Source organism: Agelaius tricolor, unplaced genomic scaffold (genome assembly GCF_023055355.1).
Source record: "Agelaius tricolor isolate 1412-34295 unplaced genomic scaffold, bAgeTri1.0.p SCAF_55, whole genome shotgun sequence".
In the NCBI taxonomy this organism is placed as follows: Eukaryota; Metazoa; Chordata; class Aves; order Passeriformes; family Icteridae; genus Agelaius; species Agelaius tricolor.
In genome coordinates this window covers 1,291,946-1,352,893 of record NW_027269315.1, presented here as the reverse complement: position 1 = coordinate 1,352,893, position 60,948 = coordinate 1,291,946, and the positions used below count along the sequence as shown (strand labels likewise).

The window sequence follows — 60,948 nt, the reverse complement described above, 5'->3', positions numbered from 1 at the left end:
TTCCCATCCGTGTCCCCTCCACTGGTGCCCCCACATGTCCCCCAGAGTGTCCCCAGTGCCAACCTCTGGGTGCCCTCGCCTGGTGACCCCATCCGTGCTCTGGCACCCCAAAACTGCCCTGGGACCCCATCCGTGCTTTGGGACCCCAAAACTGCCCTGGGACCCCCATTCCTGCCCTGGCACCTCATCCCTGTTTTGGGATCTCAAAACTGTTCCAGGACCCCCAGCCCTGGCACCCCAAAACTGCTCTGGCACCGCCACCCCACCCCTGGCGCCCCCACTCCAGCCCTGGCACCCCATCCCCGGTGCCCCGGGGCAATCCCGGCTCTCACCGGCCGATGTTGGGGTGCCCGAGGTGCCCGAGCAGAGCCGCCCCCCGCAGGTGCTGGGGGGCACCCCGAAACCCCCCCGTGGGCACCCCGAGCCCCCCGTGGGCACCCCGAAACCCCCCCGGTGGGCACCGCCCCTTCCCCGGTGGGCACCGCCCGTTCCCCCGTGGGCACCGCCCGTTCCCTGGTGGGCACCGCCCGTTCCCCGGTGGGCACCGCCCCTTCCCCGGTGGGCACCGCCCCTTCCCCGGTGGGCACCGCCCATTCCCCGGTGGGCACCGCCCATTCCCCGGTGGGCACCGCCCCTTCCCCGGTGGGCACCGCCCGTTCCCCCGTGGGCACCGCCCGTTCCCCGGTGGGCACCGCCCCTTCCCCCGTGGGCACCGCCCGTTCCCCGGTGCCGCAGCGCCCGCGGAGCCACTCCCGGGAGCCGCCCGTGCCCGGCTCAGCCCCGGGCTCGTCCTGTGCCACCCTAGGGGGGCACGGAGCCAGCGACACCCCCGAGACCCCCCCAACCCTGGCACCTCCCCCCCAGCCCCACACCCCTGGCACGGCCCCACAGCGAGCAGCAGCACCCGGGGGGCCCCAACCCAGAACACAGCGGGGAGAGCTGGCACCCCCCAGTGCCCCCGCCCCAGCTCCGGGCATCCCAGTGTGCCCCCAGTACCCCCCCAGGGCATCCCAGTGTGCCCCCAGTGCACCCCCATAGGGCATCCCAGTGCCCCCCCAGTGTCCCCCACAGCCCCCCAGTGCGCCCCCAGAGCCCCCTCCCCAGCTCCGGGCATCCCAGTGCACCCCCAGTGCCCCCCACAGCCCACCAGTGTGCCCCCAGGGTATCCCAGTGCCCACCAGTGTCCCCCACAGCCCCCCAGGGCATCCCAGTGTGCTCCCAGTATCCCCCAGTGGCCCGCAGTACCCCCCAGTACCCCCCCCATGCCCTGGCATGCCAGTGTGCCCCAGACCCCCCCTTGAGAGACCCCCCACCCAGCCCCCCGAATTCCCCCTCTCTCCTCTGTGCCCACCCCCGTGACCCCCCCCCACACCCTCCCCCCCTTCGGGTCCCTCTGCCACCCCCACCTGGCACAGGTGGCACTGGCCGGGATGGGCTCAGTGCCCCCGCGGGGTTTGGGGTGCCCAGGTGAGCTCAGGGGGGTGCCCGGGTGAGCTCAGGAATGCCCAGGTGAGCTCAGGGGTGCTCAGGTGAGCTCAGGAATGCCCAGGTGAGCTCAGGAGTGCCCAGGTGAGCTCGGGGTGCCCAGGTGACCTCAGGGTGGTGCCCAGGTGAGCTCAGGATGGTGCCCAGGTGACCCCGGGGGGGTGCCCAGGTGAGCTCAGGATGGTGCCCAGGTGACCCCGGGGGGTGCCCAGGTGAGTTCAGGAATGCCCAGGTGAGCCCGGGGGGGTGCCCAGGTGAGCCCGGGGGGTGCCCAGGTGAGCCCCGTGCCCATCTCCAGCCCCAGGGATCCCTCTCCCCTCCCCCCCCGCTCACCTGGGGGAGGGGTGTCCCGGCCCGGGGGGGGCAGGGCAGGGCAGGGGGGGTCACCACGCGCGGCTGCCCCAGGGTCCCCACGAGGGTCCAGAGTCCCCTGTGCTGACGTCAGCGCCTCCCCCACCTGCGACATTGCCCCCCCCACCCCCCCCACCGTGGGTGGCACCGACTGGGTTAAACCCCGGGGGGGTCCCGACACCCCCCACCCCTGAATCCCAACACCCCCCGGGGGGGGTCCCGACACCCCCCACCCCCCCCCATGGGCACCATGATGTGTCCGGGGGTCCCTCTGTGCCCCCCAAAACCTGCAGGGGGTGTGGCCGTGGGGGGTCCCAGGGGGGGATTTGGGGGGATCCCAGGGGGATTTTGGGGGGTCAGTGTGTGTGTGCCCCCCTCTGTGCCCCCCTCACCCCCGGGCACACCTGGGCAGGTCAGGGCACAGGGCGGGGGGGAGAGTGGAGCTGCAAAACCCCAAAATGCCAAAACACCAAAATGCCAAAACACCAAAACCCCAAAATGCCAAAAGCCCAAAATCGCTTTATTGGCCAATAAATAAACCCCGACCCCCCTGGGGGGGCACCACGGGGCTGGGACACCGTGGGGACAAGGCCACCACCAGGGAGTCACCCCAATGGGGTTGGGGACACCTTGGGGACAAGGCCACCACCAGGGAGTCACCCCCATGGGGCTGGGGACACCGTGGGGACAAGGCCACCTCCAGGCTGAGGTTCCCACAGGGTTGGGGACACCGTGGGGACGAGGCCAGCACAGGGTGTGTGACACTGCCAGAGCCAGCAGTGCCATGGGGTGGGGGCTGCTGCCACCATGGCCAATGTCACCGAGGGGTCAGGGCCACATCTGAAATGGGGTCACCCACAGGGACAGGGCTGGGATGACACTGGGGACAGTGCGGTGTCAAGGCCACCGTTGGGGTCGGTGCCATCACTGGTGGTGAAGTCACCGCTGGGGTCAAGGTCTCTGCACTGTCCCTGGTGTCCCCATGTCCCCAGTGTCCCCAATGTCCCTGCTGTCTCCAGAGTCCCTGGTGTCCCCAGTGTCCCCACGTATCTCCAGAGTCCCTGGTGTCCCTGGTGTCCCCGGTGTCCCCAGTGTCACTGTTGTCCCCATTGTCCCCAGTGTTCCCACGTATCTCCAGAGTCCCTGTTGTCCCCGTGTCCCCGTTGTCACCTCTCAAGGAAGCGCAGGCTGATGGGGGCTCCGGGGGCCAGCAGGGTTCGGGTCATGGGGCGCACGCGGCTCCCCCCAGGCTCCGGCCGCAACTCAAAGTGCAACAGGATCTGGGGGAGCAGGGACGGGTGAGTGACACCGTGGGGACACCATGGGGACACCACGGGGACACCACGGGGACACCCACCTGTCCCAGCGCCATGTGCAGCTGCAGCTCGGCCAGGCGGCGCCCGACACAGCTGCGCGGGCCGAGGCCGAAGGGCAGGGAGGCAAAGGGGTGCCTGGGGCTGGGGCTGTCCCCGGGGCTGTCCCCAGGAGTGTCCCCAGGGCTGTCCCCGGTGTCCCCAGGGCTGTCCCCGGTGTCCCCAGCGGTGTCCCCGTGGCGCAGCCAGCGCTCCGGGCGGAAGGCGTCGGGCGCGGGGAAGTAGCGGCTGTCGCGGGACGTGGCGTAATGGCACAGGGTGATGAGGGTCTGCGGGGACACGGGGTCAGTGGGGACACCCTGGGGACACCCTGGGGACACCGGGAGCCCCGGGCTGCGGGGTGTCCCCCCGGCTCACCTGGCGTGGCACCAGGTAGTCACCGACGTGGATGTCACACTCGGGGACAACGCGGGCGTTGGCCGGGATGACGGGGTACAGCCTGAGGGGGGGGACAGCTGGGGTCACCTCCCTGTCCCTGTCCCCACCTCTGACCCCATCCTGTCCCCACCTTCATCCTCATCCCTGACCCCGTCCTGTCCCCACCTTCATCCTCATCCTCGTCTTCATCCCTCCCTTGTCCCATCCTCATCCCTGCCATGTTCTGCTCTTCACCCCCATCCTCATCCTCCTCCTTGTCCCCATTTTGTCCCCAAACCCATCCTGTCCCATCCCTGTCCTGTCCCTGTCCCCATCTTTATCCACATCTCTGTCCCATTCTCATCCCTGTGTCCCTCACCCCTGGCCACATCCCCACCCCCATGTCCCCATTTCTGTGTCCCCATGTCCCTGTGTCCCCATTTCTGTGTCCCCATCCCTGTGTCCCTCTGTGTTCCTGTCCCCATATCCCAACCCCTCTCCCCATGTCCTCAATCCCATTGTCCCCATCTCCCATCACTGTCCCCATGTCCCATCACTGTCCCTATGTTCCCCTGTCCCCATGTCCCCATCCCCATGTCCCTGTCACCTGAGGGTCTCCTTCACCACCGCCCGCAGCAGTGGCAGCCGTCCCAGCGCGGCGGCGGTGGCAGCAGCAGTGGCACGGTCGGTGGTGGCACTGTCACCGCCGGTGACACCGTTGGTGGCAGTGAGCAGCTGGCGGTGCAGGGCCGCCTGCGCCCCCGGGTTCCGGGCCAGCTCGTACAGGCTCCAGGCCAGCGTGCTGGCCACCTGGGGACACGCGGTGACATCAGCGGGGCCCGCGGTGACAGCAGGGACACCGCGGTGTCACCCCCTCACCGTGTCCACCCCGGCCAGCAGCAGCTCGGTGACGTTCCCGTAGATGCTGCTGACGGGGACGCGCTCCCGGGCCAGCAGGTCGGTGACACACGTGTCCCCCTCGGCCAGCGGCCCCCGCGCTGCCACCTCGGCCACGCGCCGGTCCACGTGTCCCTTGGCTGGGGACAACAATGGCCGTCAGTGCCATCGGTGCCACCGTGGCCACGCGTTGTCACCGAATCCCTGTCGGTGTCACCAGGGCCACGCGCTAACAGCACGTCCCTTGGGACATGGCACGGGACTGTCACAGTCATGGGACATCCCTGGGACCCCACGGGGTGTCTCGGTGTCCCTTGGATGTCCCCATGTCCCCTCACCACGGCCCTGGGATGATCCCCTGTGTCCCCATGTCCCCTCAGCTGAAGGTGAGCAGGAGCATCCCCATGGCTCTGGGACATCTCCATATCCCTCTGGGATGTCCCTGTGTCCCCATACAATGTCCTGGTGTCCCCATGGAATGGCCCCATGTCCCTGTGTCCCCACACGATGTCCTGGTGTCCCCATGTGATGTCCCTGTGTCCCCACGTGCCCCATGTCCCCTCAGCTGAAGGTGAGCAGGAGTGTCCCCATGTCCCCATGGCTGTGGGACATCCCCAAATCCCTCTGGGATGGCCCCGTGTCCCCATACATTGTCCTGGTGTCCCCATGGGAGGTCACGACAATGTCCTCCATGTCCCTGTGTCCCTGTGGGATGGCCCCATGTCCCCATGGCTGTGGGACATCCCCATATCCCTCTGGGATGTCCCATTGTCCCCATAAAATTCCTGGTGTCCCCACGGGATGTCCTGGTGTCCCCATGGGAGATCACCACGGTGTTCCCCTGTCCCCGTGTCCCCATGGGAGGTCACCATAATGTCCCCCTGTCCCCATGGGAGGTCACCACAGTGTCCCCCTGTCCCCGTGTCCCCGTGTCCCTCACCAAAGGCGAAGAGCTGGTCCCAGGCGTGGCAGAAGGCGTCCCAGGGTGCGGGGACGAGGCGCAGGAGGGGACGTGGCAGTGCCATTGTCACCAGCGTCAGCGCCAGCACCGCCCCCACGCTCTGCAGCACGGCCTCGGTGTCACTGCTGTCCCCAGAGTCCCCAGGGTCCCCCAGGCAGCCCAGGCGGGAGGAGAACAGCACCCAGGAGATGGCTGTGGGACAGGGGGACAGTGAGGACGATGGGGACATTGGGAACACCAGGGACACTGGGGACATGGGAACACTGGGACATTGGGACAAGGGGGCATGGGACACTGGGGACATTGGGACATGGGGACATTGGGACATGGTACACCAGGACACCAGGGACATGGGACATGGGGATAGTGGGGACATGGGACATGGAGACATTGGGACACTGGGGACACCAGGGACATGAGGACATTGTGACACACTGGGGACACGGGATGGCCAGAGACACAGGGGATGGGGACACGGGACACTGGGGACACAGGGACACTGAGGACAAGGGGACACGAGACATGAGGGACTCTGGGGACACTGAGGACATGGGGACCCTGGGGACATTGGGACACTGGGGACATGGGAGGCCCATAGACACAGAGGATGGGGACATGGGGACTCTGGAGACATTGGGACATGAGGACATTGGGACGTGGGGACACTGAGGGGGGATCCGAGAGTCCCTGGGGACACTGGGGACAGAGGTGCCCTGGAGCCTTGTGGGACACGGGGAGCCCTGGTGGGGACCTGGGGAGCCCTGGGGGTGGGAGGAGACCTGGGGTGTCCATGGGGGGGTACAGGGGGTCCCTGTGGGAGTCACAGCCCTTTGGGGTTCCCCATCCCTGTTTGGATGCCCAAACCCCCTTTTGGGGTTCCCCATCCCCTTTTGAGGTTCCCCATCCCTTTCAGGATGCCCCATTCCCTTTTGGGGTTCCCATCCCCTTTGGGGTTGCCTCATCCCTTTTGGGGTTCTCCATCCCTTTCAGGGTGCTCAATCCCGCTTTTGGAGTTCCCCATCCCCTTTTGGGGTTCCCCATTCCCTTTTAGGTTTCCCTGTCCCCCTTTTGGGGTTCCCCATCCCCTTTTGGGGTTCCCCATCCCCTTTTAGGTTTCCCTGTCCCCCTTTCGGGGTCCCCCAGCCCCATTTTGGGGTCCCGCTCACCCTCGAGGCCGAATCGGTTGAATTCGGTGCCGATGTCGCGCACGAGGCCCCGGGGGTGGCGCCGCCGCAGCCGCCGCAGCCGCGCCACGAGCTCGGCCACGGCCGCCGCCACCGGGGCCGCGAAGGCCTCGGCAGCGCCCGGGCGGAGCAGGGCCCGAGCCAGGACCCGCCGGGAGCCGCGCCACGCCTCGCCCTCCCTGGGGACAGGGACAGCGTCAGGGGGACAGCGGGGACAGGGGGACAGGGACAGGATGGGGATGTGGAGACAGGGGGACAAGGGGACAGGGACAGAGTCAGGGGGACATGGGACAAGGACAGCGTCACGGGGACAGCAGGAACAGGGGGGACAGGGACAGGATGGGGATGTGGAGACAGGGGGACAAGGGGAAAGGGACAGAGTCAGGGGGACAGCAGGGACAGGGACAATCATGGGGACAGAGGACAGGGACAGAGTCACAGGGACAGCGGACAGGGACAGTCATGGGGACAGGGGGGACAGGGGGACAGGGACAGAGTCACGGGGACAGGGGACATAGTCATGGGGACAGGGGACAGGGACAGGGACAGTCATAGGGACAGGGGGGACAGGGGGACAGGGACAGTCATGGGGACAGCAGGGACAGGGACAGGATGGGGATGTGGAGACAGGGGGACAAGGGGACAGGGACAGAGTCATGGGGACGGGGGGACAGGATAGGGACAAGGGACACGGCACAGGAGGGGATGTGAGGACATAGCACAGGATGGGGACGTGGGGGACAAGGGACATGGCACAGGTGACACCGGCACAGAGGGGACAGGGGGACGTAGGAACACTTGGGAAGAGGGGGACAGGGACATGGGGGATGTGGATGGGGACAAGGGACACAGATGGGGACAGGGGACACAGGACACAGGGGGAACACGGGCAGGACACAGGGGGGACACAGGGAACACAGTCCCCCCCCGGGGGACCCTAGGTGACATCAGGGCACGCAGGGACATGGGACACAGGTGACGGGGCATGTGGGGACAGGCAGGGACAGAGATGGGGACAAGGACACAGGGGGACATGGGGACAGGACATGTGTGGGGCCAGGGACACACAGAGGGTGAGGGACAGGGGGAGACTGGGGAGACTGGGGACTTGAGTGGGGACACAGGGACAAGGGCAGGGGATGGGGACCATGTCAGGGGACACAGGGGACACAAATGGGACACGGGGGACACACGAGGGATATGAGGGACACAGGGTGACACAGGTGACACAGGTGGGACACGAGGGACACAGGTGGGACACAGGGGACACACGGGTGACACAGAGGGGACACAGAGGGGACACAGGTGACACAGGTGACACAGGGGACACAGGTGGGACACAGGTGACACAGGGGACACACGGGTGACACAGTCCCCCCCCCGAGGCAGTGCCGGGGCCCCCCGGGTGTGACCGGGGCTCCCGTGAGAGCCCCCGGGTCCCGTGCTGGGCACAGCTGGGGGGGTTGGGGGGGTTTGGGGTCCCTCCCCCGGCCCACGCGGGGCTGGGCCCCCCCCGGGCAGTTACTCACATCCGGGGGGGGGCAGGGGGAGGGGAGGGGGGGGAGGGGGGGCTGAATCACGCCTGAGTCACCCCCGGGCCCCCCCCGCACCCCACGGGCCCTTCCCGGAACGGGCGTGGGGGGGAGCCCCGGTGGGGGGTACGGACACCCCCAGCCCACGGGGAGCGCGGGGGGCCCCGGGCGACCCCCCCCAAATCCCACAGGGAACCCCCGACCCCCCCAAAATCCCACAGGGAACCCCCGACCACCCCAAATCCCACTGGGAAGCTCCGACCCCCCCAAACACCACAGGGAACCCCCGACCCCCCCCCCCCCCCAAATCCCACAGGGAAGCTTCGACCCCCCAAAATCCCACAGGGAGCCCCCGACCCCCCCAAATCCCACAGGGAACCCCCCCCCCCAAAATCCCACAGGGAACCCCCGACCCCCCCAAAATCCCACAGGGAGCCCCCGACCACCCCAAATCCCACAGGCAGCCCCGACCCCCCCAAATCCCACAGGCAGCCCCCGACCCCCCCAGTGCAGCCCCCGACCCCCAACCCAGCCCAAACCCCCCCGGGCAGCTCCCCCCAAGCGCCCGCCGGGGACAGGGACAAATCCCCAAATCCCCGCTGAGTTTCTCCCAAATTGCTCCAAATTTTTCCCAAACCCACCGCAAATATCCCCCAATTTTCCCCCAAATCCACCCCCAGATTTGCCCCCAATCCCGGCACTCACAGGGTCAGGAGCCCCCCCGGTGCCCCCCGCAGCTCCCGGTGCTGCTTCCAGGGGCAGCTGAGGGCGCGCCGGGGCTCGGGGCCCTCCTGCCGCAGCACCTGGGCCACGAGCGCGGGCTCGGCCACGTGAACCGTGAGCACCGGGCCGAAGCGGGCCCGCCACACCGGGCCGAACCGGGCCCGGCCATGGACCTGCGGGGACACGGGGGGGTCACACCGGGCCGAACCGGGCCCGGCCATGGACCTGCGGGGACACGGGGGGGTCACACCGGGCCGAACCGGGACCGGGAATGAACCGGGTGGGGGACATGGAGGGGTCACCCCGGGCCGAACCGGGACCGGACATGGACCTGCGGGGACACGGGGTTTACACCGGGCCGGAACCGGCAGCGGGTATGGACCGGGCATAAACCGGGTGGGGACACGGGGGGGTTCACACGTCACACTGTCCCGAACCAGGACCGGGCTGTCACCGTGGGGGGGACACGGGGGGGTCACAGCAGCCTCAGCAGCCCCGCATTGAGCGGGGACCGGCAGCCGGGCGGGGCTGAGGGGGCACCGGGGGCACACCGGGAGCGGGACAGGAGCAGGGGGAGGTCCTGGCGTCCCTGCGCTCCCGGACCTGCTATGACACCCCCGGGGGTGGCCTGGCCTCGGTGCCACTGCCCAGCCGGGGGTGGCCCCGTCCCTGTCCCTGTCCCTCTGTGCCCACCCGGGGGTGGCCCCGTCCCTGTCCCTCTGTGCCCACCCAGGGGTGGCCCCCGTCCCCGTCCCTGTCCCTCTGTGCCCACCCGGGGGTGGCCCCGTCCCCGTCCCCGCTGCTCCCCCCCCGCTCCCAGCGCCCCCGAACCGGGGCTGCTCTGGCCGTGCCCAGCTCGGGGTGTCCCGACCCCACGCAGCCCCGGGGACAGAGATCCGTGTCCCCTGTCCCGTGTCACCCCCGGTTGGGAGGAGCGCGGTCCCTCCTGTCCCCTCCGGCACTCGCGGTGATGGCTCTGATGTCCCTCCAGCCAGGACGGTGACACCAGGCGGGTGTCCCCGGCTCCCGCTGGGTCCCCCCATCTCCTCCATACCCCAGGACAGGGGAGCGGGGCCCCCCCGGGCTCCGGAGCAGCGGCAATGCCCCCCCCCCCTTTCCTGCGGAGCCCCCAGCCCCATTTACCTGCATCTCGTGCAGCCTCCGCACGCCCCCCCGGCACAGCAGCTCGAAGATGAAGGCGGCGGAGCTCGGCCCCGGCATCTCGGCCAGGCCCCGGGGCCGGGAGGGCTCCGGGGAGCCCCGGGGCAGCGGGGAGGAGACGGAGGGGACCGGGGGAGCCCGGGGCAGCCCCGGCTCGGGCGGGGAGCGGGACAGGAGCGCGGCCCGGGCGGGCAGGCGGAGGCCGGGGGCCATGGCGGGGCACCGGGGCTCGGGGGGCACCGGGGACACCGGGGAAGGGCAGCGGTGACACCGGGGGAGGCGGGAGGGCGCTGCGGGACCCGGCGGGGACACGGGGGGATTTGGGGGAACCCGGTGGGGACACGGGAGGGCTCGGGGGGACCCAGCGGGGATCGGGGGGGCCGCGGGGCCGAGCCTCGACTGCGGGGGGGACCCCGGGCCGGGGTTTTATAGCGCCCACGTGCAGCCGGGCAGGCCCCGCCCCCTCCGCAGAAGCCCCGCCCACATAGGATTAGCCACGCCCCACGACACCAAATTGGGATCCACGCCCCGCCCCAAATGTCCAGGCCAAGCCCCCCAGCTGCTGATTTGCATAGCGGGGCCTTCGAGCCAATCAGCGCGCGGCGGGGGCGGCTCCGTGGCCCCGCCCCCGAGGCGCGCACACGCGAGGGCAGAACCGGGGGCGCGCATGGCCCCGAGACCCCAAACCCTCCCGGTAATCCCCGGCACCCCAAAATCCCCTGAGACACCCCCGGCAACCCAGGTGACAGCCCCGAAACCCCAAACCCCAGCGGGTGACACCCCCGAAACCCCAAACCCCAGCGGGTGACAACCCCAAAATCCTCCCGGTGACAACCCCAGATTCCCCTGTGACACCCCCGGTGACACCCCCAGCCTACTCGGTGACACTCCCAAATCCCCCGGTGACACCCGCAGAACCCCAAAATCTCCCCGGTGACACCCCCGGCACCCCAAATACGGCCGGTGGCACCCTCAGTACCCCAAACCCCCCGGTGACACCCCCAGAACCCCAAAACCTCCCCGGTGACACGGCCGGCACCCCAAAGCCCCCAAGTGACACCCCCGGCACCCCCCGGGGACATCCCTGGCACCCCAAAACCCCCCCGGTGACACCCTCAGAACCCCAAACCTCCTCGGTTTCAGCCCCGGTGAAATCCCCGGCACCCCAAAACCCCCCCGGCCCCCCAGACCGTCCCCCCCACCCCCTCCGGGGGTGTTTCGGGGTGCGGGGGGGGGAGGGGACCCCGCCCCCTGCCCCCCCCTCCCCCCGGTCCCGATTCCCGGGAATTCCCGCCCGGCAGCCCCGGGAAGCCCCGGGAAGGCCCCGGGGCGCGGGGGGGGCGCGGCACCGCCACCCCCGGGAGTTTCTGCGATGGGGAAACTGAGGCAGGAACCGGCGCCAGGCCGGGCTTGGGGCACCGGGGCCCCCCCGAGCAGCCTTGGGGACATTTTGTGACTTTATTACAAAAAGGGGGGCGGGGTCGGGGGGGTCACGGCGCCGCGGGGGGGTCGGGGCGGCGGCGGAACACGGCGGTGCTGGGGGGGCGCCCCGCCCGCCGCGCCCGCTGCCCCTCCTCGGTCACCGCCGGCAGCAGCGGCAGCAGCGGGTCCGCGGCCTGGGGACAGCCAGGGGACAGCGGGGGACAACGGGGACAACGGGACAGTGGGACAGTGAGGGGACAGCGGGGGACAATGGGACAGCGAGGAGACAGCGGGGACAACGGGACAGCGAGGAGACAGCGGGACAGTGAGGGACAGCGGGGACAACGGGACAGCGAGGGGACAGTGGGACAGTGAGGGGACAGCGGGGACAATGGGACAGCGAGGAGACAGCGGGACAGTGAGGGGACAGCGAGGGGACAACGGGACACCGGGACAGCGAGGGGACAGCGGGGGGACAGCGGGGACAATGGGGGGAACAGCGGGACAGCGAGGGGACAGCAAGGGGACAGCGGGACAGAGTCAGGGACAGCGGGACAGCAGGGGGACAACAGGGACAACAGGGGAACAGCGGAATAACGAGGGGACAGTGGGACAGTGAGGGGACCAACGGGGACAATGGGATAGCGAGGGGACAGTGGGACAGTGAGGGGGACAGCGAGGGGACAGCGAGGGGACAGCGGGGACAACGCGGGACACCGAGACACCAGGACAGCGTCAGGGACAGTGAGGGGACAGCGGGGGGACATCATCAGAGCCAGCCCAGGGACACCGGGCACATCCCCAGTGAGCCCCGCGCTGCCCCTGTGTGAGGGTCCCGCTGCGCCCCAGGGCCACCCCAAAACCCCCCAGTGCCACCCCATAACCCCACGGTCACCCCATAACCCCCAATTCCCCCAGTGCCTCCCCAGTTCCCCCTAATTTCCCCCACTGGCCCAAATTTCCCCCATTCCCCCCCAGTTCCCCCATTCCCCCCCAGTTTCCCCAGTTGCCCTCACCAGCTGGGCGGGGGGCAGGGGCTCAAACAGGGGGTGCTCCCCAAAATGCTGCAGCATCCACTGGTGCAGCTCGGGCACGTCCGTCACCGTGTACACCAGGCCCTGCACCCCAAAAACCAGAGTGTACCCCCAAAACACCGTGTACAACAAGCCCTGCACCCCAAAAACCACTGTGACACCCCAAAAACCAGAGTGTACCCCAAAAACCACTGTGACACCCCAAAAACCAGAGTGTACCCCAAAAACACCGGGTACACCAGGCCCTGCACCCCAAAAAGCACTGTGACACCCCAAAACCACTGTGACACCCCAAAACCACTGTGACACCCCAAAACCAGAGTGTACCCCAAAAACACCATGTACACCAGGCCCTGCACCCCAAAAACCAGAGTGTACCCCCAAAACACCGTGTACAACAAGCCCTGCACCTCAAAAACCACTGTGACACCCCAAAAGCAGAGTGTACCCCCAAAACACCCTGTGTACACCAGGCCCTGCACCCCAAAAACACAGTGACACCCCCAAAACACCAGGTACACCAGACCCTGGGTACCCCAAAAGCACACACCGTGTACACTAGGCCCTCCACCCCAAAAATCACAGTGTACCCCAAAAACACCGAGTACACCAGGCCCTGGGGACCCCAAAAACCAGAATGTACCCCAAAAACACCGTGTACCCCAAAACTACCGTGTACACCAGGCCCTGCACCCTGAAAACAGTGTGTACCCCAAAAACCAGAGTGTACCCCAGGCCCTGTGTACCCAAAAACCATAGGGACACCTCTGGGGGGTTTCAGGGGGGTCAGGGGGGGCTCAGGAGGTTTGGGGGGGGTTCAGGGGAGTTTCAGGGTTGGGGGCTCAGAGGGGCCCAGGGGGTTTTGGGGGTTTCAGGGGGTCTCAGGGTTGGGGGCTTGGGGGTGCTCAGGGGGGTTTCAGGGGGTCTCAGGGGGTTTGGGGGGGTCCCAGGGGGTTTCAGGGGGGTCTCAGGGGATTTAGGAGCACAGGGGGGTCAGGGGGGTTTCAGGGGGCTCAGGAGGTTCTGGGGGGGTTTCAGGGGGGCTCAGGGTTTGGGGGGGCGAGGGGGACTCAGGGGCTTTGAGGGGCTCAGGGGGTTTGGGGCTCAGGAGGTTTCAGGGGGGCTCAGAAGGTTCTGGGGGGATTTCAGGGGGGCTCAGGAGGGCTCAGGGGGTCTCAGGGAGTTGGGGGGGGGGTTCAGGGGGTCTCAGGAGGTTCAGGGGGGTCTCAGGGGATTTAGGAGCTCAGGGGGGTCAGGGGGGGCTCAGGGGGGTCTCAGGAGGTTTGGGGGGGTTTCAGGGGAGTTTCAGGGTTGGGGGTTCAGAGGGGTCCAGGGGGTTTTGGGGATTTCAGGGGGTCTCAGGGTTGGGGGTGCTCAGGAGGTTCAGGGGGGTCTCAGGAGGTTCAGGGGGGGCTCAGGGGGGGTCTCAGGGGGTTTAGGAGCTCAGAGGGGTTTCAGGAGGGCTCAGGGGGTCTCAGGGAGTTTGGGGGGGTTTCAGGGGGTCTCAGGAGGTTCAGGGGGTCTCAGGGGGTTTCAGGAGGTTTGGGGGGGTTTCAGGGGGTCTCAGGGAGTTTGGGGGGCTTTCAGGGGGTCTCAGGAGGTTCAGGGGGGTCTCAGGGGGTCTCAGGAGGTTCAGGGGGGTCTCAGAGGGGTCTCAGAGGGGTCCCAGGGGTCGGGGGTCTCACCCCAGGCCGCAGCACGAAGCCGTACTCTGCCAGCATGGCCGGGCTGATGATTCTCCACTTGTGCTTGGTGCGCTTGAAATGGGGGTCAGGGAACAGGAAAAACAGCTTGGAGAGCTGGGGGGGCACCGATGGGGGGGTCAGCACCAACGGGGAGCAGCACCCCCTGGCACTGCCCCCCAAAACCCCCAGACCCCCCAAACCCCCCTGTGAGTGCAGCTCAGGCCAGGGGAATGGGGATGGGGGGGACCTGTGGGATGGGCAGGGGGGTCCTAAGGGGGTCCAAGGGGTGTTGTGGGGGACCTGTGCCCCAGTGCCACCCCACAGCCCCCAGTGCCACCCCACAACCCCCAATGCCACCCTGAAACCCTCCCAGTGCCACCCTGAAACCCTCCCAGTGCCACCCCATAACTCTCAATGCCACCCCCACTGCCACCCCCATAATCCCCAGTGCCACCCCAAACCCCCTAGGGCTGCCCAGTTCCCCCCCAGAAGGGTCCTGGGGGCTGAGGGGTGTCCCTGGAGGGGAGGGGGCTTTGGGGGGGGGTTCAGGAGGGTTCAGGGGGTCCCAGGGGAAGGAAGGAGGGGGGGGGCAGGTGTTCCACAGGGCCCCGAGGGTTTGGGGGCTCTCAGGGTGGGTTCAGAGCACACAGAAATTTCAGGGATGTTAAGGGGGTGCTGGGGGTTTTGTGGGGTCTCAGAGGACACAGAAATCCCAGGAAGCTTTGGGGGGTGCTGTGGGGTTTGGGGCTCTCAGGGTAGGCTCAGAGCACACAGAAATCCCAGCACTGTTGGGTTTGGGGGCTCTCAGGGTGGGGTTCAGAGCACACAGAAATCCCAGGGACTGTGGGGTTTTGGGGTGGGGTTCAGAGAACACAGAAATTTGTGGGAGTGTTGGGGTTTGGGGCTCTCAGGGTGGGTTCAGAGCACACAGAAATTTCAGGCACTGTTGGGTTTTGGGGTGGAGTTCAGAGGACACAGGAATTCCCAGCAGTGTTAAGGGGGTTGCTGTGGGTTTGGGGGATCTCAGAAAACACAGAAATTTGTGGGAGTGCTGGGGTTTGTGGCTCTCAGGGTGGGTCAGAGCACACAGAAATCCCAGGGACTGTGGGGTTTTGGGGTGGGGTTCAGAGCACACAGAAATTTCAGGGTGTGTTGGGGGAGATGCTGCAGGTTTTGGGGAGTCTCGGGATGGGTCAGAGGACACAGAAATTCCCAGCAGTGTTAAGGGGGTTGCTGTGGGTTTGGGGGGGCTCTGAACCCAATTTCTGTGGGTTCAGAGCACACAGAAATTGCAGGAAGCTTTGCGGGGCTTGCTGTGGGTTTGGGGGGATTTCAGAGGACACAGGAATTCCCAGCAGTGTTAAGGGGGTGGCTGTGGATTTTGGGAGGTCTCAAAGGGCACAGAAATTCCCAGAACTGAGGGTTTGGGGGCTCTCAGGGTGGGTTCAGGGCACACAGCAATCCCAGCACTGGGGGTTTGGGGGCTCTCAGGGTGGGTTCAGAGCACACAGAAATTTCAGGCACTGTTGGGTTTTGGGGTGGAGTTCAGAGGACACAGGAATTCCCAGCAGTGTTAAGGGGGTTGCTGTGGGTTTGGGGGGTCTCAGAAAACACAGAAATTTGTGGGAGTGTTGGGGTTTGGGGCTCTCAGGGTGGGTTCAGAGCACACAGAAATTTCAGGGTGTGTTGGGGGAGATGCTGCAGGTTTTGGGGAGTCTCGGGGTGGGTCAGAGGACACAGAAATTCCCAGCAGTGTTAAGGGGGTTGCTGTGGGTTTGGGGGGATTTCAGAAGACACAGGAATTCCCAGGAGTGTTAAGGGGGTTGCTGTGGATTTTGGGGGGTCTCAAAGGGCACAGAAATTCCCAGCACTGGGGGTTTGTGGCTCTCAGGATGGTCAGGGCACACAGCAATCCCAGCACTGTTGGGTTTTGGGGGCTTTCAGGGTGGGGTTCAGAGCACACAGAAGTCCCAGGGACTGTGGGTTTTGGGGTGGAGTTCAGAGGAATTCCCAGCAGTGTTAAGGGGGTTGCTGTGGGGTTTGGGGGGTCTCAGAAAACACAGAAATTTGTGGGAGTGTTGGGGTTTGGGGCTCTCAGGGTGGGTTCAGAGCACACAGAAATTTCAGGGTGTGTTGAGGAGATGCTGCAGGTTTTGGGGAGTCTCGGGGTGGGTCAGAGGACACAGGAATTCCCAGGAGTGTTAAGGGGGTTGCTGTGGATTTTGGGGGGTCTCAAAGGGCACAGAAATTCCCAGAACTGAGGGTTTGGGGGCTCTCAGGGTGGGTTCAGGGCACACAGCAATCCCAGCACTGAGGGTTTGGGGGGCTCTCAGGGTGGGTTCAGGGCACACAGCAATCCCAGCACTGGGGGTTTGGGGGCTCTCAGGGTGGGTTCAGAGCACACAGAAGTCCCAGGGACTGTGGGGTTTTGGGGTGGAGCTCAGAGCACACAGAAATTTCAGGGACTGTTGGGTTTTGGAGGGGTTTTGGGGTGGAGTTCAGAGGAATTCCCAGCAGTGTTAAGGGGAGTGCTGCGGGTTTGGGGGGCCTCAGAAAACACAGAAATTTGTGGGAGTGTTGGGGTTTGGGGCTCTCAGGGTGGGTTCAGAGCACACAGAAATTTCAGGGTGTGTTGGGGAGATGCTGCAGGTTTTGGGGAGTTTTGGGGTGGGTTCAGAGCACACAGAAATTGCAGGAAGCTTTGGGGGGTGCTGTGGGTTTGGGGGCTCTCAGGGTGGGTTCAGAGCACACAGCAATCCCAGCACTGTTGGTTTGTGGTGGGTTCAGGGCACACAGCAATCCCAGCACTGAGGGTTTGGGGGCTCTCAGGATGGGTTCAGGACACACAGCAATCCCAGCACTGAGGGTTTGTGGTGGGTTCAGGGCACACAGCAATCCCAGCACTGAGGGTTTGTGGTGGGTTCAGGGCACACAGCAATCCCAGCACTGGGGGTTTGTGGCTCTCAGGATTGTCAGGACACACAGCAATCCCAGCACTGAGGGTTTGTGGTGGGTTCAGAGCACACAGCAATCCCAGCACTGCTGGTTTGTGGTGGGTTCAGGGCACACAGCAATCCCAGCACTGGGGGTTTGTGGCTCTCAGGATTGTCAGGACACACAGCAATCCCAGCACTGTTGGTTTGTGCCCCCCAGCCCCACCTGGCCCCGCAGGAAGAAGTGGGGCAGGTGTTTCATGGCGTTGCCCCTCACGCAGGCCACGTTGCCGAAGCGGCCGGGCTGGGCCGCCCGCAGCGCCCGGATCCTGGCGCGGGTGAACGCGGCCACCTTCCCCCGCAGCTCCAAACCCAGCGCCAGAGAGCGGGGAAACAGCTCCGAGAGAGCCACTGGGGGCGGGAGAGAGAGGGGAAAACCCGGTGAGAGAGAGACAGAGAGAGGGAGAGAGACCCGGGAGAGAAAGAGAGACTGGGGGAGAGAGACAGAGAAAAACCCGGTGAGAGAGAGAGAGAGCGAGACCATGTGAGAGTCCCGGAGGGAGAGGGAGAGAGAGACTCGGTCAGAGCCCCGGGAGAGAGAGAGAGAGACCAGGTGAGAGACAGACAGACAGACAGACAGACAGAGAGAGCCCCGGCGGCACCGCCTGTCCCACCCTGACCCCGCCGTGCCCCCGGCTGTGCCCCTCCGTGCCCGCCTCGCCCCCCGTGCCCCCCCAGCAGCCCCCGGTGCCCCCTCACCCACCCCCATGCTGACCCCCGGTGCCCCCTCACCCGCAATCCCCGTGCCCACCCGCAGCCCCCGGGCTCACCCAGCAGCTCCCGGTGCCCCCGTGCCCATCCCCAGCCCCCCATGCCCACCCCCGGTGCCCTCCGTGCCCCCCGGTGCCCGGGCTCACCGAGCAGCCCCCCGTAGCCGCACCCCACATCTGCGAACTCCACGCGGGCCGGGGGGGTCCCGGGGGGGGCTTCGGGCGGGAAAAAACTCGGGAACAGCGAGGCCCAGTCCATGTCCTGAGGGCGGGACGGGCTGCGGGCACCGGGGAACCGTGACTGCCCAGGAACCGGAGCGGGCACCGGGGAACCGTGACTGCCCGGGAACCGGAGGGGGCATCGGGGGGGACACAAGGGCAGGGGGACCCAGCCCGGCTGTTCCTGGGGGCGGCCAGGTGACTGCGGTGCCACAGGGGCCATCACGGGGGTCCCGGGGCCCTCACGGCCTGGGGGTCCCGCCGCGGGCGCTGGGGCGGTCCCGGGACCCGGCGCGGGTGTTACCGGGAGAGGTTCCGGGGGGTTCCGGGGGAGTTCCGGGGCGGTTCCCGGGGGTCCCCGCACTCACTAGCACAGGGTGTGGTCGGCCAGCGGATTCGAGTGCGCGCGCTGTCGGTAGAAGCGTTTCTGTGGCGGCACCGCCGCCTCCTCCTTTTCCTCGGTCGCCGCCATGCCGGCACCGCGCGGCGCGTTACAGTGACGTCACTGCGCGACGCGGGATTGTGACGTCACGCGCGACATGTCAGCGGAGCTAGCCCCGCCTGGAGGTGACAGCGCCCCCTGGTGGCCCAGTACAACCAGTGCCCCCAGTACAACCAGTGCTCCCAGTACAACCAGTGCTCCCAGGGCCTCCCCAGTGCCCTCCAGTACAACCAGTGCTCCCAGTGCCCCCCCCACAGTGCTCCCAGTATAAGCAGTGCCCCCCACAGTGCTCCCAGTGCCCCCACCAGTGTCCCCCAGTGCTGCCAGAGCCCCTCCCCAGTGCCCTTCCCAGTGCTCCCAGTGCCCCCAATTCTCCCAGTGCTCCCAGTGCTCCAAGACCCCCCAGTGACCCTCCCCAGTGCTCACAGTTCCTCCCAGTGGTCTCAGTGCCCCCTGATGCCCCCCAGTACCCCAACCCCCCCAGTCCTCTCAAGTTCTTCCAGTGCCCCCTGCTGCGCCCCCCCCCCCCCCCCCCCCAGTCCTTCCAGTGCTCCCAGTTCTTCCCAGTCCTCCCCAGTCCTTCCCAGTGCCCCTAACGCTCCCAGGGATCCTAGTCCCCCCAGTCCCTTCAGTGCTCCCAGTTCCCCCCAGTCCCTCCAGTTCCCCCTGTTCCCCCAGTGCCTCCAGTGCAGTCAGTCCCCAGTGCCCCCAGCCCCTCCCCAGTTCCCCCCAGTCTCCCCAGTTCCCCCAGGGATTGCAGTCCCCCCAACCCCCCAGTCCCCCCAGTCCCTCCAGTCCCTCCCCAGTCTCCCCAGTACCTCCAGCGCTCCCAGTCCCCCCAGTCCCCCCAGTCCCCCCCTCCGCGGGCTCTTCCCGCTCGGGGCCGTTTGGGGAATTCGGCTGCGGCCAGACCGGGGGCGAGTTCTGGGAACCCCCGGGGGTGTCGGGGGGGTTGAGCAATGTGGGGCCGGAGCCGCCCGTCCCTTCCCAGCCGGTTCCTTCCTGTCCATTCCCATCCCGTCCCTTCCCGGCCGGTCCCTCCGGGGCTGCCCGGAACGGCTCCGGGCGGGGGTCCCGGGCCGGGGCACGGGGGAACGGGGGAACGCGGGGACCGACCCCTCCCCCAGCGCTGTGACCCCCCCCCCCCGGTCCCTGTGACCCCCCCGGTCTCTGTGACCCCCCCCGGGTCGCTCTGACCCCCCCGGTCTCTGTGACCCCCCCCGGGTCGCTCTGACCCCCCCGGTCTCTGTGACCCCTCCGGGTCGCTCTGACCCCCCCCGGTCTCTGTGACCCCCCCCGGGTCGCTCTGACCCCCCGGTCCCTGTGACCCCCCCAGGTCCCCGTGACCCCCCCCGGGTCGCTCTGCCCCAGCGCTGCCCCCCCGGTGTCCCCCGGGGCCACATTAACCCGGTGACGCAGGCGGTGACGCGGCTGCGCGGGGGGTCCCGGGGGGGACACGGAGGGAACACGGGGGGGACACGGAGGGGGTCGGGGCGGGTTGTTCATTACCCCGGGGTCACCCCCTCAGCCCCGGTCACCGGGAGCCCGGGGAGCCCGGCTCGGGTGGCACCGGGGACGGGACTGTGACACCCGCACGGTGGCACCAGAGGCGGGTCCGGGACACTCTCACGGTGGCACCGGGGACGGGTCTGGGACACCCCGCACAGTGGCACCGAGGACACGTCTGTCACACCCGTGCGGTGGCACCAGGGACATCAGGATGAGGGACATGGGGACAGGTACACGATGGGCAAGGCACCAGGGCTGGGGACATGGGGACAAAGGAATGGCAGGGGACAGGGACACCAGGGGAACAGGGACACGGGTGGGACAGGGACACTGGGACAGGACACAGACAGCAGGGACATGGGTGTGACAGGGACACCAGGGGAACAGGGACATGGGGACAGGGACATGGGTGGGACAGGGACACAGGGACAGGGACATGGACAGCAGGGACACGGGGACTGGGGACACAGGTGTGACAGGACAGACAGCAGGGACATGGGTGTGACAGGGACACCAGGGGAACAGGGGCATGGGGACAGGGACATGGGTGGGACAGGGACACAGACAGCAGGGACACGGACAGCAGGGACACGGACAGCGGGGACATGGACAACGGGGACACGAGTATGACAGGGACACGGGTATGACAGGGACACAGTGACTTGGGACATAGATAGGACAGGGACATGGACAGGAGGGACACGGGTGGGATGGGGACATGGGAATTGGGGACACAGGTGTGACAGGGACACAGGTGTGACAGGGACATGGACGGGAGGGACATGGGTGTGACAGGGACACGGGTGTGACAGGGACATGGACAGCAGGAACTGAGGACACTGGCATCAGGGACATCAGGGCCCCAGGGCTGTGGTGATACCCGTGGCACTGGTGGCACTAGGACAGGGACAGGTGGTGGCATTGGGAAGAACCCCTGGAGGGACTGCTGGGGTGACACTGGGGACAGGGCTGGGACTGCTGGGGTGACACTGGGGACAGGGATGGAGAGCCAGGGGACACCAGGGGTGGGGCAGGACAGGGGACATGGGGTGTCCAGGGATGGCCTGGGGACATTGGGGACGGCAGCCACCAAGGGCAGGGGGGAAGGGGACACCGGGATGGGACAGGGGACAGTGGGATGGGCAGGGGACACCGGGACGGGACAGGGGACACTGGGATGGGACAGGGGACACGGGGATATGGGATGGGACACGGGGGTGGGGTGGGGGACAGCGGGGGACACTGGGGGCACCGGGGAACACCGCGGGACACCGGGGGACATTGAGGGACACTGAGGGACACCGAGGAACACTGGGGGACACCGGGGGACATTGGCAGACACCGGGATGGGGAAGGGGACACCGGGGACACCGGGGAACACCGACCCCCCCCCCGCGACCGCGACAGAGCGCGCGCCGTGGGCGGAGCCCCATCACCTGCAGAGGAGGGCGTGGCTTAACTGGATTGACCAATCAGGTTCGGGGGGCTCGACCTGGCCCCGCCCCTTCCACGATGGCGGCGCCCGGGTGCCACGTGGGGACCGGGGGGGGGCGGGAGGAGGAGGAAGAGAACGGGGAAGAGGAAGAGGAAGAGGAAGAGGAAGAGGAAGAGGAGCAAGGAGAAGAAGCAGAAGCGGCGCTGCGGGCCGTGTTCCCCCGGGACCCCGAGCTCTTCTCCGAGTTCTTCCCGGAGCGGCGCCGGTTCCGGCTGTGCGGGCGCGTCCTGCACATCGCGGAGCACCACGGGCCGCGGCTCGGGCCCGCCGGGGCCGTCTGGGAGGCGGTGAGCGGCACCGGGGCCGCGGGGGAAATCCCGGGGCTGTGGGTGACATCCCGGGGGACAGCGGGTGATGGGGAAGCCGGGGGATCCCCCGGGTACGGGGCTGTCGGGGACACCGGGAAGGGGGGAGGTGACATCCCGGGCGTACCGGGAGTGATGGGATGGCGGGGGATCCCGGGAGGGACACACGGGACATCCCGGGGGTGGCAGGAGGGATGGGCAATGGGGGACCCCGAGAGAACGGGGGTACCGGGGGGTGACACCACGGTGGGCACCGGGAGCGATGCGTGATTGGGGTGGGGGCTACCGAGTCATGGGGAGCATGAGGAACACCGGAGGGGGCACCGGGAATGGGCACACTGGGCATCCCGGGCTGTGGTGGCCACTCGGGGGGCACCGCGGTGGCCGTGGGAGGACCGGGGGGGATCCTGGGGGCACAAGAAGAAGCGGTGGGGGGGCTTTGGGGTTCGGGGGGTCTCCCATGGGCTGGGTCCCCCCCCAGTGTCCCCTCTGTGCCCCCCCAGGCCCTGTCCCTGTGCCGGTTCCTGGGCGAGCAGAACCTGGAGCTGGCGGGGCGGCGGGTGCTGGAGCTGGGGGCCGGTACCGGCATCGTGGGCATCTTCGCTGCCATGCTGGGTACGGGGGGCACGCGAGGGGTGGGGGGACACCTGGGGTGGGGGGACACCTGTGGGGGGGATCCCCGTTCCCCCAGCCAGTACAGAACTGGAAACTGGTGTGAGCAGCCCTAGAGTTTATTGGGATCTGGGGGGGCCACGGGTGGTTACCCCCCGTCCCCCCACCTTTGGGTTCGGGGTTTATTGGGGTCGGGGAGGGTTTGGGGAGATCCAGTGGGGGTGTTCTTCACTCTGGGTCAGGGTTTTATGGGATATGGGCGGGGGTTTACTGGGATTTTTGGATGGGGTTCAAAGGGGATGTTCCTCACTCTGGCTCAGGGGTTTTAGTGTGGTTTTGGGATTGGGGGGGTCCCAGGGGGTGTTTCTTACTCTGGCTCAGGGTTTTATAGGATGTGGGGGGTTTATTGGGATTTTGGGGTGGGGGCTCTGAGAGGGTGTTCCTCATTCTGACTCAGGGGTTTTACTGTGATTTTGGGGTGGGGGTCCCAGGGGGTGTTGCTCACTCTGTCTCCAGGTTTTACGGGATGTGAGGGGATTTACTGGGATTTTGGGGTAGGGCTGTTCCTCACTCTGGCTCAGGGTTTTACTGTGATTTTGGGGTGGGGGTCCCAGGGATGACCCACCCACTGACCCACGGTTAATTGTGTTCTGGGGGGGTTACCGGGGGGCTGTACCCTCTGACGGCCGCGCTGCCCTGCAGGGGCCGAGGTGACGCTCACGGACCGGCCGCCGGCGCTGCCGCAGCTCCGGGAGAACGCTCGGCTCAACTTCCCGGGGAGCGCGGCGGGGCCGCGGGTGCGGGCGCTGCGCTGGGGCCGCGACCAGCGCCGCTTCCCGCCCAAATTCCACCTCATCCTGGGCTCCGACATCGTGTACGACCCCCGCTCCTTCGCTCCGCTGCTGGGCACCCTCCGGCACCTGCTGGTGCCGCCGGCCCAGGCGCTGCTCAGCGCCCGCCTGCGCGGCGGCGAGGCCGGGGCCGCCCGCTTCTTCCGGCAGCTGCTGCCGCCCTTCTTCGGGGTGCGGCTGCTGCGGCGGGAGCCCGAGCGGGACATCGAGATCTACGCGGTCACCCCAAGGGACGGAGCCCCGGAGCAGGGCAGGCCCGGGCTGGGGTCCCTCACCCCGCAGGACAGAGCCCCGGAGCAGGGCAGGCCTGGGCTGGGGTCCCTTACCGGGGATTAAATGGTGCCGAGGGTCGCAGTTCAGGCTCTGTGTGTGATTTGGAGGGGGTTTGGGGAAGGGGACAGGCCGGGAGGACTGGATAGGGTGGGGGGGTCTGTGAGGATCGGGGGTCTGTGAGGGTCGGGGGTCTGTGAGGTTGGGGGTGTGTGTGAGGGGCTGGGGTCTGTGAGGTTGGGGGTTCTGTATGGGCCAGGGGGGTCTGTGACGGTCAGGGCAGTCTGAGTGGGTGGGGGGTGTCTGTGAGGCTGGGGGGGTTTGTGAGGGTCTGGGGTCGTGAGGGCCAGGGGGGCTTTGTGAGGGCCGGGGATCTGTGGGGGTCGGGGGTCTCTGAGGCTGTGGGGAGTCTGTGAGGATCAGGGGGGGTCTGTGAGGGTCGGGGGGTGTCAGTGAGGGTCAGGGAGGGTCGGGGGTGGTCTGTGGGCTGTGGGGGTTTATGAGGGCCGGGGGTCTCTGAGGGTCTGTGAGGGTCGGGGGGGCCGTTGTGAGGGTCTGGGGTCTGTGAGGGCCGGGGGTCTCTCGGGTGCGGGAGATGGTTCGGGGGTGGGGGGGGGCATTTCGAGCCCCCCCCCCCCCCCCCCCAAATTCTCCTCAGCCAATCCCGCACCTCCGTGGCGCCCGTGTGACGTCACACACACGCGGCAGCCAATCGCGGCGCCGCGTCCTGACCCTTCCCGGCGCCCGTAGCGCGGCGCCGTCACTGCCCGGTGTGGCGTGACGTCACGCGGCGCGCCACGGGCAGGCCGGGATGCAGCGCGCGGCGCTGGGCGCGCTCGGGGGGGCGGCGCGGGTGAGACCGGGACCCCCGGGACCCCCAGAACCCCAGCCCCCCGGGACCACCGGGAACCCGGGGACCCCCAGCCCTGGGACCGCCGGGACCACCGGGACTCCCCAGCCTTGGGATCACCGGGAACCCCGGGACCCCTAGCACTGGGACCATCGGGACCTCCGGGACCCACGGGAACCCCCAGTCCCCGGACCCCTAGCCCCGAGACCCCCGGGAACCCCAGCCCCGGGACCCCATGTCCCGGCACCACCGGGAACGCCGGGACCCCTCCAGCCCCGGGACCCCCCAGCCCATCCCCGATCGCCCCCCGCCACCGCTCTTCCCCACCCTACCTCCGGTACTCCCCCCCACCCCCCGCCATACCGGGCCCTCCCCGTACCCATCTCGCACCCCTCGGGCCCCCCCCCGAGGCCCGTCCGTGACCCCCCCGTGCCCCGCAGGCCCCCCCGGGCCGCTGGCTGAGCGCGGCCCCGCCGGCACTGCGGGAGCTGCGGGAGCTGCGGGCGCGCACCGGGCAGCCCGTGATGCGCTGCCGGGAGGCGCTGGAGCGAGCGGGGGGCGACCTGCGGCAGGTGCGGCAACGGGGGACACGGGGGGACACCTGGGGGGACACAGAACCCGGGAGGAGAATGGGGACCAGGAGGGGCATGGGGAGCGGGGGGGACTCTGGGGGTCGCAGGGGGTCCTTGGGGAAGCGGGGCTATGGCCAGAGGGTCCCTGAGGCCGGTGGTCTTTGGGGCAGGGGGTCCCAGGGGCATGGGGTCCCTGGGAAGGGGCTCTTTGGGACAGGGGGTCACTGGGGCAGGGTGTCTATGGGGCAGGGGGGTCTTTAGGGAAGGGGTCCCTGGGGCAGGGGGGTCCCAGGGGCAGAGGGTCCCTGGCACAGGGGGACCCTGGGGAAGGAGGTGCCTGGGACAGGGGATCTTCGGGGAAGGGGCTGTTGGGGGCAGGGGGTTCTTTTAGGCATGGGGGTTTGGGATAAGGGATCCTTGGGGCAGGGGGTCTTTGGGATAAGGGGTCCCTGGGGCAGGGGGGTTTTGGGGCACCAGGACCAGAGGGTGGGAGGGCAGCAGGGTTGGGTCTGGTCTGTGCCCCTCCCTGTGTCCTACCCAGGCTGAGGGGTGGTGATGGGGACACTGGGGTGACCCTGTCAGTGCTGGGGTGACCCTGTCAGTGTTGGGGTGGCCCTGTCAGTGCTGGGGACACTGAGTTGACCCTGTCAGTGCTGGGGGACATTGGGTGGCCCTGGCAGTGCTGGGGGACATTGGGTGGCCCTGTCAGTGCTGGGATGGCCCTGTCAGTGCTGGGGTGACCCTGTCAGTGCTGGGGTGGCCCTGGCAGTGCTGGGGTGATGCTAGCAGTGCTGGGATGGCCCTGACAGTGCTGGGGGACATTGGGTGGCCCTGGCAGTGCTGGGGTGGCCCTGGCAGTGTTGGGGTGGCCCTGGCAGTGCTGGGGACACTGAGTTGGCCCTGTCCCCCCCATGTCCCCCAGGCTGAGGCCTGGCTCGAGGCCGAGTCGCGCCGCCGGGGCTGGGCCCGAGCCGCTGCCCCTGGGGCTGCCCGGGCCCGGGAGGGGCTCGTGGGGATCCTGAGCGAGGGCTCGGCCGCTGTCATGGTGGAGGTGAGTGAGGGGGGGTCTGGGGGTCCCTGTGTCCCCCCTGGGGGTCTCTGTGTCCCCAGGGTCACCGTGTCCCCCCCAGGTGAACTGCGAGACGGATTTCGTGGCGCGGACCCCGGACTTCCAGCAGCTGGTGGAGATGGCGGCCAGGGGGGTCCTGGGGCACTGCCAGGGAGCCTCGGGTACCAAGGTGGGCAGCCAGGGGGGGCTTTGGGCAGCCAGGGCGTTTGGGGGTCTTGGGGGAGTTGGGGTGGCACAGATGGTGTTGGGTTGTTGGGGGAATATGGGGTGCCGGGTGTGTTAGGGGAAGTTTTGGGGGTGCCAAAGGTGTTGGAGCAGGGTTTGGGGGTGTTGGGGCAGGGTTTGGGGGTGTTGGGGCAGGGTTTGCGGGTGCCAGGTGTGCTAGGGCAGGGTTTGAGGGTGCCAGGGGGTTGGGGGAGGTTTTGGGGGTTTTGGAGCAGGGTTTGGGAGTGTTGGGGCAAGGTTTGGGGGTGTTGGGGCAAGGCTTGGGGGTGTTGGGGTAGAATTTAGGGGCAAGGTTTGGGGGTATTGGGCAGGGTTTGGGGGTCTTGGGGTAGAATTTAGGGGTGTTTGGGAGTGTTGGGGCAGGGTTTGGGGGTATTGGGGCAAGGTTTGGGGGTCCCAGGGGGGTTGGGGCAGGATTTGAGGGTGTCAGAGATGTTGGGGGAGGTTTTGGGGATGCCAGGGGGGTTGGGGCAGAGTTCAGGGGTGTTGGGGGAGGGTTTGGGGATGATGGGGCAGGGTTTGGGGGTGCCAGGGCTGTTGGGGACAGGGTTTGGGGGTGTTGGGATTTGTTTTGGGGATGATGGGGCAGTGTTTGGGGGTGTTGGGGCAGGGGTTGGGGGTGTTTGGGCAGTGTTTGGGGGTGCCAGGGGCAGGGTTTGGGGTGCCAGGGCTGTTGGGGCAGGGTTTGGGGCTCTTGGGGCAGTGTTTAGGGGTGCCAGGGGCAGGGTTTGGGGTGCCAGGGCTGTTGGGGCAGGGTTTGGGGCTCTTGGGGCAGGGGTTGGGGGTGTTTGGGGTGATTTTGGGGGTGCAGGGCAGTGTTTGGGGGTGCCAGGGCTGTCGGGGTGCCCCTCTGACCCCTCTCCCCAGCTCCTGCTGCCAGAGGAGGAGCTGGCCCAGGTGCGGGCAGCGGACGGGGGGGACCTGCTGAGCGAGCACCTGGCACTGGCCATGGGTGAGTGCCCCCAGTACATCCCAGTGTGCCCAGTTCCCTGCCCAGTACATCCCAGTGTGCCCAGTGCCCCTCCCAGTGCCCCCAATGCCCCTCCCAGTACATCCCAGTGCCCCTCCCAGTGTTCCCAGTGTGCCCAGTGCCCCTCCCAGTACATCCCGGTGCCCCCTGTGCCTCTCCCCAGTGTCCCCAGTGCCTGCCAGTCCCACTGCTCCCAGTTCCCCCAGAACCTGATACTCCCAGTGCCCCTCCCAGTGCCCCCAGTGCCCCTCCCAGTACATCCCAGTGTGCCCAGTGCCCCTCCCAGTGCCCCTCCCAGTACATCCCAGTGCCCCCAATGCTCCCAGTTCCCCCAGAACCTGATACTCCCAGTGCGCCTCCCAGTGCCCCCAGTTTCCCCAGAGCCTGACAGTTCCAGTGCCCTCCCCAGTGTCCCCAGTGCCTGTCCCCAGTGCCTCTCCCCAGTGCTCCCAGTGCCCTTCCCAGTGTCCCCAGTGCCCTCCCCAGTTTCCCCAGTGTCCCCAGTGCCCTCCCCAGTGTCCCCAGTGCCTCTCCCCAGTTTCCCCAGTGCCCTCCCCAGTGTCCCCAGTGCCCCTCCCCAGTGCTCCCAGCGCCCTTCCCAGTTTCCCCAGTGCTCCCAGTCCCTGTGCCAGCCCCTCCACCCTGGGCTGTTCCCTGGGGTCCCAGGGCTGGGCTCTGGCTGCTCCAGGACCCTTTTTGTGTGTGTGTGTGTGGGAATCCCTCTCTCTGTGACCTCTCCACGACCTCTCCCCCCCCATTTTTGGGGGTGCTGACATTTCCCCCCTCTGTCCCTGTCCCCCCCAGGCCGCCTGGGCGAGCGTTTGGCTCTGCGCCGGGCCGGGTGGCTCCGTGCCCCCCCCGGGGGCTTTGTGGCCACCTATGCCCACGGCTGGGTGCCCCCTGGGCCCGCCGTGGCCATGGGCACCTACGGGGCGCTGGTGGCTTGCGGGGGGCCGGGCCCGGGGCCCCCCCCGGCCGAGCTGCGCGAGCTGGGGCGCAGGGTGGCCCAGCACGTGGTGGGCATGGCCCCCACCGCCCTGGGGACCCCCGAGGATGAGCTGGGAGGTGACACCGAGACGCGGCTGCTGGCCCAGGGGACCCTCCTGGAGCCGGGGGTGCCCCTGGGCCGGTACCTGCGGGAAAGGGGGGGGCTCCAGGTCTGGGATTTCCTGCGCTTCCAGTGCGGGGAGGAGCCCCCCCAGGAGCCCCCCCGGGAGGCCTCTGCCCCCCCAGGCTGAGGGATGTGGCTCGGGGGGGGTGCAGGCACTGGGGGGGACACACAGAGCCCCCCCCCCATGCACCCCAGGCCAGGCTGGGGCAGCGAGAGCCCCCCCAGGTGTGGGGCTGAGGCTGAATAAAGGTGCAGAAGATCCAGCCTGGGTGTTTTGTGGGGGACCCCGAGATCCCCCACCCTGCCCCTCCCCCAGGGAATGCTCCCCAACCCCCCCTGCACCCCCAACCCCCCCCTGTGCCCCCGAGCTCCCCCAGGGACATTCCCCCCCCCCCCCCGCAGGGTTTTAATGGGAAATCCACACAAAAAGGGCTCAGACCCCAAAGAGCCCGACCCCAATGGGGGAGCAGCAATGGGGGGCACAGCAAGGGGGGCACCCCCATCCTGACCCTGACACCCCAATCCCATCCCTGACACCCCCACCCTGACCCTGACACCCCCATCCCACCCTGACACCCCCATCCTGACCCTGACACCCCCATCCCACCCTGACACCCCCATCCTGACCCTGACACCCCCATCCCATCCTGACACCCCCATCCTGACCCTGACACCCCCATCCCATCCCTGACACCCCCATCCCGTCCCTGACACCCCCATCCCGACCCTGACACCCCCATCCCGTCCTGACACCCCGGGGCTGGGTTTGGGGGGGTCACAAGGGACAGGGGGTGTGGCAGAGAGGGGAGAGGGACAGGGGACAGGTGGGAGGACATGGGGTACCCCAGAGGGGGACAGGGGGATAGGTGGGGACACGAGGACACAGGTGGGACATGGGGCAGGTGGGGGGGACAGGTGGGTGGACATGGGGCAGGTGGGGGCGCAGGGGGCAGCTGGGGATATGGGGCACGGGGGCAGGGGGGAGATGGGGCAGGTGAGGACAGGGGAGCAGGTGGGGACATGGGGACAAGGGAACAGGTAGGGGGACAGGGCAGTTGGGGATGAGAACAGGTGGGGACGGGGAGAAATGGGGACAGGTGGGGGGACATGGGACAGATGGGGACAGGTGGGGGCAAAGGGGGACAAGTGGGCCATGGGGCAGGTGGGGACAGGGGACAGGTGGGGACAGGGGACAGGTGTCTGGGGGGATCAGAGGGGGTGGCGGCAGTTGGGGGCAGGAAGCCGAGCACCGACACCCCCCGAGAGACACCGAGGGCAGCTGCTCCGGTCCCCCCCGTCCGTGACGTCACCGGCCGCCTCCCGGGACAAGTAACCGGGAACAGGCCGGGCTGGAACAGCCTATCCTGGATTACTTGAACCGGGCCGCGGCCGCCGCACCCCCCCGGCACCGTCCCGGGCCGCTCCCGCTGACACCGCCGCGCTGTCCCCGTCCCCGCTCCGCTCCGTTCCCCGGCAGCGCCTCCGGGACCGGCGGGAGCGGCGGAGGCGTCCCCGGGTGGGGGGGGCATCAACAGGAGGGTGACAGCGACCGGGGGACACGGGGGGGACACGGGGCTGACCCAACCCCCCCCACCTCCACCCCCCCCAGTCCCGGGGGTCAGCCCCGCCCCTCCCCCCCCCCGGTACCTGCCGCTCCCGCCGCGTCCGGTGGGGGGGGAGGGGCGGGGGGGGGGCGGGGGCGCGCGCCCACCGGAGCGCGCGGGGCCGCGGCGGTTTCCAGGCGCCCCCGGGGCGGGGCCGCGGCCGCCGCTGAGGGACGGGCGCGGAGAGGGGCGGGGCGAGGGGGGACTTGAAACGGGCGGAGGGCGCGGATTGGATGGGCGGGGAAAGGGGCGGGGCGAGATTGTGTTTACCTCGCGCGGGGCGTCTAAAGCCACGCCCCTATACGGAAATGGGCGTGGCTTTATCAAACCACGCTCGTACGTTGTTGGGGGCGTGGTCTGGGCGGGGCGCTAAATATTGGGAAATTAATTTTGTTCAATTAGAAAAAGAATCGCTTTTCCCCGGGGATTTATGAGCGGGAACCACGAATTCCCCCTGTTCCCACCCCAAATTCTTTCTTTTTTATCCCATTCCACGTAATTCACCCCAAATTCCTGACCCAAATTCCTTCTTTTTCGTCGAATTTCCACCTAATTCAGCTCAATTTCCTAAGCCTAACCCCAATTCCTTCTTTTTAATCGCATTTCCACTTAATTCACCCCAAATTTCTGACCCTAACCCAAATTCCTCTTTTTTCATCGAATTTCCACCTATTTCACCTCAAATTCCTAACCCTATTCCACCTAATTCACCTCAAATCCCTAACCCTAAGTGCCTTCTTTTTCATCTCATCTCCTCTTAATTCACCTCAAATTCCTAACTCTAACCCAAATTCCTTCTTTTTTATCCCATTTCCACCCAATTCACCTCAAATCCCACCCGCTTCATACAAATCCCTTTGGTTTCCCCAAAATTCCTATTTTTCCCCAAATAAATCCCGCCTATTTCACCACAAAACTCCTCGTCTTTCACCCCAATTTCCTCTTTCTTCACCCAGATTCCTCTGGTTTTCCCTCAGTTTTCCACCGCGGAATTTTTTTTTTTTCTTGGCTTTTGGGGTTATTTTAAAGGAAAATCTGTAGAAAAAAAGAGAAATCCCCGCCCAATTCTGGGGTGTTTTTAATTCCTTTTTCATTACGGAACCAAACTGGTCCCGGGGCGGCGCCAGCTCCAGTTCCGGGGATAACTGGGACAAACTGGGACAAACTGGGAATTGGCCGCGGGGAGCGGCGGCGTCCGGGCGTTCCCTGGCGGAGCGGGCAGCGGGAAACTGGGGCGGACTGGGAGGGACTGGAATGGACTGGGAGCGGGCAGCGGGAAACTGGGGCGGACTGGGAGGGACTGGAATGGACTGGGAGCGGCCAGAGGGAAACTGGGGCGGACTGGGAGGGACTGGAATGGACTGGGAGCGGCCAGAGAGAAACTGGGAGAGACTGGAATGCACTGGGAGCGGCCAGAAGGAAACTGGGGCGGACTGGGACCAGACTGGGAGTGCTGGGCTGGAAGCAAACTGGGACTGGACTGGGACCAGACTGGGGGCGGACTGGGACTGGACAGAACTGGACTGGGAGTGCTGGGCTGGGAGCGGAGAGGGACTGGACTGGGAGCGGAGAGGGACCGGACTGGGAGGGGTCTGGGGGCGGACTGGGACAGGGCAGGACTGGACTGGAGCCGTACTGGGATTGGGCTGGGAGTGGACTGGGGCCGTACTGGAATGGGACTGGGACCGGACTGGGACAGGGCAGGACTGGACTGGAGCCGTACTGGGATGGGACTGGGATGGGACTGGGGCCGTACTGGGATGGGACTGGGGCCGTACTGGGATGGGACAGGGACCGAACTGGGACAGGGCAGGACTGGACTGGAGCCGTACTGGGACTGCAGTGAGATCGGATCGAGGCCCCGCCCCCACCAACATCCGGGCACTTCGAGCCGCAGCCCCACCCACCCCCTCTGCCTTACTATTGGCTGCTGGTATATGACGTCATTGGTGGGCGCGGTGGAGGCGGGAATGGGGCGGGGGGCGCAGCCCCTTCCAGGGAGTCCCAAAATCGGCCCCGTCCCTCATCTGCGCCACCCCGAGCGGATCCCGGCAGCGCCAGGGGCTGTCCCAGCGCGTCCGTGCTCGGGGGGACGCCGGGCCCAGACCCCAAACCCCGGTGCTGTGACCCCAAACCCCCCCATGTGTCGTGACCCCAAACCCCTCCGTGCTGCCACCCCAAATGCCCCTGTGCCGCCAAACCCCCCCCAGTGCCACCAGCCCAGCCCCCCCAGTGCCATGACCCCAGCCCCCCCAGTGCCATGACCCCAAAGCCTCCCAGTGGGGCCACCCCAAACCTCCCCAAACCCCTCCTGTGCTGCCCCCCAAACCCCCCAGTGCTGTGACCCCAAACCCCCCAGTGCTGTGACCCCAAATCCACCAGAACCCCCACCCCAGCCCCCCAGTGCCATGACCCCAAACCCTATCAGTGGGGCCACCCCAAACCTCCCCAACCCCTCCTGTGCTGTCCCCTCAAACCCTCCCAGTGCCACCACCCCAGCCCCTCCACTGCCGCGACCCCAAACCCCTCCTGTGCTGTGACCCCAAATCCACCAGACCCCCCACCCCAGCCCCCCCAGTGCCGCCAACTCAGCCCCCCAGTGCCAAGACCCCAAACCCTATCAGTGGGGCCACCCCAAACCTCCCCAAACCCCTCCTGTGCTATTCCCCCAAACCTCCCAGTGCCACCACCCCAGAGCTCCCAGTGCTGTGACCCCAAACCCCTCCTGTGCTGCCCCCCAAACCCCCCAGTGCCACCAACCCAAACCCCCCAGTGCCATGACCCCAAACCCCCCAGTGCCGTGACCCCAAATCTACCAGACCCCCCCCACCCCAGGTCCCACAGTGCTGGACCCCAAACCCCTCCTGTGCTGCCCCCCAAACCCCCCTGTGCCTCCCCCCAAATCCCCCTGTGCTGTGACCCCAAACTCCCCAGCCCCCCCACCCCAGCCCCCCAGTAGCGTGACCCCCTCCCGAATGGGGCAGTTTTGGGTCCCCCCCAAACTCAATCCCAGCAAACCCCAAACGGATCCGGCCCCACCCAGGAGCCGCCCCCGGTGTGTGTGGGATGGGAAACTGTGGGAATGATGGAATTCCTGGAAAAGGGGGAAATTCCTGGGCAGCCAAAGTTTTCTTTCTAAAACCATTTTTATTTCTCAATTTTTTATTTCTAAATCTGAAAGCCGCAGAGAGGGAAATTCCCGACAGGAATTCCACTGGGTTTTCCGGGAGCTGCTGCCCTTGGAGCCCCCTGAGAGGCGATTTGGGGCTCTGGAAAACCCCAGATGTGGAGAGCTAGGGATCTGCGTGCGGAAGATCTCGGGCTGTACGGGTAGATAAGAAGACCCCCTTCACCCTGCAGTCTGACCTTTGCTCCGTACCCGGCCACACCCGGCCGGACATGAGCAGAGGGAAGTGACACAGACTGCCCAAACCATAAATACCCCAGAGACCCCTCAATAAACGCCATTTGCTGTCCACCACATTGGTGTGTGTAGCATTGGACCGAGTGACCCTGGGCCTTGGGTCACCGTGCCGGACCTCCCGAACCAGGTCGCCACGCCGTAACGGCAACATCTGGTGCCGAAACCCCGGGAAAATCGCAGCGCCCGGAGTTCGGGATTTCGCCTGGACAGGGGACCGGCGGCTGCACAGCAGGCCTAGTGCAGCGGGGGGGATGCCCCCGGACCAGCGTGGACCATGGAAGCCATAGCGAAGGTCGTAACTCAGATGCATGCTCAATGGGGGATTGATTGTAAGCTAAAAGATTTATGTCTTGCTATACCGAGACTTATTAAGCTGGGGGCGATAGACAGCCCGGTGGATATTCTCCATTCGGAGATATGGGATACTTGTACGAAGGTTTTAGCTGAGGAGACTATGTCCTCAGGCTCAGGGAAAGCTCTAAAGTCATGGGGCAGAGTCGTGCAGGCTCTGCAGAAAGCTAGAGAAGAGCAGGAGACCTGGAAAGCCGCGCAGGCTTTTCTATTAGCCACGCCGCAGTTGGGGGTGGGCGCGGCAACGCAGACCGCAGAGGGCTTCGATCAGATCGGCACCGTGGAACCGCGAGCGCCGGATTCCCCCGAGCAGACCGCCTTACCATCAGAGGGGGGGGAACGCGCGCGGGCGTTTTGGCGGGGGTTAACGGAGGAAGCGCGGGAGGCGGCGAAATTGCCGGACCCCGAAGGGGTGGATAAAAGCGCACCCCCTCCGTATGCGTTTGAAAATGGCGCCGAACCGCGTGTTCAGGGCGGAAAGGAAAACACGGCGGGCGGAAATGCAGTCAGCCTGCTTAACAACGCATGCGCGGGCAAGCGGGGGGGGCGGGGCGGCCCCCGCGGAGGAGCGTAAGGCCAATCAGAGCGCTCAGTTCACTTTAGGTCCTTATAGGGCAAGGACCTCCCCCAGCAGGAGGCGGGGGGACCCCAGGGGGAGGGAACGGCCCGACCCCCGCAAGAAGGGGCGGGGTCGGAGCCCCAGAAAAAGGCAGAGCAGCCCGGAAACGTCCGGGCAGTCGACTTCCGGCTCGGACTCGGACTCGAGCTCCGAGCTCGAGAGGGGATCGGGGAGTTCCGACTCGGATTCGGGTTTTAACAGAAGGAGAGCAGCGGCATACAAGGTCACTAGCCACAGCGCTCCTGCATGGGTGAAGGAGATATCGGAGAAAGATCGAACTCCGCTTACAGACTGGCGGAAAATAAAAATAGCGTGTGCTGAATGGACTCCGTCGGCGAAACTGGTGTCCCCGTTTCGGGTGGGGGGAGCCGGCGGGAATCAAAGGACCTATTCCCCGGTAAACCCGAAAGACGTGGAGGCAATTATTAAAGCAATTGCAGATAGGGGAATTAATTCTGCCATGGTTTCCACACTCATTGACAGCGTTTTTGGAGGGGATGACATGTTACCTTTTGATATTAAGCAGACTTGCAGAATGATTTTTGATGGGGCAGGGATGATCGTTTTTAAGCAGGAATGGGAGGATAACTGTATTAAGCAGCTGGCCCTGGTAACAGGGGCAGACCATCCACTGCACGGCTCCAGCATACAGAGGCTAATGGGCACAGACCCTACAATGATCACCCCTCAGGCACAGGCTGAGGGCTTGCGGGCACATGAGGTTATGACAACAACCCGTGCTGCCCGAGAAGCCATCCGTGTTGCTTCCAAAGTAATAGCCAAACCGTCGCATTGGTCCACAATAAAGCAGAGTGAGAGTGAAAGCTTCACTCAGTTTGTGGATCGTTTACAGGCTGCCTTGGACTCCTCAACATTACCCTCAGAGGCAAAGGGTCCTGTGCTGGCAGAGTGCCTACGCCAGCAATGCAACTCAGCCACCAAGGACATTTTAAGATCACTGCCGCAAGGGTCTAATCTAGCTGCCATGATCAGGCACGTTGCAAAGGAAGAACACCTAGCTCCCATTCAGGCAGCAGTTTACGCTGCAATAATGAGTGTCATGGCATGTTTTAAGTGTGGCCAGGCTGGGCACGTGGCAACAAACTGCCCCCAGTCAGGGTGCCCACCAGCAGCTGCTCCACCACGCCAGGGGAGACCTAGGGGACTATGCTGGGCATGTGGAAAGAAAGGGCATTTAGCTAGGGAATGCAGATCCAGGCATCAGGGAAACGGGAGAGGGAGGGGGCAGCCGGGCCGTATCCAGCCTCCTCCCACCTGGAACATGCAGCGGCCCAGCTACAGCAACCCCCAATGGGGCACAGGGCTTTCATGCCCACCACCACCACCCTCTCAGGGAATGACCAACTTTGTCGCCCAGCCAATGGCTCAATCGAACCCATCTGCACCTCAGGAATACCAAGAACAGCTCCCTGGGGCCGAGGCCCCTGGGTGGCTTTGGCCATGAAAGCATGGGAACGGGACCCATGGGTGGCCTTCGCCGCGAAGGTGGGGAAACACCCACTGATCGTGTGGGCAGTGTGTCGTCTCCACAACAGCTCCGATGACTTGGCCATCTGCCTTCCCTTTTGGGTGGACACAGGGTCAGATGTCACCGTCATCCCAGACATACATTGGCCTCGACCATGGAAGCTAGAAGTAGCCCCCATGGCGGGCGGAGTTGGAGGGCTGTCCCGAGCCCACAAGAGCACCCAACCAGTGGCAATAACCCTCTGCACCGAGAGAGGACCGGGAAGAGCTATCACCCTCACTGCATATGTGATGTCGGACTGCCCACCCTTGCTAGGGAGGGATGCCCTAGCCCTGCTGGATGTTAGGGTGACAAATTTATTCTAAGGGCCACTGTCGCGTACCCGCCATTGCCCATCAAGCTGACTTGGAAATCAGCCGACCCAGTGTGGGTCGAACATTGGCCCTTGTCAACGCCTCGAATGACTGCCCTCATTGAGTTAGTTAGCCGTGAATTACACAAGAATCATATAGAACCCTCCACGAGTCCATGGAACACTCTGATCTTCGTAATACCTAAGCGGTCTGGTGAAGGCTTTCGACTCCTGCACGACTTGCGAGAAGTGAACAAGAGAATCCAGCCTATGGGCCCTGTGCAAACTTCGCTGCCCATGAACTCTGTGATACCAAAAGGACACCCCTGTGCAGTGCTCGACATCAAAGACTGCTTCTTTTCTATTCCCCTGCACGAAGACGACGAGGAGCGTTTCGCCTTCTCCATCGTCTTCCCAAACAGCCAGCGGCCCAACCTACGCTTCCAATGGAGGATGCTTCCACAAGGAATGCTCAACTCCCCAACTATCTGCCAGATCACCGTGGACCGAGCGCTAGCACCAGTCCGGCAGAGCAATCCGACTGTAACCATCGTGCAGTACATGGACGACATCCTGATCGCCGCACCATCCACGAGACAAGTGGACCAGCTGGTGTCTACCATCTCCGAGACCTTAAGGACAAATGGCTTTGAGGTAGTGAGTGCAAAAATAAAAAAGGGACCGTGCGTGACCTTCCTAGGAGTGGGAATCACAAGCTCCTACATAACTCCTCCCCAGATGAAAATCCGCCGAGACATCAAGACGCTCCACGACATGCAACAGCTGGTAGGGTCCTTACAGTGGCTCCGCAACATCGTCCTGATTCCTCCCGACGTCATGGACCCTCTGAATGACCTCTTGAAAGGGAAGAACCCATGGGAGCAAAAAACCCTGACACCGGAAGCGGTATGCTCGCTCAACTTCATCGAATGTCAGATGTCAGAGAGCATGCTCACCAGATGGGACTCAAGTGCTCCAGTCGATCTGTATGTCCACTTTACAAAAAAGGGGGGAGTGGGAGCCTTAGCCCAAGGACCCCCCGACAAGGCCCAACCAATACTATGGGTGGTCTTGGGGAAACTGTTGCGTGCCTTTTCCCCGGGAGTCGAGTGCCTCTGCAGCCTCATCATGAAAGGCAGGAAACTCGCCCTAAGACATCTGGGCATCGAACCTTCCAGGATAAGCTTGCCTCTCCGCAAACAGCTCTCTGCGCAGTCAACAACAATATCGGAATATCTAGCCATAGCCCTTACAGGCTTTGGAGGAGAGATTCGCTACGCGGAAAAACCCCCTTGGACTCGGCTGCTCACGGTCATCGATATCGACCTCCCACCAAAAGTACTCGACCGACCGCGGGCGGGACCAACCATCTTCACAGACGCATCATCGCAGACCTCCACCGCGGCGGCAGTATGGCAGTCAGGAGAACAGTGGCAATGTGTCAAGGCAACCAACCCCACGCTTTCGGTCCAACAGCTTGAAGCAGCAGCTGTAGTGCTAGCGTGCGGACTGTTCCCAGAAGAACACCTTAACATTGTGACTGATTCCATATTTGTGGCCAAGCTCTGCCTAGCCATGTCCGGACCAGGTGTGTCAGTGTCCACAGTGGCAACGATGCTGGAGGAAGCACTCTATTCACGGAAAGGCACCATATCAGTCATCCACGTCAACAGCCACGACCCGGTCAAAGGATTCTACCAAATAGGCAACGACAAGGCTGACACCGCCGCAAAGGGCATATGTACTCTGAAAGAAGCTCGTCAGTTGCACGAATCCCTTCACATCGGAGCTAAAGCGCTTGCGAAAAGGTGCGGGATTTCTACCGTGGACGCAAAGCACGTCGTCGCTACGTGCCCCCACTGCCAGAAGTCGCCACTGTGGTCGAGTGGCGTCAACCCCAGAGGCCTCAAAGCCTCAGAAATATGGCAAACAGACTTTACACAATGCCAGCTGTTGAAACCCCGAGCGTGGCTCGCGGTTACCGTAGATACGTACAGCAGCATGATTGTGGCCACACAGCATCTCAAGACCGATTCCAAAGCGACCATCCAACATTGGCTAACAGCCATGTCATGGCTTGGAGTTCCAAAACAGATCAAAACAGATAACGGCCCAAACTTCATCTCAAAGGTAGTCCAAGCATTCGCCTCGAAATGGAACATCGCCTTGGTGCATGGCATCCCATACAACAGCACCGGGCAAGCCATCGTTGAAAGAGCAAACCAGACTCTGAAAACTAAGCTGGAAGTGCTAGCAAAGGCAGAAGGCTTCACCAATGCCATTCCCCCGGGTGACCAGGCGTGCATGCTGGCAACTGCGCTGCTAGCGTTAAATCAATTCCCTAGGGGGGACGAAACAAACAGTCCTGCTCAGAGACACTGGGCCACTCGGGCGCTAGAGGAAGACCCACGGGTGGTGATCAAAAATGAACTAGGGGAGTGGGAACAGGGTTGGAAATTGGTGCTCACGGGGTGGGGATATGCGGCCGTTAAAAAGGATGGGGACATTAAATGGTGTCCACTCAAATCTATCAAACCAGACCTTCAAAGGGAAACTCATGAGAATTGTGAGACTTTGTTTGCAGGACTGGATCATTGGATGTCCCCGAAACTCAAATGCCCCACTACTGGGAAAGAGAGAGAGGCCAACGAGCAACCCGACATCACCTGAGAAGCTCGCGCCATCAAAGTTAAAGCAGCAACGGTATCTCTGTGTAATCTTGTTTCTAGGGTTAGTAGGCGGAGGACAAGCAGACACAAAACATTACCCTCACCAGCCATTCAGGTGGGTTCTACGCCATCTCTCAGGTGAGGGGGTCATCAAAGAAATTGTTACAGCCGACATCCCATCTTTCGAGTTCAGGTTAAAAGACATTTTTCCCATGCATACAGGGCACCCCAGATTTCAGGAGACAACAGTATTTGGGATGTACTGGTGCCCTGCTTCCAACCCAGGAAAAAGTTATTGTAATTACCCAGGGCATGGATATTGTGGATATTGGGGGTGTGAAACTATTGTGATAAGCAATAGATGGACGCCTCAACAGCCGGATAAGTTCCTGCAAATTAAGTACACTCCATACGGCTGTATCGAACCAAAATATGACGGAGATGGGTATGCGCTTATGCCCGGAGGCTTGAAACAGCACACTTGCACAGGTTATATAATGACAATCCTGCAGCCGACCCATGATGCCTGGGCCACAGGTAAAGTGTGGACAGCGTATGCTCATCTCCCTAGCCGCAGCATCTGGGTGAACATACAAATTATCAGACTCCCAGCTTCAGTATCCCAATCAGTCGGACCCAACCCGGTTCTAGTAGTAAGTAGACCCAGGGAAGAGATCGCAGCTAACGGTAGTTCTAGCCGCGAAACGCAGAGGTCGAAACTAGTCTCCCCATCTGATCTCTTAACCAAACCAACCCTCTCCAGTCCATTCTTAAGCGTGTTCTACTGACTTTTGTGTCCAAGTTCTAATTGTCCCCCGAGTCCTGTATCGCCAAGAAGAAGAGGTGTACCGCTTGTTCGAGGAACCCAACCGGCTCTACAAACGAGAGGTGATAACAGGCGTCACCATCGCAATGCTCCTCGGTTTAGGAGCTACCGGCGCTGCCACAGGCATCTCGGCCCTTGCAACACAACATCAGGGACTGGCACAACTGCAGATAACAGTTGATGAGGACTTGCAAAGGATCGAGAAATCCATCTCTTCCCTGGAAAAATCCCTTTCCTTACTCTCAGAGGTTGTCCTCCAAAACAGGAGAGGACTGGACCTCTTATTCATGCAGCAAGGGGGCCTGTGTGCTGCCTTGAAAGAGGAATGCTGCTTTTATGCAGACCACACCGGAGTCGTCAGAGACTCCATGGCCAAACTGAGAAATCGGCTAAACCTAAGGAAAGCAGATAGAGAAGCTCAACAGGGCTGGTTCGAGTCCTGGTTCAATCGATCACCATGGCTAACCACCCTAATTTCTACCCTAATAGGTCCATTGGCAATGCTGCTTTTAGCTATTACCTTCGGGCCATGCCTGCTGAACAAGCTAGTCTCATTCGTTCAGGCCCGCCTAGAACGGGCTAACATCCTGTTCGTGGGACAGCAACAATTACTGTGAATTCAACAGGGAACACTGCCAGTCACGAGAGACTTGCCTGGCAGAACCTTACTCAGGTTTCCCAAGACCCTTTTCCCTAGTCAGATCTCAACCTCCTACCTCATTTGAGTGCTTCATCTGTGAAAGAGCGGGGGGAAGTGTGGTAGGTAAGGGACAGGCGTTCGGAAGATTTCGGGCTGTGACGGAAAATTACAGGACTCCTTCTGCCCCTCTCCCCAGAGATAAGGATCACCCTTGGAATGTAGCCAAACATGTAGCCCCCCTAACCTATAGATGCCAGTAACTTTCCACTCCATACTAACCCTAGAAAGTATAGCCAAACCCCTTTCTGATGTAGAGAAACCCCTTAGTCCATAAATGCCCCTGAGACCCCTCAATAAACGCCATTTGCTGTCCACCACATTGGTGTATGTAGCATTGGACCGAGTGACCCTGGGCCTTGGGTCACCGTGCCGGACCTCCCGAACCAGGTCGCCACGCCGTAACGGCGACATAAAACCATTTTTATTTCTCAATTTTTTATTTCTAAATCTGAAAGCCGCAGAGAGGGAAATTCCTGGCAGGAATTCCACTGGGTTTTCCGGGAGCTGCTGCCCTTGGAGCCCCCCCTGAGAGGCGATTTGGGGTTCTGGAAAACCCCAGAACTGCTGGAAATGCTGGGAACGCCTCTGTCCCCAAAGCCTGAGCCTGGCAGCAAACCCGGCTTTACTTGGGAATTAAACCTGGCTTTCATTTTATTGGGAAATCCCGAATGGAACATTCCCCAATTAGGGAAAAAACCCCGAGGAGCAAAGTCCTGCTGGGGTGACCTGAGTGAAAATCTGGGAAATCCCAATGGGATCATCCCGGAGCTGCCATGGGGGAAATGGGGAAAACTGAGGGACCCTGAGCTGTCCCTGGCTGGGGGGGGGGGTGTGGGGGTGTCCCAGGTGTCCCCAAGGCTGGCCCAGTGTCCCCAAGGGTGTCCTGGGTGTCCCCAAGGGTGTCCTAGGTGTCCCCAAGGCTGTCCTGGGTGTCCCCAGAGTTGGTCTGGGTGTCCCCAGGGGTGTCCCGGGTGTCCCCAGGGCTGTCCTGGGTGTCCCCAAGGGTGTCCCAGGTGTCCTCAGGGCTGTCCTGGCTGTCCCCAGGGGTGTCCCAGGTGTCCCCAGGGCTGGCCCAAGTGTCCCCAAGGGGTGTCCCAAGTGTCCCCAAGGGTGTCCCGGCTGTCCCCAAGCCTGTCCCGATGTCCCCAGGGTCCGGCGGCTCCTCCCGGTCCCGATGTCCCCGCTCCGCTCCCGCCGCTCGCCCGGGGCTCGGGGTCCCGGGGCACGGGGGGGGTCCTGGGGGTCCGTCCCCCACACCGGGGGGTCCTGGGGGTCCGCGGGCTCCGGGGTCACCTGGGCACGGACGGGTCGGAACCGACGTGGCCGAGGAGGAAGAGCTCGGGGCGGGCGGCGAAGCCCAGGCGGCCCTGGGGGGAGAGGGCAACAATTAATGCCAGGGTTTAATTGGGGAAGGCAACAATTAATTAATGCCGGGGGGTTTAATTGAGCCTGGCTTAAGGAAGCCAAAGAGAGCTGAAAGGAGCCCGAGGTGGTTGAAGGAAGCCTGAGCTCAGCCCGGTTTAACAAAGCCCAAGTGAAGCCCAGGTAAGGAAGAAGGAATGGAGTCCAGTTTAACAAAGCCACGATTTAATGAGGCCCGAACTGAGCCTGGTTTAACAAAGCCACGATTTAATGAGACCCGAACTGAGCCTGGTTTAACAAAGCCACAATTTAATGAAGCCCCGAACTGAGCCTGGTTTAACAAAGCCCAAGCTGAGGTGGGTTTAATGAAGCTCCAATTGAGGACGGTTTAACAAAGCCTGAATTAAGCCTGGTTTAATGAAGCCGATGTTGAGCCCAATTAATGAGCCTGAGCAGGGCAGGCTTTAAATGAAACCAGAGCTGATCCCGGCTTACGGAAGCCCCAGTTGGGCCCAGTTTAACCAAGCCCAGCTTAACCAGGCCCGGGCGGGAGCTGAGGCGGCCCCAGGGTCATTAATTAGCAGGAACGGCGTTAATTGGGAGCGGATCCCGCTGTTAATTGGGGCAGATCTCGGTCCAGCCCCGCCCAGGGCTCCGAGCGGCCCCTCCCTCTGCATTCCCAATTAACCGAGCGAGCTTAATTAACTTCGGGGCGTGGCTGAGCCTTAATTAGCAATAACTGCACAAGGAGGCCCTCGGGATGGTGCTGAACCGGACTGAGCCACAGGCGAGGCTCCGCGGGGGCAAAGCAGGAAAAAAAGGGGCAAAAGCAGGAAAAAATCGGGAATTTGGGGTTTTTTGGTGGGTCTGGCCTGGGCAGGGCGGGATGAAGGTGCCGAGCCCCGATCCCACAGAAGGAATTCCCATGGGAAGGGCGTGAGGGAGCCCTGAGCCAATTCCGGGGGACAGGGACGGGCCCCAGCTCACCCTGATCCATTCTGAATTTTCCCTTTTTTTCCCTCTTTTCTGTGTTCCCTGTATTTTTTGCAGGTGCATTTGTGGCTCTGTGTTATTGGCCCGTTGCATCCATAACTCATTTTCCCAGTGTTTTTCCATGGCCTTTCCCTGGGCAGAAACACAAAAATCCCAGAGCTCCAAGGCCCAGGAGCAGCTCCTGGAGATTTCGTGGGCAGAGCCAAGGGAGGATTCCAAAGGAGAGAGAATTCCATCACTGCCTCTCCTCTAATTGCTGCTTTTGTGAATTATTTCATTTCCTAAACCCTATTAAAATGTCCTCACCCCTGTGGGGGTGGAGTTTTGTGGGCATCTTTCCATTACTGCCCCCAAAGGCCTTGAAGTAAAATCCACTTTTATTTGAAGTCAGAACTAAAACGACCTCGAGTTTCATTCCCAGGTTGGGGAAAAGGGAACAACCCCACAGGGGCTCTGTCCCAGCACCAGCCCCCAAAAAATGACCCAGGAAGCCGAGTTGGAAAAGTCTCCACGTTTTAATGGGGTTTGTACAACCAGGACCAAAGGGGAAAATCCCAAATGAGGGCAGCAGGGAGCAGAGGGGAGGCTGCACTCACAGTCAGTGCTCAGCCGAGCCCTCCCAAGCCACAATTCCCAATCCAGGGGGGTACAGCAGAATTCCAAAGCCCAAATCCACCTCTGGTCCAGCCCCTCGTCCCCCCAGGCCACAAATCCCAGAGCTCGTGGCTGCTGTGGAGTGGGGATGGGAGTAAAACCCACAAAGGTTCATTAAAGGGTTAAATCCTGGGACAACAACGGGAAAAATGGGAATTGTTGTGTCGGGGGAGGCTGCAGGTTTGGGAAAGGGTGGGAGGGAGGATCTGATCCTGCCCCACATTCAGGGGGAGTTTTCCTGCTGGGCTCTGAGCGTGGGCACCTTCACCCCTGAGCACCAGGGAATGACCCAGAGCTGGTGGGGATGGATGAAACCCCAGCAGATCCCAAACCAGATCCTAAAGCAGATCCCAAACCTTCCCCAGAGTGGTGGGGATGGATGAAACCCCAGCAGATCCCAAAGCAGATCCTAAACCAGATCCCAAACCTTCCCCAGAGCTGGTGGGGATGGATGAAACCCCAGCAGATCCCAAAGCAGATCCCAAACACTCCCCAGAGCTGGTGGGGATGGATAAAACCCCAGCAGATCCCAAATCAGATCCTAAAGCAGATCCCAAACACTCCCCAGAGCTGGACACTGCAGGGATTTTTATTTCACAGAAAACCCCAGAGGAGCTCAGAGCAGCCCTGACCTGCTCCAGTGCTGGGACAGGACACTGGGAATTCCCCTGAGCAGATCCCAAATCAGATCCCAAATCAGATCCCAAGCCTTCCGCAGAGCTGGACACTGCAGGGATTTTTATTTCACAGAGAATTCCCTGCCTGCAAGTGGGAGAGCAGGGAAATGCCAGTGGGCAGTGAGGGATGGATCCATTTTATTATCCCAGATAAACCAGGGATGGAGCCAGGAATCCCAAATAAACCAGGGATGAACTCAGAAATCCCAAATAAACCAGGGATGGAGCCAGGAATCCCAAATAAACCAGGGATGGACTCAGAAGTCCCAAATAAACCAGGGATGGAGCCAGGAATCCCAAATAAACCAGGGATCGACTCAGAAATCCCAAATAAACCAGGGATGGACTCAGAAGTCCCAAATAAACCAGAAATGGACTCAGGAATCCCAAATAAACCAGGGATGGACTCAGGAATCCCAAATAAACCGGGATTGGGATGGAGCCAGGAATTCCAAATAAACCAGGGATGGACTCAGAAATCCCAAATAAACCAGAAATGGAGCCAGGAATTCCAAATAAACCAGGGCTGGTTTTATTTGAGATTGGAACCCTCAGGGTTTATTTGGGATTGGAACCCCCTGGGTTTATTTGGGATTGGAACCCTCTGGGTTTATTTGGGATTGGAACCCCCTGGGTTTATTTGGGATTGGAACCTCTGGGTTTATTTGGATTGGAACCCCCTGGGTTTATTTGGGATTGGAACCCTCAGGGTTTATTTGGGATTGGAACCCTCTGGGTTTATTTGGGATTGGAACCCTCTGGGTTTATTTGGATTGGAACCCCCTGGGTTTATTTGGGATTGGAACCTCTGGGTTTATTTGGATTGGAACCCCCTGGGTTTATTTGGGATTGGAACCCCCTGGGTTTCTTTGGGATTGGAACCCCCTGGGTTTATTTGGATTGGAACCCTTGGGGTTTATGTGGGATTGGAACCCTCTGGGTTTATTTGGGATTGGAACCAGGCTGGAGCCCCCTGGCTTGGCCCCAGGAGAGCTTTGGGGCCCCATCCCATGAAGCACTTTGGGATCTGAGCTCTGCCTCTGCTGCAGCTCCAGCTGCACTGAAAAAGGAATTTCCCCCTAAAGAACCCAAATCTGAGCTTTCCCCACCCGATTTCCATGATTCAGAGATCCAAATCCAGCCCAAGAGGGAGGATGGGACCCCAAAACACCCCTGGGAGATCCAAGGGATGCCCTGGTCCCCCCATCCACCCCACTCAGGGCACACTCCTGGCCAAGCTCCTTCCCAAACCCATAAAAAGGGGATGAGAGGAGGGGATTCAGTCCAGGACAGGAGGGAGCAGCAAAGAAAGCCCTGGAAAAAGCCCTTGGAGCCTCCACAGCCTGATCTGGAGTTATTTTGGAGAGCTCCAAGAGCATTTCCATGGATCACAGGGAATCAAGTCATAAAATCATAAATAACCATTTGCTGACCCCAAAATCCCACATCTGGGGCCACAAAAAGTCAGTAGTGATAATACCAGAATTAATTCATTAAATAATTAATGCTCAGTTTTCCCATGCTCACGGCAGTGGGAGGGGTTTCAAAAGCCAGTAGTGATAATAGAATTAATTAATAAAATAATTAATGCTCAGCTTCCCCATCCTCGTGACAATGGGAAGGGTTTTAAAAGCCAGAGGTGATACCAGAATTAATTAATTAAATAATTAAATAAATAATTTGTTTTCAGTTTTCCCATGCTCACGGGAATGGGAAGTGTTTCAAAAGCCAGTAGTGATACCAGAATTAATTAATTAATTAGTTTTTTGTTTTCCCCATGCTCATGGGAATGGGAAGTGTTTCAAAAGTCAGGAGTGATACCAGAATTAATTAATAAAATAATTAATTAATTAATTAATTAGTTTTTTGTTTTCCCCATGCTCATGGGAATGGGAAGTGTTTCAAAAGTCAGGAGTGATACCAGAATTAATTAATAAAATAATTAATTAATTAATTAATTAGTTTTTTGTTTTTCCCATGCTCATGGGAATGGGAAGTGTTTCAAAAGTCAGGAGTGATACCAGAATTAATTAATAAAATAATTAATTATTTAATTAATTAGTTTTTTGTTTTTCCCATGCTCATGGGAATGGGAAGTGTTTCAAAAGTCAGGAGTGATACCAGAATTAATTAATAAAATAATTAATTAATTAATTAATTCGTTTTTTGTTTTTCCCATGCTCATGGGAATGGGAAGTGTTTCAAAAGTCAGGAGTGATACCAGAATTAATTAATAAAATAATTAATTATTTAATTAATTAGTTTTTTGTTTTTCCCATGCTCATGGGAATGGGAAGTGTTTCAAAAGTCAGGAGTGATACCAGAATTAATTAATTAAAGAATTGATTATTTAATTAATTAATTAGTTTTCAGTTTTCCCATGCTCGTGGGAATGGGAAGTGTTTCAAAAGTCAGGAGTGATACCAGAATTAATTAATAAAATAATTAATTATTTAATTAATTAATTCGTTTTTAGTTTTTCCCATGCTCATGGCAATGGGAAGTGTTTTAAAAGCCAGTAGTGATAATAGAATTAATTAATAAAATAATTAATGCTCAGCTTCCCCATCCTCATAGCAATGGGAAGGGTTTTAAATGCCAGTAGTGATACCAGAATTAATTAATTAAAGAATTGATTATTTAATTAATTAATTCGTTTTCGGTTTTTCCCATGCTCGTGGGAATGGGAAGTGTTTCAAAAGTCAGGAGTGATACCAGAATTAATTAATAAAATAATTGATTGATTAATTAATTAATTAGTTTTCAATTTTCCCATCCTCCTGGCAACGGGAAGTGTTTTAAAAGTCAGTAGTGATACCAGAATTAATTAATTAAATAATTAATTATTAAATTAATTAATTCGTTTTCAGTTTTTCCCATCCTCATGGCAATGGGAAGCGTTTCAAAAGCCAGAGGTGATACCAGAATTAATTAATAAAATAATTAATGCTGAGTTTTCCCATGCTCATGGGAATGGGAAGGGTTTCAAAAGTCAGCAGTGATACCAGAATTAATTAATAAAATAATTAATGCTCAGCTTCCCCATCCTCATGGCAGTGGGAAGGGTTTTAAACGCCAGTAGTGATACCAGAATTAATTAATAAAATAATTAATGCTGAGTTTTCCCATGCTCATGGCAGTGGGAAGTGTTTCCAGTGGAAAGCACCAGATCTGCCCGGCCTGGGGCAGCCCCAGCCCTGGTGCCACCCCATGCCCGGTGCCAGCAGCGTCCCCAAAGCCACCCCAAAGGGGATTCAGGGATTTTTGAGCTTATTTAGTCCAGGCCAGTGCCAGAGCAGCGCCCCTGGAGTTCAGGGTTTGTGCTACAGGGGGGGCAAAGGCTCTGGGATGAGGAATTTGGGGTTTCAAGGAGAATGGGGGGGTCAGGCTGCTCCTGTGTCACCCCAGGTGTGGCTCCCACCCAGGTGTGACCCAGGCTGCTCCTGTCCCCCCAGGTGTGGCTCAGGCTGCTCCTGTCCCATCCAGGGGGGGTCAGGCTGGTTGGGTCCCCCCCAGGTGTGGCTCAGGCTGCTCCTGTGTCACCCAGGGGGGCTCAGGCTGCTCCTGTGTCACCCAGGGGGGGTCAGGTTGCTCCTGTGTCCCCCACCCCAGGTGTGTCCCCACCCCAGGTGTGACCCAGGCTGTTCCTGTGTCCCCTGCCAGGTGTGGCTCCAATCCAGGGGGGTCACAGTGCTCCTGTCCCCCCCCCCAGGTGTGACTCAGGTTGCTCCTGTGTCCCCCCACCCCAGGTGTGTCCCCCAGGCGGGTTTGGGGCCCCAGCAGGGCCAGCACTGCCCCGAGGGCTCCGTGTGCTCCGTGTCCTCCTGGCCGTGTCCCCGATGCCCCGAATGTCCCCAAGCGGCTCCGTCCGTGTCCCCAGGGTGGCTCTGGGGGTCCAGGCCCCCCCCCTTTGGCTACTTGGGGGGGTGGGAGGGCGACTGCTCCAGGTGCAGGGTCCGGGTGACGCTTACCGTGCTGCCACAGGCCAGGAAGGAGGCGCCCAGGGCCACCAGGCACAGCCAGCTCTGCGGGGACAGGAGGGGACAGTGAGGGACAGCAGGGACAGCAGGGACAGCAGGGACAGGAGGGGACAGCAGGGGACAGTGAGGGACAGGAGGGACAGGAGGGGACAGCAGGGACAGCACGGACAGGAGGGGACAGCAGGGACAGTGAGGGACAGGAGGGGACAGCAGGGACAGTGAGGGACAGGAGGGGACAGTCAGGGACAGCAGGGACAGGAGGGACAGGAGGGGACAGTGAAGGGGAGCAGGGACAGGAGGGGACAGGAGGGACAGGAGGGGACAGGAGGGGACAGCAGGGACAGTGAGGGACAGGAGGGGACAGGAGGGGACAGTCAGGGACAGCAGGGACAGGAGGGGCAGCAGGGGACAGCAGGGACAGGAGGGGACAATGAGGGACAGTGAGGGACAGCAGGGACAGGAGGGAGAGGCAGGGACAGGAGGGGACAGTGAGGGGACAGGAGGGGACAGTGAGGGACAGCAGGGACAGGAGGGATAGGAGGGGACAGGAGGGGACAGGAGGGGACAGCAGGGACAGGAGGGGACAGCAGGGACAGGCAGGGGAGGGCACTGAGAGCAATGAGGGATTTGTGTTTCCAAACCAGCTCTGGCTCTGCTGGGGGATAAAACCAGCACTGGGAGATAAAAGAAACAATGGGGAGGATTCCACTGATTGATGAATGGGAAAAGATAAAATAAACTTTTACAAATAAACTTTAGATTTGCTGGTAAATGAAATTAGACATTGAAAGATGAAAGAAACAATGGGGAAGAAAAACCCCTAAATTCCATAAGAATTAAAAATTAAAAGTGAGGGTTATACATTAGAGGGAAATCTTTGGTATCAGGGGTTCTGGGAAGTCTGAACCTCTCAAACACCTCAGAAATGGGGAAAAAGAGAGGGAAATTGGGATAAAAAGGAGGCTGCATCCTCCAAAAGTCTGAGAGATCCCAGGGGAATGCCCCATGGCCTCTGCCTTTATTGCAATAAAGCAAAAGGACTCCTCTGGTTCCTGACATGAAAATTCTGAACAGGGAATTCTGAACACAGCTCTGCCAGGCAAACCCCACTGAGAGCAATGAGGGATTTGTGTTTCCAAACCAGCTCTGGGTCTGCTGGGAGATAAAACCAGCACTGGGAGATAAAAGAAACAATGGGGAGGATTCCACTGATTGATGAATGGGAAAAGAGATTTGATTTTACAAATAAACTTTAGGTTTGCTGGTAAATGAAATTGGACATTGAAAGATGAAAGAAACAATGGGGGAAACCCTAAATACTGAAAGAATTAAAATTTAAAGGGCAGGGTTGTACATTAGAGGGGAATCTCTGGTATCAGGGGTTCTGGGGAGTCTGAACCTCTCAGGCACCTCAGAAATGGGGGGAACCCCTGAATTCCATAAGAATCCAAAATTAAAAGGGAGGGGTCTACATTAGAGGGACCAGCCCTGAGGTGCCACCCCAGGAGCTGAGGGCAAAGGCTCCGTGTCCAGGGCAGGGTGGGGAGGAGGAGGAGGAGGGGACAGTGCCAGGGGTCACACACAGGTGACAACAGAGCTGAGGGGACAGTCCTGAGAGTCACACAGAGGTGACAGAGCTGAGGGGACAGCCCCAAGGGTCAGACACAGGTGACATGGAGATGAGAGGACAGTCCCAAGGGTCACACACAGGTGACAAGGGACAGTCCCAAGGGTCACACACAGGTGACAAGGGACAGTGCCAAGGGTCACACACAGGTGACAACAGAGCTGAGCAGGGAGGGGACAGTCCTGAAAGTCACACAGAGGTGACAGAGCTGAGGGGACAGCCCCAAGGGTCACACACAGGTGACAAAGGACATTCCCAAGCATCACACAGAGGTGACAAAGGACAGCCCCAAGGGTCACACACAGGTGACAAAGGACAGTCCCAAAGGTCACACACAGGTGACAGTGACATGGAGCTGAGTGGTGAGGGGACAGCCCCAAGGGTCTGGGTGACAAAGGACAGCCTCAAGGGTCACACAGAGGTGACAAAGGACAGCCTCAAGGGTCACACACAGGTGAGAAGGGACAGCCCCAAGGGTCACACACAGGTGACAAGGGACAGCCCCAAAGGTCACACACAGGTGACAAAGGACATTCCCAAGGGTCACACACAGGTGACAAGGGACATTCCCAAGGGTCACACACAGGTGACAAAGGACAGTCCCAAAGGTCACACACAGGTGACAGTGACATGGAGCTGAATGGTGAGGGGAGAGCCCCAAGGGTCTGGGTGACAAAGGACATTCCCAAGGGTCACACAGAGGTGACAAAGGACAGCCCCAAGGGAAGCACACAGGTGACAAAGGACAGCCCCTAGGGTCACACAGAGGTGACAAAGGACAGTCCCAAGGGTCACACACAGGTGAGAAGGGACAGCCCCAAGGGAAGCACACAGGTGAGAAGGGACAGCCCCAAGGGTCACACACAGGTGACAAAGGACAGCCCCAAGCGTCACACAGAGGTGACAAAGGACCCAAGGGTCACACACAGGTGACAGAGCTGAGGGGACAGCCCCAAGGGTCACACACAGGTGAGAAGGGATGGTCCCAAGGGTCACACACAGGTGACAAGGGCCAGTGCCAAGGGTCACACACAGGTGAGAAGGGATGGTCCCAAGGGTCACACACAGGTGACAGAACTGGGGGGACAGCCCCTAGGATCACACACAGGTGACAAGGGCCAGTCCCAAGGGTCACACACAGGTGACAGAGCTGAGGGGACAGCCCCAAGGGTCACACACAGGTGAGAAGGGACGGTCCCAAGGGTCACACAGAGGTGACAAGGGACATTCCCAAGGGTCACACAGAGGTGACAGAGCTGAGGGGACACCCCACACAGGTGACAAGGGCCAGTGCCAAGGGTCACACACAGGTGACAAGGGACAGTCCCAAGGGCCAGCCCTCTCCGGTGAGGCCCCAGCAGGCACCAGCACAGGGCACTGGAGCTGCAGGAGCTGCAGGAGCTGCAGGAGCTGCAGGAGCTGCAGGAGCAGAGGAGGAGTTTGGGCAGGAGCCCCGGCCTGAGGGGAGGCCCTGGCAGTGCCCGTGCCAGGCTGGGCAGGGCTGGCACCACCTGGGCAGTGCCATGTGCCTGCTGCCCCTGCCTGTGCCATTCACATCCTCTGGAAAATCAAACCCCTTCAGCCAGGATTGTTCCCTGAGGAGCCTCAGAGAAAAGGAAAACAATTCTGATCTCATTTGCTTCCCCTGTGTTGTGCTCATGTGGAATGTGGTTGAACATTGTTTACCCACAGGGGATTGTTTCAGTGGATTCTGGTGTGAATTGTTTTGACTCTTTGGCCAACCAGGGCCAGTGTGGAAAGAGTCAGGAGTTTTCATTATTATCTTTCTAGCCTCCTGTAAGTATCCTTTCTGTATTTTTTATAGATATAAAAATACTATAATATATATAATATTACAATAATATATAAAATATAAAGTTTATAATATATAATATATAAAATATAAAGTTTATAATATATAATATATAATATATAATATATAATATATAATATATAAAGTATATAATATATAATATATAATATATAATATGCAATCTATAATATGTAATTTATAATATGTAATAATATTATATATATAGTATATAATACCATATACATACAATTTATATATATATGTTAGTATAGTATTCTTTAATATAATATTATAAAAAAATGAATTAGCCTGCTGGACATGGACTCAAATTCATCATTCCTGCCTTTCTTGGGACATTCCCAACAAATACAATAGATGTTACTATAGTATAGTATAGTATAGTATAGTATAGTATAGTATAGTATAGTATAGTACTTTATAGTATTTTTTAATATAATATTATAAAATATTGAATTAGCCTGCTGAACATGGACTCAAATTCATCATTCCTGCCTTTCTTGGGACATTCCCAACAAATCCCAACACCTGCCCACACCAGAGGGGTTGGACAAAATTTCAATTCCCTCCTGGGGCTTTTAAAATCCCTCCCAGCCCAACCCATCCTGGGCATTCCCGTGGTCACCTCTGTGCACCCAGACAGCCCCAGAGGGGCCCTGTGCTGCTCCAAAGTCTGATCCCAGCTGAGTGTGGAAGCCAGGGAACCACTGGGAATATTCCTCTGTCTGCTCTGGGCTGCCCTGACTTTGACCCTCACTCATGGAGAGTTTCCTACACTTCAAGATAGACCAGAATCCACAAAAGTGTGAAATAAATTCTAGAGAGCGGTGTAGGTGAGAAATTGAGGTTTGGGGGTTTTTAGTGGGCAAGATGGAGGGCACAGGGTGGCATCCTGGGCTGCTTCTTCATGGGTTTGGGTGGGATTTTGTAATTGGGCAGAAAAATCTGCACTGGGGGCTCTTTGGGATCAGTTCTTGGGTTAAAAGGGAAATAATCCAGGTTCAAAAGGGGATCAGTTCTTGGGTTAAAAGGGGAAATAATCCAGGTGCCAAAAGGGGATCAGTTCTTGGGTTAAAAGGGGAAATAATCCAGGTGTCAGCTCTTAATTGGACAGTTTAGTCTTAAAAGAGCTTGTAACAAGAGATTGTTGGCCATTTTGTGCCTTCTAATGAGCTGAAATCACTCATGAGCTGATAATCACTAAGAGATGATAATCACTAATGAGCTGAAATCACTAATGAGCTGATAATCACTCATGAGCTGATAATCACTAATGAGCTGATAATCACTAATGATAATCACTGATCGAACTTTAGAGCTGAGCTTGCTCAGAGTGCCTGAGGGGCCTGGACAGGCTGTGTTTAATTGAGCTGATAATCACTAATGAGCCGATATTCACTAATGAGCTGATAATTACTAATGAGCTGATAATCACTAATGAGCTGATAATGACTAATGAGCTGAAATCACTAATGAGCTGATAATCACTAATGAGCTGATAATCAATAAGAGCTGAAATCACTAAGAGATGATAATCACTAAAAGGTGAAATCACTAATGAGCTGAAATCACTAATGAGCTGATAATCTCTAATGAGCTGATAATGACTAATGAGCTGAAATCACTAATGAGCTGATAATCACTAATGAGCTGATAATCAATAAGAGCTGAAATCACTAAGAGATGATAATCACTAAAAGGTGAAATCACTAATGAGCTGAAATCACTAATGAGCTGATAATCTCTAATGAGCTGATAATCTCTAATGAGCTGAAAATCACTAATGACCTGATAATCATTAATGACTTGAAATCACTAATGAGCTGATAATCACTAAGGAACTGAAATCATGAATGAGCTGAAATCATTAATGAGCTGATAGTCACTAATGAAATCACCAATGAGCTGATAGTCACTAATGAGCTGATAATCACTAATGAGCTGAAATCATGAATGAGCTGATAGTCACTAATGAGCTGAAATCACCAATGAGCTGATAGTCACTAATGAGCTGATAATCTCTAATAAACTGAGGATCACTAAGAGATTATAATCACTAATGATCTGAAATCATTAATGAGCTGATAGTCACTAATGAACGGATGATCTCTAATGAGCTGATCTCCCTCTAGAGCTGAGCTCACTCACACTGCAGGAGGGGCCTGGCCAGGCCGTGCTTATCAACCCCTCCTGTTTGGGGCACCCATGGCACCGGGCCCAGGGACACCCCAAAACCACCGGGGTCACCTCCACACCCCCCCACACACACAGGTGGTGCCCAGGGAGGGAGAAAGGAGCACAGAACCAAGTAAGGAGTGAGTAAGGAGTGAGGGAGAGCTGTGTAATCTCCCAAGGAGGGAGTAAGGAGTGAGGAAGAGCTGTGTAATCTCTTAAGGAGTGAGTAAGGAGTGAGGGAGAGCTGTGTAATCTCCTAAGGAGTGAGTAAGGAGTGAGGAAGAGCTGTGTAATCTCCCAAGGAGTGAGTAAGGAGTGAGGAAGAGCTGTGTAATCTCCCAAGGAGTGAGTAAGGAGTGAGGAAGAGCTGTGTAATCTCCCAAGGAGTGAGTAAGGAGTTAGCAGTGTGGAGTACGGAATAGGGATGACAGGGAGCATCCATATTCTGCCCAGGGGTTCCCAGGTTGTGCCCAGGTGGTGCCCAGGGCATGCCCAGGTGGTGCTTGGGGGGTGCCCAGGCAGTGCCCAGGTGGTGCCCAGGAAGTGGCTGGTGGTTCCCAGGTGGTTCCCAGGGGTGCCCAGGTGGTGCCCAGGTGGTGCCCAGGGGTGCCCAGGTGGTTCCCAGGGGTGCCCAGGTGGTGCTCAGGCAGTGCCCAGGGGGTGCCTGGTGGTTCCCAGGCGGTTCCCAGGTGGTTCCCATGGGTGCCCAAGTGGTGCCCGGGCGGTGCCCAGGGGTGTCCGGGGCATGCCCAGGGGTGCCCAGAGGTGCCCAGGGGTGCCCAGGTGGTGCCCAGTGGTTCCCAGGTGGTGCCCAGTGGTGCCCAGGCGGTTCCCAGGGGTGCCCGGGGCATGCCCCAGGGTGCCCAGAGGTGCCCAGGTGGTGCCCAGGGCGTGCCCAATGGTTCCCAGACGGTGTCCAGGTGGTGCCCAGGGCGTGCCCAGGTGGTGCCTGGTGGTTCCCAGGTGGTGCCCAGTGGTGCCCAGGTGATTCCCAGGTGGTTCCCAGGTGGGTGCCCAGGTGGTTCCCAGGTGGTTCCCAGGTGGGTGCCCAGGTGGTTCCCAGGTGGTTCCCAGGTGGGTGCCCAGGTGATTCCCAGGTGGTTCCCAGGTGGTGCCCAGGTGGTTCCCAGGTGGTGCCCAGGGGTGCCCAGGCGGTTCCCAGGTGGTGCCCAGGTGGTTCCCAGGTGGTTCCCAGGTGGTGCCCAGGGCATGCCCAGGTGGTGCCCAGGGGTGCCAGGGGGTGACTCACCAGGTAGGCCACGAAGGCCAGGTAGAGGACGCTGAGCAGGGCGGCGCCGATGTAGAGCGCCAGGCTGTGCAGCGCCATCACGTAGGCCACCACGAAGTACATGTTGATGCTGCAGATGAGCAGGATCAGGAGCCCCCCGGCCACGCGCCAGAACCTGCCCAGGGGGACACCGGGCTCAGGGGCTGCAGGTGAGGGCAGGGGTGCCCAGGGGTGCCCCAGCATGCCCAGGTGAGGGGCAAGGGTGCCCAGGTGAGGGCAGGGATGCCCAGGTGTGCCCCAGCATGCCCAGGTGAGGGGAAGGTGTGCCCAGGCATGCTCCAGTGAGGGGGCAGGCGTGCCCAGGCGTGCCCAGGTGAAGCCAGGTGTGCTCAGGTGAGGAGAAGGCATGCCCAGGTGAGGGGAAGGCATGCCCAGGTGTGCCCAGGCGTGCCAAGGTGAGGGGCAGGCATGCCCGGGTGTGCCCAGGCGTGCCCAGGTGAGAAACAGGAATGCCCAGGCATGCCCAGGTGTGCCCAGGTGAGAGACAGGAAAGCCCAAGTGTGCCCAGGTGAGGCACAAGAATGCCCAGGTGTACCCGGGCATGCCCAGGTGTGCCCAGGTGAAGGGGCAGGCATGCCCAGGTATGCTCAGGCATGCCCAGGTGTGGGAGCAGGTGTGCCCAGGCGTGCCCAGGTGAGGGACAGGAAAGCCCAGGTGTGCCCAGGTGAGGGACAAGAATGCCCAGGTGTGCCCAGGCATGCCCAGGTGAGGGACAAGAATGCCCAGGTGTGCTCAGGCATGCCCAGATGTGCCCAGGTGAGGGACAGGAATGCCCAGGTATGCCCAGGTGTGCCCAGGTGTGCCCAGGTGAAGAACAAGAATGCCCAGGTGTGTCCAGGTGAGGGACAGGAATGCCCAGGTGTGCCCAGGTGTGCCCAGGAATGCCCAGGCGTGCCCAGGTTTGCCCAGGTGTGCCCAAGTGAGGGACAGGAATGCCCAGGCATGCCCAGGTGTACCCAGGTGTGCCCAGGTGAGGGACAGGTGTGCCCAGGTGAGGGACAGGAATGCCCAGGTGTGCCCAAGTGAGGGACAGGAATGCCCAGGCATGCCCAGGTGTACCCAGGCATGCCCAGGTGTGCCCAGGCCTGCCCAGGTGCCCCTCAGGTACTCACAGGCCGTTGGCGAAGTCGTGCATGACGCTGGGCAGGCTGGTGAAGGTGAGCACCGGGATCAGCGCGAACGGGAGCTGCAGGGTGGGAGCAGAGCGGGGATGGGGGATGGAGGGGATGGACCTGACCCACCTGGGGCTGGGGCTGGGGCTGGGACCCCAACACCCACCCCAACTCACCCCAACACCCACCCCAGCACCCCAACACCCACCCCAACCCACCCCACCCCACCCCAGCCCAGCCCAGCCCAGCCCAGCCCAGCCATGGGCCCTGCTCACCTGGAGGTTCCTGAAACCCGACCCCACTCACCTGGAGGCTCATGAGGCTCCTGAACCCCATCCCTGCTCACCTGGAGGCTCCTGAGGCTCCTGAACCCCAACCCCACTCACCTGGAGGGTCCTGAACCCTGACTTTGCTCACCTGGAGCCCCTGAACCCCAACCCTGCTCACCTGGCACCCCTGAACCCCAACTCTGCTCACCTGGAGGCTCCTGAGGATGTTGAGGAACCCTGACTTTGCTCACCTGGAGGCTCCTGAGGCTCAGGAACCCCTGACCACACTCACCTGGAGCCCCTGAACCCCAACCCTGCTCACCTGGGGCCTCCTGAGGCTCAGGAACCCCAATTCTGCTCACCTGGAGCCCCTGAACCCTGACCCTGCTCACCTGGAGGCTCATGAGGACATTCAGGAACCCTGACCCCTCTCACCTGGAGCTCCTGAACCCCAACTCTGCTCACCTGGAGCCCCTGAACCCTGACCCTGCTCACCTGGAGCCCCTGAACCCCAACCATCCCCGCTCACCTGGAGGCTCATGAGGACATTGAGGAACCCCAAGTTTGCTCACCTGGAGGCTCATGAGGTTCATGAACCTCTAACTTTGCTCACCTGGAACCCCTGAACCCCCACCCCACTCACCTGGAGGCTCATGAGGTTCATGAACCCCGACTCCGCTCACCTGGAGCCCCTGAACCCCAACTTTGCTCACCTGGAGGCTCATGAGGTTCATGAACCCCAACCCTGCTCACCTGGAGGCTCCTGAGGTTCATGAACCCCAAGTTTGCTCACCTGAGGCTCATGAGGACGTTGAGGAACCCCAACTTTGCTCACCTGGAGGCTCCTGAGGTTCATGAACCCCAAGTTTGCTCACCTGGAGGCTCATGAGGACGTTGAGGAAGTCGTTCATGCCCGTCAGGTGCTCCACGTCCTGGAAGATGGCCACGAACAGCGTGGGGGTGATGGCGATGGAGCGCGTGAGCAGCACCCGCGCAAAGCGCGACCAGCGCAGGTTCAGGAACCCCTGCGGGGAGTAACCGGGGAGTAAGGAGTGAGTAAGGTGTGAGTAGTGCAGGACCAGTGCAGGGACAGTACAGAACCCAGAGTAAGGAGGGACTAAGGAGTGAGGAGGAGCTGCGTTATCTCCTAAGGAGTGAGTAAGGAATGAGGAGCATGGAGTACGGAATAAGAACAATAGGGAGCAAGGAGTACAGAACCCAGAGTAAGGAGGGAGTAAGGAGTAAAAAGTGAGGAGGAGCTGCATTACCTCCTAAGGAAAGAGGAAGGAGTGAGGAGTGAGGAGTATGGAATAAGGATGACAGGGAGTAAGGGGTACAGAACCCAGAGTAAGGAGGGAGGAAGGAATGAGGAGTATGGAGTATGGAATAAGAACAATAGGCAGCAAGGAGAACAGAACCCAGAGTACGGAGTGAGTAAGAAGCAAGTAAGGAGTGAGGAGCATGAAGTAAGGAATAGAGGGCGCCAGGGAGCAGGGAGTACAGAACCCAGAGTAGGGAGGGAGTAAGGAGGGAGTAAGGAGGGAGGAGTATGGAGTATGGAATAAGGATGACAGAGAGTGAGGAGTACAGAACTCAGAGTAAGGAGTGAGTAAGGAGCGAGTGAGGAGCGAATGAAGAGCAAGCGAGGAGTGAGGAGGAGCGCGTGAGGAGCGAGGAGGAGCGAGCAAGGAGTGAGTAGGAGCAAGTGAGGAGCAAGTAAGGAGTAAGCGAGGAGCGAGTAAGGAGTGAGTAGGAGCAAGTGAGGAGCAAGTAGGAGTGCGTGAGGAGCGAGTAAGGAGCGCGTGAGGAGCGTGTGAGGAGCAAGTAAGGAGCGAGCAAGGAGCGAGCAGGAGCACGTGAGGAGTGAGCAAGGAGTGAGCCAGGAGTGAGTAAGAGCGCATCAGGAGCACATAAGGAGTGCGTGAGGAGCGAGTAGGAGCGCGTGAGGAGTGAGTAAGGAGTGTGTAGGAGTGAGTAAGGAGCGAGTAGGAGCAAGTGAGGAGCGCGTGAGGAGCGCGTGAGGAGCGCGTGAGGAGCGAGTAGGCGTGAGTGAGGAGCGAGTAGGAGTGAGTGAGGAGCGCGTGAGGAGCGTGTGAGGAGTGAGTAAGGAGAGAGTAAGGAGCGCGCAGGAGCACGTGAGGAGCGCATGAGGAGAAAGTAAGGAGTGAGCCAGGAGCGCGTGAGGAGCGTGTAGGAGCGAGCAGGAGCGCGTAAGGAGCGAGCCAGGAGCGAGTAAGGAGCGCGTAGGAGCGAGCAGGAGCGCGTAAGGAGCGCGTAAGGAGCGTGTAAGGAGCGAGTAAGGAGCGCATAAGGAGCGAGTAAAGAGCGAGCAGGCGCGCGTTACCTCCATGACGAACTGGCCCGAGTAGGTGCCCGTCATGGTGGAGCTCTGCCCGGCCGCCAGGATGCCGATGGCCCAGATGTAGAGCGCGGCGGGGCCGAAGTAGCAGCCCAGGACCACGCCCTGTGGGGGAGGAGCAGCTCCGTCAGCCCCGGGGCAGGGGGGGGCAGATACACCCAGGAGTAAAACTGGAGTAAAACTGGGGGAACCCTGGGGGCTCCTCACCCCCACCCTGCTCCTGGGGATCCATTGGTGGCGCCGGTCCCAGTGCTCCCAGTTTGCCCAGGAACCACAGGGGACACCAGAGAGGGGCACTGGGACACCCTGGGGACACCAGAGAGGGGCACTGGGGACATCAGGGGACACCAGACAGCGTCACTGGGACACCCTGGGGACACCAGACAGGGTCACTGGGGACACCAGACAGGGTCAATGGGACACCCTGGGGACACCAGACAGGGGCACTGGGACACCCTGGGGACACCAGACAGGGGCACTGGGGACACCAGGGGACACCAGACAGGGTCAATGGGACACCCTGGGGACACCAGACAGGGTCACTGGGGACACCCTGGGGACACCAGGGGACACCAGACAGGGTCAATGGGACACCCTGGGGACACCAGGGGACACCAGACAGGGGCACTGGGGACACCAGGGGACACCAGACAGGGGCATTGTGCCACCTTGGGGACACCAGACAGGGTCACTGGACTGTCCTGGACATGGCTGTCACCCCATGGGGACACCAGCCAGGGTCCTGGGGCTGTCCCCAAGCTGTCCCCACAGGGACACCAGCCAGGGTCCCGGGGCTGTCCTGGACATGGCTGTCACCCCATGGGGACACCAGCCAGGGTCCTGGGGCTGTCCTGGACATGGCTGTCACCCCATGGGGACACCAGCCAGGGTCCTGGGGCTGTCCCCAAGCTGTCACCCCATGGGGACACCAGCCAGGGTCCCAGGGCTGTCCCGACCCTGGGGACACCAGCCAGGGTCCCGGGGCTGTCCCCAAGCTGTCCCCAAGCTGTCCCCACAGGGACACTCACCCCCTTGTAGATGTCCACCTCCAGGGCGTCGCTGTTGTTGGGGAAGATCGAGGAGTGGGGGCTGCTGGAGTTGGCACAGACCTGGCTCTGCAGGGGCACACGAGGGGGGACTGAGGGACAGGGCTGGTGTGGAAAACCCTTGGAAAACCCCCTGGGACCTCTGGGTGATCTCAGCACGGCCAAGGCCACCACTGACCATGTCCCCAAGTGCCACCTCCACACAGTTGTTAACCCCCGCAAGGAATGGGGACCCACCCTCAGCAGCTTTTCCATGGAGGAATTTTCCCTAAAATCCAACCTCAACCTGCCCTGGATGCCTTTTTGTCTCCTCCTCTCACTGGGGAGCAGAGCCTGACCCCACCTGGCTGTGTCCCCTTCCTGTCAGGGACTTGTGGGGACTCCACCCTTGGCCTGAGCAGCTTTTCCATGAGGGAAATGAAGGAATTCTCCCTAAAATCCAACCTCAACCTGCCCTGGATGCCTTTTTGTCTCCTCCTGTCACTGGGGAGCAGAGCCTGACCCCACCTGGCTGTGTCCCCTCCTGTCAGGGACTTGTGGGGACTCCACCCTTGGCCTGAGCAGCTTTTCCATGAGGGAATTCTCCCTAAAATCCAACCTCAACCTCCCCTGGATTTTTGTTTTCTCGTCTCACTTGAGAGCAGAGCCCAAACCTCGCCTGGCTGTGTCCCCTCCTGTCAGGGACTTTGGGGACTCCACCCTCGGCCTGAGCAGCTTTTCCATGAGGGAATTTTCCCTAAAATCCAACCTCAACCTGCCCTGGGTGCCTTTTTGTCTCCTCCTGTCACCTGGGACAGAGCCTGACCCCACCTGGCTGTGTCCCCTCCTGTTGGGCAGGTGTGGGGAGTGAAAGACCCCTCTGAGCCCCCTCAGCCTCTCCTGCTGCCCCAACCCTTCCCCACCCCACTCCCAGCTCTGGCCACGCTCCAGCCCCAGGGGCCCCAAACCCACCCAGGATTGGGGTTTGACCTCAGCAGTGCCCAGCACAGTGGGATGGGCACTGCCCTCATCCCTCCACGCTGCTGCAGCTCCCAGTGCATCCCAGTGCATCCCAGTGCATCCCAGTCCATCCCAGTGCATCCCAGTGCAGCTCCCAGTGCATCCCAGTGCATCCCAGTGCAGCTCCCAGTGCAGCTCCCAGTGCCTCCCAGTGCATCCCACTGCAGCTCCCAG

At 61.2% G+C, this 60,948-nt stretch overlaps 5 protein-coding genes across 14 annotated transcripts in view; 2 read left to right on the top strand and 3 right to left on the bottom strand.

Annotated features, from left to right (window-relative positions):
- Window positions 1–2,335: 2,335 nt before the first annotated feature.
- CYP27B1 (cytochrome P450 family 27 subfamily B member 1) lies at window positions 2,336–10,786 on the bottom strand. Of its 2 annotated transcripts, XM_071456067.1 has the most exons (9): window positions 10,007–10,784; window positions 8,846–9,036; window positions 6,591–6,787; window positions 5,404–5,616; window positions 4,446–4,603; window positions 4,174–4,376; window positions 3,567–3,648; window positions 3,194–3,478; window positions 2,336–3,116 (listed from the first exon to the last, which is right to left on the bottom strand). In XM_071456067.1, the coding sequence occupies exons 1-9, from the start codon at window positions 10,235–10,237 to the stop codon at window positions 3,003–3,005; spliced, it is 1,674 nt and encodes a 557-aa protein (XP_071312168.1). In that variant the 5' UTR covers window positions 10,238–10,784; the 3' UTR covers window positions 2,336–3,002. The 2 variants fall into 2 exon arrangements, with proteins under 2 accessions (XP_071312168.1, XP_071312169.1); XM_071456068.1 differs by lacking the exon at window positions 3,194–3,478 and having other exon boundaries at window positions 10,007–10,786.
- Window positions 10,787–11,468: 682 nt separating this feature from the next.
- Window positions 11,469–18,615, bottom strand: METTL1 (methyltransferase 1, tRNA methylguanosine). 2 transcript variants are annotated; one of them, XM_071456154.1, is made up of 6 exons: window positions 18,456–18,615; window positions 18,016–18,146; window positions 17,325–17,509; window positions 14,166–14,279; window positions 12,463–12,564; window positions 11,469–11,640 (listed from the first exon to the last, which is right to left on the bottom strand). In XM_071456154.1, the coding sequence occupies exons 1-6, from the start codon at window positions 18,557–18,559 to the stop codon at window positions 11,515–11,517; spliced, it is 762 nt and encodes a 253-aa protein (XP_071312255.1). In that variant the 5' UTR covers window positions 18,560–18,615; the 3' UTR covers window positions 11,469–11,514. The 2 variants fall into 2 exon arrangements, with proteins under 2 accessions (XP_071312255.1, XP_071312256.1); XM_071456155.1 differs by lacking the exons at window positions 11,469–11,640; window positions 12,463–12,564 and adding an exon at window positions 12,574–13,167.
- A 2,905-nt stretch (window positions 18,616–21,520) lies between these two features.
- On the top strand, window positions 21,521–23,655 carry EEF1AKMT3 (EEF1A lysine methyltransferase 3). Its single transcript, XM_071456147.1, has 3 exons — window positions 21,521–21,820; window positions 22,342–22,453; window positions 23,153–23,655. Exons 1-3 carry the CDS (start codon window positions 21,551–21,553, stop codon window positions 23,635–23,637), a joined length of 867 nt encoding a protein of 288 aa, XP_071312248.1. The 5' UTR covers window positions 21,521–21,550; the 3' UTR covers window positions 23,638–23,655.
- A 618-nt stretch (window positions 23,656–24,273) lies between these two features.
- TSFM (Ts translation elongation factor, mitochondrial) lies at window positions 24,274–28,631 on the top strand. Its single transcript, XM_071456146.1, has 6 exons — window positions 24,274–24,424; window positions 24,862–24,993; window positions 25,916–26,044; window positions 26,124–26,231; window positions 27,155–27,239; window positions 28,062–28,631. The coding sequence occupies exons 1-6, from the start codon at window positions 24,383–24,385 to the stop codon at window positions 28,493–28,495; spliced, it is 930 nt and encodes a 309-aa protein (XP_071312247.1). The 5' UTR covers window positions 24,274–24,382; the 3' UTR covers window positions 28,496–28,631.
- Window positions 28,632–40,796: 12,165 nt separating this feature from the next.
- SLC11A2 (solute carrier family 11 member 2) overlaps window positions 40,797–60,948 on the bottom strand; it is a 55,413-nt gene continuing 35,261 nt past the window's right edge. For 4 of the 8 annotated variants that reach the window (XM_071456062.1, XM_071456063.1, XM_071456064.1 and 1 more), the window contains exons 11-17: window positions 59,758–59,844; window positions 58,715–58,834; window positions 57,246–57,395; window positions 56,102–56,175; window positions 54,951–55,104; window positions 48,060–48,113; window positions 40,797–41,769 (exon numbers count right to left, since the gene is read on the bottom strand). In XM_071456062.1, the coding sequence (XP_071312163.1) occupies window positions 41,692–41,769; window positions 48,060–48,113; window positions 54,951–55,104; window positions 56,102–56,175; window positions 57,246–57,395; window positions 58,715–58,834; window positions 59,758–59,844 (717 nt within the window). In that variant the 3' untranslated portion in view covers window positions 40,797–41,691. Of the gene's footprint in view, window positions 41,770–43,253; window positions 48,114–54,950; window positions 55,105–56,101; window positions 56,176–57,245; window positions 57,396–58,714; window positions 58,835–59,757; window positions 59,845–60,948 lie in introns of those variants that run through there. The other 4 variants (XR_011684089.1, XR_011684088.1, XR_011684090.1 and 1 more) reach the window with 4 other exon arrangements.

Excerpts from the sequence above, each read along its gene's own strand:
- EEF1AKMT3 (XM_071456147.1), top strand. The coding sequence starts at position 21,551 with ATGGCGGCGCCCGGGTGCCACGTGGGGACCGGGGGGGGGCGGGAGGAG. Across the intron at positions 21,821-22,341 it reads CCGGGGCCGTCTGGGAGGCG|GCCCTGTCCCTGTGCCGGTT; the intron begins GTGAGCGGCACC and ends GTGCCCCCCCAG. Across the intron at positions 22,454-23,152 it reads CATCTTCGCTGCCATGCTGG|GGGCCGAGGTGACGCTCACG; the intron begins GTACGGGGGGCA and ends GCTGCCCTGCAG.
- METTL1 (XM_071456154.1), bottom strand. The coding sequence starts at position 18,559 with ATGGCGGCGACCGAGGAAAAGGAGGAGGCGGCGGTGCCGCCACAGAAA. Across the intron at positions 18,147-18,455 it reads GCCGACCACACCCTGTGCTA|CCCGTCCCGCCCTCAGGACA; the intron begins GTGAGTGCGGGG and ends CGGTGCCCGCAG. Across the intron at positions 11,641-12,462 it reads CCCTGCCCCCCGCCCAGCTG|GCCGCGGACCCGCTGCTGCC; the intron begins GTGAGGGCAACT and ends GGCTGTCCCCAG.
- CYP27B1 (XM_071456067.1), bottom strand. The coding sequence starts at position 10,237 with ATGGCCCCCGGCCTCCGCCTGCCCGCCCGGGCCGCGCTCCTGTCCCGC. Across the intron at positions 9,037-10,006 it reads GGAGGCTGCACGAGATGCAG|GTCCATGGCCGGGCCCGGTT; the intron begins GTAAATGGGGCT and ends GTGTCCCCGCAG. Across the intron at positions 4,604-5,403 it reads GGACCAGCTCTTCGCCTTTG|CCAAGGGACACGTGGACCGG; the intron begins GTGAGGGACACG and ends TGTTGTCCCCAG.
- TSFM (XM_071456146.1), top strand. The coding sequence starts at position 24,383 with ATGCAGCGCGCGGCGCTGGGCGCGCTCGGGGGGGCGGCGCGG. Across the intron at positions 24,425-24,861 it reads CGCTCGGGGGGGCGGCGCGG|GCCCCCCCGGGCCGCTGGCT; the intron begins GTGAGACCGGGA and ends CGTGCCCCGCAG. Across the intron at positions 24,994-25,915 it reads CGGGGGGCGACCTGCGGCAG|GCTGAGGCCTGGCTCGAGGC; the intron begins GTGCGGCAACGG and ends CATGTCCCCCAG.